Source organism: Rhododendron vialii, chromosome 9a (genome assembly GCF_030253575.1).
Source record: "Rhododendron vialii isolate Sample 1 chromosome 9a, ASM3025357v1".
In the NCBI taxonomy this organism is placed as follows: Eukaryota; Viridiplantae; Streptophyta; class Magnoliopsida; order Ericales; family Ericaceae; genus Rhododendron; species Rhododendron vialii.
Genome location: NC_080565.1, coordinates 11,199,449 through 11,271,537, shown reverse-complemented (window position 1 = coordinate 11,271,537; position 72,089 = coordinate 11,199,449). Strand labels below are relative to the sequence as shown.

The following is a 72,089-nucleotide window of genomic DNA, read 5'->3' as shown; positions in this document are numbered from 1 at the left end:
TTGTAATAAAAGTACTCTTATGGAGATTGTGTTGTAATAATGAGCCAGACTCTATTTTGAAGTTTCAATAAAAATGTCCTTTAACGTTCCCAAAATTCGGAGCGTTACACAAATCCATAGTATGTCCCTCGAAGTGGCGGCCGCGACTCCAAAAGTCCTGGCCACCAGATCATTGAGGTGGCTGCTAGATGTTTAAGGCCACTGTTTACCTTGCCTTTGGTCCAGAACAACGCCCCCTTGATCTTCTTCCTTCCAGCGAGATGTTACTCCCCCGTCCCAAATTCTTTGTTCGGTCCGTAAAACGAAGTGTTAAAAATAATACAATTTTTGCAAGAAAAAATCAAAAGTTTTTCAACAACGTACTAGATATCAATGAGTATTTTTAATTTGTGAAAAAAGTTTGAATTTTTTCTTGAAAAAATTGCATTATTTTTAACACTCCATTTTGCGGACTGGACAAAAAATTTGGAGCGGAGGGAGTACTTCTCTGCGCGAGAACTTTCAATGGCCGTGAGATCTTTCTCTTCGGTAGAGCCTTCCAGAACCCATATAAGCTTTGCAAGTGTGAAGTGTTTGAGTCGATCCCAACTCTTTCAACCCACTTGTTTACACTTTCAGATTCATAATTCGTTCTTACGGATTTAATTTAACTCGTGTGATTATCTTTGTTGTATCTCTTCAACTCTATAAATAGGAATCTTTTGTAATGGCTCGATTTTTGGGAGCGTTAATTTAATAAATTTTTAACTTTTATTAAATATAAAGTCACTACAAACTAAATCCTCCTTAAATTCAAATTACATTTAATAAATATGATAGGAAATGCACTAAGGTAAATCTACTCCTCGCGTCATTCTTTTTCCTTTGCAAGTCTCTGATCAACACCGTACTCCTCCAGCTAGAAAAATTGTCCATGTTCATCACCTAGGTCTGGCATAAGATGCCAGGGTCACAAAAGTAGCACCATGAGCTTTTAAGCTCAAATAGCTTAACTCCTACCCCTATGTCCCATACATTAACAAAAAATAGCGTACAACAGTTTATCATTTCACAAAAATTTCACATCACAGATCTAAAGTCAATTCAAAGTTATGGATTTGCAACGCTTTGTAAAATAGTGTCATCATTTTATAATTTAGTTGGCGATGCACTGGCCCGCTGTTCGTCTTTCAAGACCTACCAACTCCCACGCTAATTTCAAATTTTGCCACCCATGCTTCGTTTGCTCCCTCTTTCAGAATGACGGGCCTAAAGCACTGATTCCGTTTACTCCCTCTTTCAGAATGACGGTCGACCAAGCTTTACACACATGACACTAGTTCCGCTATCCTGGGCTCCTAGGTTTACACACACACATACACCCAAGCCATGATTCTGCCAACCATTCTTTTAGATTCCATCGGGCTCTCATGCTCAAACAATTATTAATGTTTTCACATTTCAATTTCTCATTTCTTCTTGTCAACTATTTCTTGTTTCTCATGTCAGGTAAAATACAGATATTTAACAATTCAAAATACAAAAGTGTTAATCTTTTATCAGAGTTTTATGGTCATTTCAGCGTTTTGTAATTCGTGTCATTATTTTTTCAATATCAATTTTACTTTTCATTATTTTTTTTCTTGAGCACTGGTTCATTTTACTCCCTATTTTGGAATGATGGTCAACCATGCTTTACACAATTCTCATTCTGCCGTTCCGGTCTCCCAGGTTGACACACACACCCACACACACTGGTTCCGCCGTTCCGGACACCCAGGATTACACACATTGACCTTTTCCGTTTCTCTATTTCTTTTCAAAATCATTTCTCATTTCTCGTGTCTCCTAAACATGCATCATTTTCTCGTGTTCACATCATCCTTTCAAAACTTGCTAAAATCATGCGATAAAAATATATCCCTAATTTCAAGCTTTTCTTACTTCAACAACAGCACGCAAATTTAATGATTACGTTTGAGTAAACACGCATTTCATCTTGCCACATAAAACGATAACAGTAAAAAAAAATCTAATTCCATTACATACATTCTAAGTCATGCTTTTTTCTTATACTAAAGTCACTAACAGAACATTTAACAGGTTTAAATCATTTCCTTCATCCAATCAATAATACGTTTTCTAGTTTCATGAGGAATAATTCTTTCATTTTTTTTACATGCATTTAATATCAAAGCTAATTTCGTTATTTTAATTAAGAATTATAATGACGATATACTTTAACTTTAACCTTTAAATTTCAATCATCCAAACATTTAGCCATGTGTGGGCTCCCCGACCGACGCGCTTGAGAGTCGCCACCCGAATTTTTGAGATGGATGATCCGAGAAACCGAGAGTTTCTTTGAGAGAAAAAGGCTTTTGATCTAGCGAAAACGTTGAGACTTTGGGTTCGGGAGCCACGTTACAAACGAGGAAGGTTTTGTTGAAAAGCACCCCGCTCGCCTGGTAAAGACCAGTCTCTACAAAACATTTTTAATGCGGGATTTAATATCGTTCGAAAAACTTAACTTTGATTAAAACGTGTACGGGAAAGGGACATGGGATTTAATATGACACACAAACGTGCTTGGTGTGTTCATTGTACGATATGAAATGGATGTACAATGTATAAATAACAGAAAGCTGTACAGAGTCAAAAACTGCTATTGTCAAAACAAATGTTGTGCGATGGAAAAATACACCGCACGGTGTACTAGAAATGTCGTGCGATATATCTTTCTGCATATTCTAGAATGGTTCGAGTTTGCATCATAAAATGAACCCTTGGCCTCAAAAATGGACTCTTTCGTATTTTGAGTTTTCGGAAAACAGATTTTGAAGCTTTTGATTCATTTTTGCCGTATCAAACCATATTAAAAACCATTTCAGAACATTTAGGGATCTTATCAATGTTCAGAAATAATTTTCACTATGTAAAACTCTCCTGGGATAATACCCGCAGAGAAAAGTATAATACCCGCAGAGAAAAGTAATAAATAGACTAAACAGAATAACATAAAAAGGAATATGTACAAGAAATAAAATAATGCACGATGTAGTGTATCCAGTGCAGAATCTATTTTTCTGTGCTTTATGAATATAAAGCACGTTCGAGGCCAAAACCCAGTATAGAATGACAAGGAAAGGCCTCAGTGAGCTCCCCCCAAAACATGGTTTAGCCCAAGGAATTTATTTATACCTTTTGATTGCAGGTTGGATGTGCTTGAAAGTGGAGGAGTGGAGGTTGATTTGGATTGGGTTTTAAGAGACTTGTGAGTAAATGAGTGTAGAGAGAGAAAGAGAGAAGAGAGATCCCAGAGAATTTCAGAATGACTTTTCTCAGGATTCAAAGTTCCTTTCAACTAGAGGAGGGGTGTACTTATAAGCAAAAATATGCTTGGAGTGCACCCAAAGGCAAAAAAAATGCGCTCTGGCCAATCTGCTGACGTGTATGGGAAAAGGCCACACGATGGAGTGATTTTTGAAATACGGCACGGGAAAAGGCCGCACGGTGGAGTGATTTTTGGATGCCGAACGGTGTTTTGAAATGTCGCACGGTATTGTGTGACAGCACAGCACATCAAACTTTGCGGGGGCATCCCGGACACTTCAGAACTCGGATTTGAGCGTGGTTTGAAGCGTTGGAAAGCTTGTCGAGTCCTCTTTCTAACCCAATTGGTTTCACTCAAAGATGTTTTATACATTCAAATGTGTGACCATTTTACCATCAGTGTGTCATGGAAAAAGTTATTTTTGACAAAGCAAACGCATCTTTCTTTTTTGCAATTGAATCGGGTGCCACCCTATATGTTTGAACGAGGTTTTCTTGAGATTAGTGAAGGAGTAGCAAAGAAATAGCAATCCAAGCCTTGAAAGTATGTTTTTCCTTATTTCATCATCGGGGAACTTAAAAATTATTCGGAGGCCCGAATTGAGGTGTCTACACCATGCTAACTTTAATCAACATTTTCAATTTCCAACAAACTAATTATGCGGATAATTATAAAACTCTATTTTTTTAAAGATCAATACTTTTTAAAATCAAACGAACGCGTAGCACTACTATATTTTGGTAAGTAGATAGAAGGTTTATACCGTTCTTCTCGGCGGTAGTCGGGTAGGGTAAGTTGGCATGGGTGGCTGACGGAGTGACGGTTCGTCGGGTTCGATTCGGAAGGATAGAAATTAAGAATCAAAGTAACAACTAAATTTCAAGAATCTAGGAACTTAAAATTTAAAGGGTGGCAATTTGGTGGTGTTGTGGCTTGAAATTTTTTTTGTTTCCCTCCCTCGCTCTCTCTTGCCGAATTCCTTTCTCCCTCTTTTCTATCCTTCTAAAACTTCTATCAAGTGGAACAAATGGAGAATGGGGATGAGTGAAATGGTGTGAGAACCCTTGGTATTTATAAGGCAAAAGAACCCAACTCACTCCTCCTTTTACCCGGTTCTCTCTCTCTCCCCCTAAATATCCCACAATTAATTCCCCAAGGGATTTGAAGTGTGCTACAAATCCTAGAGTTTTCTAGCTAAAACACTAGAGTTTTGATGATTGTTTTAGGATTATGTGTTCATATCTTGTTGGTACAGCTTTTGTAGAAACAAAAGTTATCCCTCTTTCATCTCTTCTCTCTCACTCCTTTGCTACTCTTGGATTCTAGGGTGTTTGATGGAGATTTTGTTTGTATAATGTAATACTCGTCTCGGATATTTCAGTATTTCAATTACTTTTAATTGAACTATGTGTTTTGGGGTTTAAATAGTAAACAATAAAATTTGCAAGGGTCTTGTGTGTGATTTGTGATTGGAACATAAGTTAGCAAATTGGTCTTGCTTGCACCCGATAATTTTTCTATAGGTTTACAAATATGTAGGGGAGATATTTCTCCCCATTCTTATCCCTTGTACGGAGAGAGAGAGAGAGAGAGAGAGAGAGAGAGAGAGAGAGAGAGAGAGAGAGAGAGAGAGAGAGAGAGAGAGAGAGAGAGAGAGGAGGAGAAAAACTCTGGTCTGCTTTTCATGAAATTATTCAAGGTACCTAGAAATCTTGCAAATTTCTATAATTTTTAGTACATGTTCATTTATGTTTCTAGTATACGGTGTAGATTTTCAGAATTTTGTGAGAAGGGTAGAAAAAGATAAAAATTGTAAACCAAGCTGTAGTCAGATTCCTGTTTTTGAGCAGACAGCTTACAGAGTTACAGAGCTGCATCTTTCATCATTTTTTTTATAGTTAAGCGATCCTCCTGATTATGGGTCCTTATGAGTCTGAAACATTGATAAGTTGGTAATGTTTTGGTGTTAGAATTACTAGAAATTATTAAGCATTTGATTTTTAATGAATTTTCGAACACAGGCTGTTCTGCTGGAAGTTGTGCTTCGCAGCACAAAATTTCTGAGTTTGGGGGTGATTTTGACTAGGTTCCTTTATTGTGAAAAATCTGAGAAAAATCAGGAACGAACATTGATGAGTGATAATGGTGTGCATAAAATATGGGATTTATTATATGCGTATTCTAAGTTTGGCGGGACTTTACAAGTTAGTATGACCCTGATGAGTTTTGTATTTGCTGCACTGACACATTTTGGGAAAATGGTCATATCTCTTCGCTCCAGTATCAGGTTTGTGCACGGGTTATTGATTCTGAAACTAGACTCGTATGCCTTTCGGAATATGTAGTAGTTGTGGCATGTTTTGTACTAGGTTAAATAAATTTTTGGTTTGAAGTTGGTGGACGTGCAAAATCTGCAATTTTGGGCAGTTGTGTGTGTAACATTGAACGAGTATATCTTTGTCATCCGGACTCCGTTTATGGCAAACTTTATATCAAAATTCATGTATCAGAAGTTTACTTTCTAATGGTAGTGGTCTCATGAACTAGTTGTAAACCTACTAAATATTATGATCATTCTAAGACAGATTAGTTGTGGAATATGTTATTTTAGAGAATTGGGTGGTGTTTGAGCTTCACACTTATTGTGGGACACTTCTAGGTATTGACATGGACATAATTGTATTCGTTAGACATCGTTTAGCTTCTTGTTAGTGTTATAACTTTGTGCCAAGTATTCATTGAATTCATAACTAATATGAGTTAACTTGTGGCTAGGTAAAGAGCCGGTCATTCGGGAGGTGCCGAAACCTTAGTTTGGCATACTTCGGTCGACACAAAGGTGAATGTGTTTGATATGGTTATGTTCAATAAGGTATTACATGGTGTTGATTGTATATCATGCTATTTGGAATTTAGCTAATGATATGTGTTTGTTGGGTGTTGATTACACCGCTAAAGGATTGTGGAGTGAGTCACACCATATCGTGGGCGATGCCATCTAATTAACGGTGAATGGAAATGTGGTGTGCTGGACACAATACCTTTGGGTACATGGGATGTGGCAGACGTTCCACTATTTGTTGGTGTTTACACATGTGGTTGTACAATTGAGTACTTATGTTGAGTTTTGTGTGGTTTACATTCAAGTGGGATATTCTTTCGGGTAATGTGGTATTTGATTGAATGTATTCTCTATCTCACACACTCTGATTTTCCTTTTTAGATTGCCAGGTCACAGATGGTCGTAAAGTTGGTCCACTACAGGTCGAAGTTTTGGGAACATTTGGATTAGTATCGAGTGATGGTGTTTGTGGTCAAGTTGGTTGTAATGGGTCAAACTCTGACTTTTGCTAAACTCATTTTGTGACTAATGTTGTCAAGTACTTTATGACTTCAAGTTTGAAGTTATGTTGGGAACTTCATTAATGTCTAATTACTTGTGTTGGGATAAGAGGCAACTTATGTACTATGTAAGTATATAAGTTGTTGACACACCTTATTTATGTTAATGTTAAGTCTTCAGTTGGGGTTTTACTCTATTTCGTGTGTGGTTTGTCGTTTAGCTATTGTTCTTTTGTGTGGAATGCCACATGGTCGTGTCGTTTCGGGCCCACTTCGGGTGTCGTTCTAGGGCAGGACATGACAACTTGGTATCAGAGCCAGGTTACTTTCTAGACTCTGAGTTGGGGGTCAGTTAGGAGTTCGGTAGTGGACCATAGGAGTTTTGTGTTTTTTGTGTAGGGGTAGCATTGACTAATGGATGAGTTATAGCTCTAATGTTGCATTTGTTATTGGTTGTTAAGTTATTTGAACAAATATTTGAGAAATGGCTTCGGAGCATACAGTTCATGCTGAGGACGTTGCATCTAGTGATGATGATGTTCAGCAACCTAAAGTTCCTTTACAGCAACCGGTTGTAGGGGATGCCGATAGACTTCTTGCGGCTATAGTCTTGCTCGCAGAACAACAAGCAGCTCTTATGCAATGGCAAACTACAGATGCAATGACTCGTGGAACAGACACTGGTTTACTTGAAAGGTTCAAAAAGCTATTCACCGTGGAGTTTGAGGGGGCAATTGACCCCAGTGATGCTGAGGAATGGCTTAAATCTGTGGAGTGGGTGTTGAATGCTATGGGAGTGATCGACGCACAGAAGGTGACATTGGCGACTTTTAGCTTGAAAGGTAATGCTCGAGATTGGTGGGAGTCGTTGGAGAGGCAATTGACTGCCCCTCTGCCAGGAGTTATACCGGCAGTACCACAAGTGGTGACGTGGGAGCACTTTGTTAAAGGATTCAATGATCACTACTTTCTGAAAAGTTGGAAGTGTGAAGCTCAAACACCACCAATTCTCCAAAAATATAACATATACGACAACTAATTTGTCTTAGAATGATCATAATATTTAATAGGTTTAGAATTAGTTCATGAGACCACCACAGTTAGAAAGTACACTTTTGGTACATGAATTTTGATATAAAGTTTGCCATAACCGGAGTCCGGATGACAAAGATATACTTGTTCAATATTACACACACAACTGCCCAAAATTGCAGATTTTGCACGTCCGCCAACTTCAAACCAAAAACTGATTCAACCTAGTACAAAACAAGCCACAACCCCTATATATTCTAAAAGGTATATGAGTCTAGTTTCAGAATCACTAACCCATGCACAAACCCGATACCCGGGCTAAGAGATATGACCATTTTTCCAAAATGTGTCAGTGCAGCAAATACAAAACTCATCAGGGTCACACTAACTTGTAAAGTCTGCCAAACTTAGAATACACATCTAATAAATGCCAAATTTGGTACACACCATTATCACTAATCAAAGTTCATTTCTGATTTTTCTCATATTTTTCACAATAAAGGAACCTAGTCAAAATCACCCCCAAACTCAGAAATTTTGTGCAACGAAGCACATTTTCCAGCAGAGCAGTATGTGTTCGAAAATTCATTAAAAATCGAATACTTAATACTTTTTAGTAATTCCAATGCCAAAATATTACCAACTTATCAATGTTTCAGACTCATAAGGACCCATAATCAGAAGGATCGTTTAACTATAAAAAAAAATGATGAAAGACGCAGCTCTATAAGCTATGTGCTCAAAAATAGGAATCCGACCACAGCTTGGTTTACGATTTTTATCTTTTTCTACCCTTCTCACAAAATTCTAAAAATCTACCACCATATACTAGACACATAAATGAACATCCACTAAAAATTACAGAAATTCGCAAGATTTCTAGGTACCTTGAATAATTTCATGAAAAGCATACCAGAGTTTTTCTCCTCTTTTTTCTCTTCTCCTTCTGCCGCCTCTCTCTCTCTCTCTCTCTCTCTCTCTCTCTCTCTCTCTATATATATATATATATATATATATATATAGACACACACACACGTACAAGGGATAAAAATGGTAAGTATCTTCCCAAGATATTTGTAAACCTATAGAAAAATTATCGAGTGCAAGCGAGACCAATTTGCTAACTTATGTTCCAATCACAAATCACACACAGGACCCTCGCAAGTTCTATTATTTACGATTTAAACCCTCAAAACACATAGTTCAACTAAAAGTAATTGAAAAACCAAAATATCCGGGGCGAGTATTACATATAAAATTCTTACTCTTTAAGAAGCTTACACCCTTAAACCCAAAATCTTGATGGGTGAGGGTGGCAAACTTTTGGTCCATAGGGTGTTTGATGGGTGAGAGATACATGTGTATCCATGGTACAAGATTTTGTACCAAAATCAATCTCTCTCTCTCTCTCTCTCTCTCTCTCTCTTTAAGTTAGTTGATGGGAATTTTGATAGGTTGAGTTGAGTTTCTATTCGTTGACAAAGACAACCAACTATCAAAAACTTACTAATAGCACTCAAACAAACAGAAGAGAGAAAATAGAAAATACGATTTGATTAACATAACAGAGTTACCTTATCCTAATATAAATTGGCCGCTATAACCTTCTCAAACAAATAACTATAAAAGCGAAGTTGTCTAATAGTGAGATGGAGTGAACATAGGTCTTATGAAGTGTCTCCGTCGTGTCGCGTGTCTGACACGGATATGGCGATCTCTAGAAGTATCGGTGTTATATGAAACTAAGCGACCTCTCGATGTTGCATAATATGTTAATACTTTGTTCATATGATTTAGGGTCTTGCGAATTTATCTAATGCACCAATTTCACATCCGCGCTTATGCATCTCATGCAATTTTTTAAATGTGGAGCTGATTAATTTTCTTGGTGTTGATGAATTTAATTTAGTTTATCATCCATATCTTGTGGACTTTGTCAACGCTTTGAAAATTGATCTAGTTTGGGCTATACATTTGTTGGAATTTAAATGTCTAAAACGAATTCGGCAAATGTGTTACTCGAAGTATCTTATCTTATGGCATGGTCGGGTTCAATTCTTGATAAAAGGTGTAGAATGGAGCGTTATGTTCATTGTCTTAGCTTTCATTGGCATGATAAATATTCGGTACCCGCGTTTGGCTGCTTGTACATTATTATTATTTTTTTATTTTTTTTTGGTCTGGTATAGCCACCTGTTTCTTGCTTGAGAAATGGGGAGAAAAGTAGTACTCGTGTCTTTCGCGTGAAGAAAGTGGATGATTTTTTTGTCTTTTATTTTATTTCTTGCATTGTTTATTTTTTTTTTAGTTATTTTTCTTGCTGTCTTGGAGGCTCACATTTTGCAGGTTGTTTGATCTAAGTTGGGAGGTCTCCCTCTTTCTATAATTTTCTCTGCTTAGCCTCTCCTTTCCTAGGTGATATCTCTCCTCTCTTTTACGTTTCTGTCTTATCTTTATTTTTCATGCCTTCAATGCGGACATTGAATAGTTCAGGTTGGGGGGAGGAATCACTTTGTTCTTTATTTTGTTAAAAAAAATTTGAAAATTAAAAAAATGTGGAATTCTTTTTGCATGGGATTTAAAAGCTGTTGAGATTGGCTCTTAGTTGATTGAGTTTGTGATGTGATAGTCATTGTTTTGATATTGTGGTGGCATAGTAGTTCTTTTTACTAGCCTGTCGCGAAAAATCTGTCATGGCATTTATTTTTAGCACATTTGCACTTCACGTCTGTTTGGGCTTTGGTTGCTTGTGAGCTGTGACTTGATTATTCTTGATGGCTTGTTTAGTGGAGACTTATGCCTCATGTGAGTTTAGAGCCTTATCTTTTCTTGGAGTGGTGTCAAATAAACTTTTGTTTGTCATGAAAAAAGTAAATTCGTTGTTGATCTCATTATTTTTGTCGTCAAGTGTTGGAAATGTTTTGAATTGCCTACTTATCTCTTGGATTTGGAAAGTTGCATGGTTGTGTTGCCCATTGGAGAGGATTATAGGCCATCTTTGCTATTTAGAGCCGGTTCGTTTCTTCATTCACACATTTATCACTTATGAACCAATTTGAGCCTCATGCATACAGCCTTTTTCTTGTTGAGCTCCACCATCTATATTGTATCTTGAGAATGGTTAGTTAATGATGTGAAGGTGAACTTTTGAGAAGGAGATGAGTAGAGTTGTGAATTGAGTTTTGATTGACTGGTGATCTTTTCCATTCAAAAAAAAAAAAAAAAAGAGCAAAAAGGGAAGACACCATATTATTGTGGAAAATAGTAGTTGTTCTAAAAGTGAGTTTGTGTTAAAGGTAGGAAAGAGAGATGTGGCAGAGTTGAAAAACAAAAAGAGAAGAAAACGAGGGCACGCATCGTTATATTGCCCTACGTGAGTTGTGGTTAGCCTATTCTCGGACACTTGAATTTTTACCTAGCCTTGAAACATTTTCCCTTACCTGACATTATAACCCAAATGAAAGTCCTATTTGATCCTAGGGGCAATGGGCTGTGAATTGGTGGATAGAGAGAGTTTCCAATACTTGGCATTCTATTCATGAGATCGTGTGTCCACTTTATAGAGCGTTCTTTTCGTGTCATTATGTGTGGAAGTATTTTGCTTAATTTCATTTACATAACGTTCGCCCGCACATATTGAGAGTAATATGCACCTTGTTTCGAGTGATTTCATTTGTTGAGTGCATGACACAGTGAGATTTGAAGTCGAGACTCGGTCCAGAGAGAACTTTTGGTTATTTTTCACTTGTGACCGAAGCCCTTGTTCACACACGCTGAGTATAGGTGCCATGACTCATTTTTCGGACTTGATAGTATCTAGAACTGCTTATGCCCAATATCTCTTTGCGATGACTTCATATTCTTTGCTTTAGATATCATTGAGCTGTTTTACAGGTTTTCGGGTTTTGAGTGAAAAGAATTCACAGTGTTTGTGGGTGTTCATTGCTGTAAACCCTCACGAGACTCTACTCGTCCTCTGGGGATCGCCTAGGGGTTTAAAAGGCTTGTTGCACGTGCTAAGTGCAATCGTGAGTCCTATGAAAGTGGCGTAGTTAGAATTATTTATTATTTATTTTCTTTGCTCGAGGACTAGCAAAGTGTAAGTTGGGGGATGTGATAAGTGCCAAAATATACATATTTTGGCCCTCCAAACTACATTTGTTAGTCATTTATTTTGGTTAATTGATTTTTATTTTGTTCTTTTGTTGTTTATAGGTTGTTCGAGCCCGTTGTCCGAGACTTTGGATAAAAAGAAGATTTTAAAGACGTTTGGGATAAAAATGCGAAATGATCCAAAATTAAGTGGCTCATTTATTATTTCTTGAAGTTCAAGGGCCTTTGTGTAATTAAAGCCCTCAACCCTATATAAATAATTCACCTACTGACTACAGTAGGTTACGAAGGAAAAAAGGGAAAAGGCTACAGCAGCTTTCGGAAGAAAAAAGAAAAGCACGGGCGAAACGAAGAATAGGGCTCCGGCAATTTTGTTTAGTATTCTTTCTTCCTTTTAAGCTTTTGATGTCTTGTTCAATTACTCGTATTTCGGTAACTAGTTTTAATTTCTGTTTTTAATAAAAGTTTTTCGTTGATTCTTGTTTAACTTAAATTTTCTGTTTATTTTTCATCTCGCACAATAACAGCATGTTTCAAGTTAGAGTTTCTTTTATTTTATGCATAATGATCAGTGAGTAGTCGTTTTGGTAGGATCGTGGGGTGATTAGCACGTTATGACTAGTTCGGGCACTGCTCTTTTCCACGGCAGCAGCCTCCTTTTTTCCTTCTTTTTCACGCCAGACTCGTTTTTCTTTTTTTTCCACGGCTGCTCTCCCATCAGTAGGGTAACAAAGTTGGCTTTATAGGGATTGAAGGCAATAATTACATAATGGCCCTTGGACTTCACATAATGAAACATTAGCCATTCAACTTCGAAGGACTTTGCATCTTGATCCAAAACTTCTATAAAATCTTCTTTTTACCCAAATTATTGGAAACCGAGCTCGAGCAATCTATAAACATTAAAACACAGAATAAAAATCAGTTAACAAAAATAAAGGACTAATAAATATAGATTGGAGGGCCAAAATATGTATATTTTGGCACTTATCAGCAATCTCAATATATTTGAACAAAGTTTTGATTTGGCTTTATGTTTTCAAGCGTGAGCAATTTGGAGCACGAATTAGACTGACCGTTATATTTTTCAGAAAATCTTATCTGCGGACCATTGCGTAATGAAGGCTTTACGGAGGCCAATCGTGCACGTTCAAAGTGTTTTTGGACGGTCTGGATTGAAAATCAATTATGGGGGTAATAATTAATTGTGACCGGTCATAATTAAAAATGAATCTCAGCCATTAATTGCGTGAATGGATGGTTGAGATTGTGTCGCTCCATGAACAACTAGCCTCCGTGAATAAGTTTATCTCTATATTTTTTTAGCTAAGGTTCTTGGGATTTATACACACACAAATAAAGCTCAAGAGAGATGCAAATCAACTAAAGGTAAAGTGTAGCCCAAGGTAAAGTGTAGCCCAAAGCCTGTCGAGACCCCAAAGTAAACTTTGCACGTGAGTATATGAACAAAACCAGTGGCGGATCCAAGAATTGTCTATAGATGGGTCACCCCTTTAGGACCGGCCTTATTTATTTGAAAGTCGTAGGTGAACTCACATCAATTTTTATTATTTAATTCAAAAATGAGTTTATATATACATCAAATATTTTTCTTGTTAGTGTTAGTTAATTTTGAGCTTGTAGAAAAACTAAAAACTGTTAAAGAAAATAAGTATTTTTTTTAAATTTTACATGGAACTTATAGTTATAGGACTTGATTTGTGTGGCAAATGACATAATTGTAATGACTTTGTGGTACCAATACTACATGAGTTAGTTTATGTGTGGGTTCGAGTCTCAACCCATTCAAAAATTTAAGGAGGGGTGTTTCTTTTAACCATTAAACACAAAAAAAATAGAAAATGTCAGCCCAAGGATTTGATATCATGTCTCACACAGGGAAGCGAGGTGTATTACCACTGGAACAATCAAGCAAATTCAAAAATTTATGAGATATTTTATATATATTACTTACTTAGACTTGGGGGCCCTTTTTTGGGGCCCAATTTTCAGATGGGTCACGTGACCCATCTGGGTCTACACTAGATCCACCCCTGAACAAAACACAGTTCCATGATATCAAAACACACACGCATGCATGCTCGCTCGAAAAAGAAAAAAATATAGTAATTTAACGGAGAAAATTCGAGCGTTCCAAGAGAGACGTATGTGCCAGATCTCGTTGTGCATTAGGGTTTAGGGAGGAGGAGAGACGGGGGTGGGGGAAGAGATAAGGTCTGGATTTGGAATAGGGAGGAGGAGGAGGAGAGACGGGGGGAGACCTATCATGCTTCAATTTTTTTTTCACTCTTCCTAATCTCCCTTTTATTTCCATCCAAATCAAGTACTATTTTATCCTCTCTTTCTAATACCCCATCAATATGGGTTCACCCTCCATAAATAATACTTCTCATTTACTACTTATCCCACTCAATAAATAATTTTCCAAAATTCAACCCGCATCTAATCGAGCCCTTAAAATATAAGAACAAAAAGCATGTGAAAAAACTAAAGAAAAGGGCAACGTGTAAAAAAAATCACGGCAAGCAAGCCAAAAGGTGTAGGGGCGGCAAAGTGCCATTTGTTATAAAATTGAGACAGATATAAAAGGAACTCGCATAAACGTAAATAAATATTGGACACAATATGTATATCAAATAGTTTTTCAAGAACTATTGAGATCAATATTTCAGATTGATCATATTCTCATTACCTTTCTGTCGGTTTCTTTCCTTTCCTTTCCTTTCTATTTCTCTTTCGTCTATTCTAAAAATTTTTGGGCTGTCTTTGATTGAAGATAATCCACTTCTTTCTCGAATGAGTTGGATCATCGACCTCAACCAAACACATTCTCGACTCGCCTCATGAATTGCAAAATCTCAGAGTGATTAGAAGAAGTGGCTGTTAATGTTTGCTTCACAGAACACCATGATATGGCAGTTTCACCATAAGTGAATACATATTCTATTTGTGAACGAGCTTTATGTGGGTCAGATAGATAACCAGCATCGGCATAGCCGATTAATTTTGTCTTTGGACTGTTTGAGTAGAATAGACCTAGGTCTGTCGTGCCTCGAAGATACCGTAATATATGTTTAATTCCATTCCAATGTCTTCGAGTTAGAGCCGAGCTATATCTTGCTAACAAATTGACAGAAAATGTAATGTTGGATCGGGTGCAATTAGCAAAGTACATAAGAGCACCAATTAATTGCACTTAGATATGGAAATTCAAGACCAAGAGGTTCTTCACCATCTTCTTGAGGACGATATGGATCTTTGTTTACGTCAAAGGAACGAACAACCATAGGAGCACTCAAGGGATGTGCTTTATCCATGTAAAAGTGTTTGAGAACTTTTTCTGTATAAGTTGACTGTTGAACCAGGATTCCAATTGACAAATGCTCAATCTGCAGACCTAAGCAAAATTTGGTTTTGCCAAGATCTTTCATCTCAAATTCCTTCTTCAGATAATCTGCAGTTTTTATTAGTTCTGCTGGAGTTCCTACAAGATTCAAATCATCGACATATACAGCAATAATAGCAAATCCAGAATTCGATTTCTTTATAAACACACATGGACAAATAGGATTATTTTCATATCCTTCTTTAAGCAGATATTAACTGAGTCGATTGTACCACATATGACCAGATTGCTTACGACCATATAAAGATTTTTGCAGTTTAAGAGAATAAACATTTCTTGGCTTTGAGCTATATGCCTCAGGCATTTTGTATTCTTCGGGAATTTTCATGTATATGTCACTATCTAGTGATCCATATAAATATGCCGTAACTACGTCCATTAGATGCATATCCAGACATTCATTAACTGCCAAGCTAATAAAAAATCTAAATGTAATAGTATCCATAATTGGCGAGTATGTCTCCTCATAATCAATTCTAGGTCTCTGTGAGAAATCTTGTGCAAGGAGTCGTGCTTTATATCTCACAATCTCATTTCACTTGCGCACAAATATCCATTTGTAGCAGCCAACAGGCTGTGTCCCTTTAGGGGTTTGAACTATTGGTCCGAATACTTCCCTTTTTGCAAGGGAGTTCAATTCTGCTTGAATTGCTAGCTTCTTTCCATTTCAACCAATCATTTCAACATCGACATTCTTCGACGGTTTGTGGTTCAATTTCTTCATTACTTCTAGTAATGTTTCCATCTTTACTTCTGGTAATGTCAAGGGCGACGTTAAATGAAAACACGTCATTCACAATAATTTTTGTCCTATCCCATATTTCTTCGCGATTAATTGAGATCTCAATATTATCACGTACGTGTTCATCTTCAGGAGATTTCTCTTTAAGAGATTGTTCTTCAGGAAATTCCTCATCAGGGGAGTTAATAGGAGAAATTTTGGATGAACTAATTATATGCCCTTCAGTATTTTTTCCCTTTGTGGGTATAGCCTCTTCGGGAGCACTAATTTCTTTACCTTTAATATTTCTCTTCCAAGGAACTTTATCTTTTGCACCAACAGGTCTCCCACGCTTTTGTCGTGGCATAGATTCCTTTGCTAAACTCCCAGTGGATTGTCCAGCTGAGACATCGATCCTTGCTGGAGTATTAGCAACTGGAATATGAGACTTTGTAACTTTATTTGTAATGGTAAATGCATCTGACAATTGATTTGCAATACTTTGTAAGTGAATGATCTTTTGAACTTCTAGTTCACATTGGTTAGTACGAGGATCAAGATAAGATAAAGTTGATGCATTCCAAGTAATTTCTTGTTGAGTTTCTAGCTGTGACTTTTCTCCCCCTAATGGTGGGAATATTGTTTCATCAAAATGGCAATCCTGAAAGCGTGCCTTAAAGATATCACCTTTTATAGGTTCAAGATATCTAATAATAGATGGGGAATCAAATCTAACATAATACCAAGTCTACGTTGAGGACCTATTTTAGTGCGTTGAGGAGGTGCAACAGAAACATACACAGCACAACCAAAAACTCTAAGATGAAGAACATTTGGTTGTTGGCCAAGCACAAGTTGAGATGGTGAAAACTTATGATATGTTGTTGGTCTAATACGAATTAGATATGCAGCATGTAATATAGCATGTTCCCAAGCAGAAATAGGGAGTTTTGTTTTCATAAGAAGAGGTCAAGCAATTAACTGAAGTCTTTTAATAAAGGACTGCTAAGCCATTTTGAGTATGAGTGTGTGCAACAGGATGTTCAACATCTACTCCAATGGACATACAATACTCATTAAATGACTTAGATGTAAACTCACGAGCATTGTCAAGGCAAATTGCCTTGGTTGGGTAATCTGGGAACTGTGATCGTAACCTGATAATTTGACTAAGAATCTTAGCAAATGCATTATTTCTTGATTAGTAAACACACATGTGACCACCTAGTTGAAGCATCTACTAAAACCATGAAGTAATGAAATGGTCCAGATGGTGGGTGTATTGGGCCACAAATATCCCCTTGAACCCTTTGCAAAAAGGATGGTGATTCAAGAACCACTTTAGTAGGAGATGGCCGAATGATCAGTTTTCCTTGTGAACAAGCATTACATGGATAATCACTAGGTAAAAGAATTTTCTAGTTTTTTAGTGGATGTCCACTTGAATTTTCTATAATTCGACGCATCATTATTGATCCCGGATGCCCAAGACGATCATGCCATAACATAAACACTTTTGGGTTAGAACACTTTGGTGTATCACAGCATGTGATTCAATCGATCTTATCGTCGTGTAATATAACCCAGATGACAAAGCAGAAAGTTTTTCTAATATCAGCTTTTGACCAGACTTCATTGAAGTAATATAAAGATATTCTTTACTACCCTCAGTTGTGGTTTCCACATGATAACCATTACGGCATATATCTTTAAAACTTAGCAGATTTCTTTTGGATCTGGTAAAATATAAAGCATCATCAATACATAATTTCGTTCCATTAGGAAATAGAATAATAGCTCTTCCAGAGCCTTCAATAAGATTTGCAGAACCTGAAATTGTATTGACGTTAGCTTTTGTCATTACTAAGTGTGTAAAATATTTTGTATTCTGAAGAATAGTGTGAGTTGTTGCGCTATCTGCCAAACAAGTATATGCATTATTCATCTTCGAATTGGACAAAGTATCTATAGTATCCATGCAGCTACAAATAAATATGACAACGATTTAGTATTATCAAATCCACAACTTGATATTATAGAAATCAAAATAACTTCATAATTATTTTTATAGGAAATTCACTTACATAGAAGGAAACAAATACACTTACTGTAACGACCCTAATTTTTTTATAAAAAAAATATATTGTTAATTAAATTAAACTAATAAGTTTACTCAATTATTTATTCTATAATTAGTTTCATTATTAAAATTTCATACAAATCAGTAACTACTTTTTATTCAACATATATACATACACATACATATAAATAATTCTTTTCCCTACCCAAACCTAACACAATGTACCCATCCCAAAATTTTAGGAACCATGTTCCCTCACTTCCTCATCTCTCCCGGCTCTCTCTCTCTCTCTCTCTCTCTCTCTCTCTCTCTCTCTCTCTCTCTCTCTCTCTCTCTCTCTCTCTCTCTCTCTCTCTCTCTCTCTCTCTCCTTGTTTTCAGCCAAATCACAACTCCATCCCCCTTAATTATCTCCACATTTCCCCCATGTTTCTTATAAAATGAACACCCACTTCTTTTCCATTTAATTCGGAAAAGAGAGAGAGTGTTGTGCAGTAAAGGAGGAGGAGAGAAGAAGAGAAGAAAGAGGGAGGAGGAAAAATAAAAAAATGAAGAAGAGCAAAGGAAGAAGGCACCACCACAAAATTTGATTTCGTTCATTCCACCTACCTGTTTTTATTGCCATTTTCCTCCTAGTTAAACTCGTTTTTAGGCTATGTTTTCTTCATGAAAATTGTAGAGGGTGTCAAGACCTTCGATTTCGACCCAAGAATCACCCAAAATGGTCTAGAATTGATAGAGTTATTGCTATTCAAAGTTCGGTAAAATTCTCGGATCCTGATTTCCAGGCAGATTCAGCAACCCTTCTAAACTTTCATTTTCCTCTTACTTAGAGTGGTTTTTGGGCTTAGACTTCTTCACAAAAGTTGTAGAACATTTCAAGATATTCGTGTTAGACACAAGAATCGTCCAAAACGGCAGAGGTTTGGTCAAGTTATTCCGGTCCAAAGTTGCTGCTAGAATACCAATCTTTCGCCGCCAAACGAAAGTTCACCGGACTCCACCGAATCGCTTTGTCCGGATTAAAGGTAGTATAATCGCTCCCCTACTTTCTCCTAAGTATATTTAGTTTCTATGTGTCGATTTTGGCAAGTTATAATGGAGAAATTAGTAGCCACGCATTAAAATTTTGGAAACGCTCATATGCTCTGTTTTGAAAAATAGAAACGAAATGCTACTGTACATGCACGGGTTGCTAAGTTATATATATATATATATATATATATATACACAAATTATCAAGTGAGGGATCCCTCATTTTTTTAAAATGAGGGACTTTCATTTCCCGATCAAATTTTGAAAATCCGAACCGTTCAATGTGTGCAGAACGTGATTTTAAGGGTCCCCATGAGAAATCAGCAAAAAAAATTACCGGGAAGGGCTTCATCCGAGCAGTTTTTTTTGAACCGTTCAATGAAAACTGCTCGGATGAAGCCCTTCCCGGTCATTTTTTTTGCTGATTTCTCGCGGAGACCCTTAAAATCACGTTCTGATCACTTTGAGCGGCTCGGATCATCGAAATTCAATCGGGAAGGGGAGTCCCGCATTTTAAAAAAATGCGGAACCTTAGTCTTATGATTCTTTTGTATCATCCCTTGAATTTGTAATCTATGGATTATTTGATCTTTCATTTTACTAATTGATCACTGACTTATGAAACAAGTTATTAAAAATTATTACTGTGATGAATGTTTCAGGTGATATGATTCCAAAATCTTGATAAATGAACCTACATCAAGGATTAAGACTAAACTCGGAATCATTAGAAACTAGAATTTCTATAACATAAAAATTTCAACTTTTGTATTAGATGAGTAACAAGTAGATAAAAAAATTAATAAAAACTATTTCTAATTTTCTTGCTTAACAAACGTTAAGGGCATCGGCCCATTCATAAAACACTGTGTGTTTTACTTACTCGCACAATATTATTTCACATGTATTTTTTTTTTTCTCATTGAAATGTACCATTTTATGAATTGAGTTATTATTGATTGTATCGTGTTCTACGTGCTAGAATGGACTTAGGTTCACGGGATGGTTACGAGTAGTGATTCATGTAGACGATATTAAGTAAATGGAGAATGCTAAATTGTTGGAAGTGTGAGTGTGTGGATTGTGAATTGAGCCATGGTGATGGCAAGGGTAACCAATGGGGCCCTGTGTTGAGCCCTGTGTTGAGAGATGTGGTGACGCTAATGTATAATGCATCATGGGAAAATTTGCTTCTTTTGTTCAAGAGAGAATAGGTCCCATGAGACGGTTATAGTTAGTGGTAGGTGATGTCCGACCCTAATGTACGATGCGTCATGGGATGACTCGATTCTCCTGTTATGGTCTTAAGTGAGAACATGCTAGATACATAATTTAGGTGCGCTCACCTAGGACCCTGGTACAGGATAAACAAGAGAAAGGGCGGACCCATGAGACGGTTGTAGTTAGCGGATGTGGGAGGAAAGGATCTCGTGGAGAGGATCCTTAGATTTCATGTAAGATGATGGATGGTAAAGAAAAAGATGATTTGTTTTTTTTGTTGGACCTACTATCATTTGTTATATCGTTGATCTGCTAACTATAAAGTAAGGGGTTAGTATGGTTGGGATTATCTACTGAGTTTCAAAACTCATTGTGGTGCCGTTGGGCTGGCATTTTATGCCAGGTAATCAAGAGACCGAAGAGCAGAATCCTCTTCAAGATGATCAGTATCAAGGTGAGGACCTCCCAGCTGAGGAAGGGGAGTTTGTCGAGCCTTGGATGCCTTACCCTTAGAAGCTCTGTTAATTTAAAGTATTGCTATTTGAATTTCCAAAAGTGTTATCACGTTTATCAAACTCTGTTTTATTTCGTTGGGTTGTAAGACAGTTAAGTATTTTTTTTTGAATTTAGTATTTGAGATTTTCGCGCTAAACTCTGTTTAATAAAATTTTGTTTCTTAAATCAATTTTATGGAATATTAAATCAATTAGAAATGATTTAATTAACGTGTCCGAAAATCGGGAAGTTACAACTTGGTATCAGAGCTTTAGGTTCAAACCCTCGGCCTTGTGTAGATTAGGTAGATCACTTTTCGAGAGCATAGACTTGGATATTTAAACATTTGTCTTAATTATTACTTTTTAACTACACGGCATCGTACCTAAGTATAGCATATAAGTATTCTATTTGTTGTAATTTAGACTCTGAGGAAGTATGAAATCAACGTTGACTCTAATCCAAAGAAAGCAATAGAGGAATCGCTCGTTGTATTTGGTTAGCCGATCAACCAAGACGAAAAGTTCAAAATATGAAGACGAAGAGACAAGCCTCCAGTAAAGGAAAAGATAATGTCGGACGAGACTACTTAGTAAAAAAAAATTTCCCTTCCATGAGTAGATACTGATTTAAAATAGGTCAATTATGGTAGGTTCATTATGGGAACGTATCGTGAGAAAACATAGGCTCTACATGTTGACTAACATTTAGGCTTTAGGTGTTGCATGTCTATCGTATATCTGTGCTAATAGAATTTTTTAGTGTACTTTATTAAATTTCTTAAAAATCATTGTCGTTCTTACTCCTGAAACCAAACCTTACAATTGCGATTACAAAATCCATGCACACGACACCTTCGGAGAACCAAATAGTTAGAAACCCCCTCGCCACAAGAATTAGTGCTGAAACCAATGACCAAGATGCCAACGTTGATCGCAACGCTGCCACCCTTACAACAATGTTAACGTCGATGTCAATGTTAACGTGCATCCTTACGCGATATCAAGAATCCGCGAGATCAACAGATGCTAGTAGCCGTCGTCACCGTGACTATTTTGACACTTAAACCTCGAGCACCGTAGGCTTCTTAAAATTTTGGACCGACGGATAAAAGCATGATGATGTCAGAGATCTGCAATCACCGACCACCTATATTCTACGCAAATTGAGCCGACGTGGCACCATCATAGATTAGAAGATCGAGGAACTGCTCCAAGTCATGAACATCTGAGAAGATAGCGAACGTTCTCTTGCGTTGAGATTTCTATTGTTTTAAGGGGGATAGAAAAGGAGATTGACAACTATACATCCATCTAATACTCTTCCTTAGTCAATTGACTATTTTATCAACATTTGATATTTTCAACCTCTCTTGATTCTTTTCTTATGAGATTCCTTTCGAAGCATTTTTTTTTCTCTCTCATTCAAGTACAAACCCAAGAGCTTAAACTCGTTGAAATTTTCACTCCAAGTGTCATGACACTTCTCCTTTGTTAGTTGTGAATTTCTAATTAAGAATTCTCTTATTGTAAATTCTTTTTAATCGATCAATCTCATCCTTGCTATCTCAACAGTTCACTCAATGGTCCACTCAGCTATGAGAATAACTTTCCTAGTCACTTGCATTTTTGCAAACCTAGCACCATTCTTCAATTATTTAACTGAGATCACTATCGCCAGTTTTTGTTATTCTAGTTGTTTGTTGAGTGTATGTATGTGGACTAGTCACTACTTTTGATTCCTCTAAATTCTTTGAGATAACCTAAAAACCTCTCTCCGTCCATTCAAATGTTGAAATCCTAAACCCCTAATCCAATCATCACTCTGGGAGTTTTCAGATATATGAATAAGCTATACATTTGTAGCACATTTTTCCCACCATTCCTTCTTGAGTTGTGTATTTGCTCTTGAATGATAATATCCAATTCTTGAAACATCTGTAACTTATCTATTGTTGTAACGATTCGATGAGCTATTTGCATATCTATATATTTGGACCCCCAACTAGAATTAGACGCTAACTTTGGAACACGTGTTTGGCCGATGGAGATTAATACAAATATTTAGTTCTTTTTTTTTTTTTAACGCTTGTCCTTGCTATAACCATTTTCCAAAACCTTATCATAGTAAGTCCACTTATCTCATGAGAACCTTTATAATTTCCCATTGCTGCATTTTTGAAAGCCAAGGTATCCGTTTATTCCAAATCATTGAGTTGGTCTTCGGTTAAAACGGTCGTAACTATTCATAATTTTTTTTTTTTCCCCCAACTCAAACTTGAAACTTATTGCATCAACACTCTTAGAGGATGAATCTGTAGGGCCTTCCCTTTGTGTTAGAATGCTGATTTATGCTTCAAACATATATTTCTTTAAAAAAAAAAAAACTGAGTACATAATTATTAAAGCTAGACTAGTTCACTAAGTCCTGAGCTGTTTCAAGAGGCAACCGAGAAAGTGAAGATGATACAACGACGACTTCTAACAGCTCAAAGACGGCAAAAGACCTAAACCGATAAGAAGACCAGTTCGTTGATTATCAACGTGTGAGACCATGTTTTCTGGATGATCAAGTCGCAACGAGATATCGTGTGGTTAAAAAAAAATGAAGTTGTAGCCATGCTACATCGGATCATTGAGATTTTGTTGAGGTTGGAGAAGTTGTTTATAGATAGCACTATCGCTACAAATTGCTAAAGTTCGCGATATGTTCCATGTTTTCATGCACATCCGTATCACATACCCAATTGGAAAGGCAATACATCTGACGAAGGCACAACTTTTGGAAAGCAACCGCGGTAGATTCTAAATCGCGAGAAGTAAGACTCGATCCAAAGGCGACAAATGATATCTCTCGTCAGCAACAACTCATAACGGAAGGAACGCTTAAATTTCGAGGACGAAATTGTTTTAAGGAGGATAGGTCGTAACGACCCTAATTTTTAAAATATATATATCTATATATATATATATATATTGTTAATTAAATTAAACTAATAAGTTTACTCGATTATTTATTCTATAATTAGTTTCATTATTAAAATTTCATACAAATCAGTAACTACTTTTTATTCAACATATATACATACACATACATATAAATAATTATTTTCCCTACCCAAACCTAACACAATGTACCCATCCCAAAATTTTAGGAACCATGTTCCCTCACTTCCTCATCTCTCCCGGCTCTCTCTCTCTCTCTCCTTGGTTTCAGCCAAATCACAACTCCATCCCCCTTAATTATCTCCACATTTCCCCCATGTTTCTTATAAAGTGAACACCCACTTCTTTTCCATTTAATTCGGCAAAGAGAGAGAGTGTTGTGCAGTAAAGGAGGAGGAGAGAAGAAGAGAAGAAAGAGGGAGGAGGAAAAATAAAAAAATGAAGAAGAGCAAAGGAAGAAGGCACCACCACAAAATTTGATTTCGTTCATTCCACCTACCTGTTTTTATTGCCATTTTCCTCCTAGTTAAACTCGTTTTTAGGCTATGTTTTCTTCATGAAAATTGTAGAGGGTGTCATGACCTTCGATTTCGACCCAAGAATCACCCAAAATGGTCTAGAATTGATAGAGTTATCGCTATTCAAAGTTCGGTAAAATTCTCGGATCCTGATTTCCAGGCAGATTCAGCAACCCTTCTAAACTTTCATTTCCTCCTACTTAGAGTCGTTTTCGGGCTTAGACTTCTTCACAAAAGTTGTAGAGCGTTTCAAGATATTCGTGTTAGACACAAGAATCGTCCAAAACGGCAGAGGTTTGGTCAAGTTATTCCGGTCCAAAGTTGCTGCTAGAATACCAATCTTTCGCCGCCAAACGAAAGTTCACCGGACTCCACCGAATCGCTTTGTCCGGATTAAAGGTAGTATAATCGCTTCCCTACTTCCTCCTAAGTATATTTAGTTTCTATGTGTCGATTTTGGCAAGTTATAATGGAGAAATTAGTAGCCACGCATTAAAATTTTGGAAACGCTCATATGCTCTGTTTTGAAAAATAGAAACGAAATGCTACTGTACATGCACGGGTTGCTAAGTTATATATATATATACATATTTTACACTTTAACCTTAGTCTTATGATTCTTTATGTATCATCCCTTGAATTTGTAATCTATGGATTATTTGATCTTTCATTTTACTAATTGATCACTGACTTATGAAACAAGTTATTAAAAATTATTACTGTGATGAATGTTTCAGGTGATATGATTCCAAAATCTTGATGAATGAACCTACATCAAGGATTAAGACTAAACTCGGAATCATTAGAAACTAGAATTTCTATAACATAATTTCAACTTTTGTATTAGATGAGTAACAAGTAGATAAAAAAATTAATAAAAACTATTTCTAATTTTCTTGCTTAACAAACGTTAAGGGCATCGGCCCATTCATAAAACACTGTGTGTTTTACTTACTCGCACAATATTATTTCACATGTATTTTTTTTTTCTCATTGAAATGTACCATGTTATGAATTGAGTTATTATTGATAGTATCGTGTTCTACGTGCTAGAATGGACTTAGGTTCACGGGATGGTTACGAGTAGTGATTCATGTAGACGATATTAAGTAAATGGAGAATGCTAAATTGTTGGAAGTGTGAGTGTGTGGATTGTGAATTGAGCCATGGTGATGGCAAGGGTAACCAATGGGGCCCTGTGTTGAAATAGGTAACCAATGGGGCCCAGTGTTGAGAGATGTGGTGACGCTAATGTATAATGCGTCATGGGAAAATTTGCTTCTTTTGTTCAAGAGAGAATAGGTCCCATGAGACGGTTATAGTTAGTGGTAGGTGATGCCCGACCCTAATGTACGATGCGTCATGGGATGACTCGATTCTCCTGTTATGGTCTTAAGTGAGAACATGCTAGATACATAATTTAGGTGCGCTCACCTAGGACCCTGGTACAAGATAAACAAGAGAAAGGGCGGACCCATGAGACGGTTGTAGTTAGCGGATGTGGGAGGAAAGGATCTCGTGGAGAGGATCCTTAGATTTCATGTAAGATGATGGATGGTAAAGAAAAAGATGATTTGTTTTTTTTGTTGTACCTACTATCATTTGTTATATCGTTGATCTGCTAACTGTAAAGTAAGGGGTTAGTAGGGTTGGGATTATCTACTGAGTTTCAAAACTCATTATGGTGCCGTTGGGCTGGCGTTTTATGCCAGGTAATCAAGAGACCGAAGAGCAGAATCCTCTTCAAGATGATCAGTATCAAGGTGAGGACCTCCCAGCTGAGGAAGGGGAGTTTGTCGAGCCTTGGATGCCTTACCCTTAGAAGCTCTGTTAATTTAAAGTATTGCTATTTGAATTTCCAAAAGTGTTATCACGTTTATCAAACTCTGTTTTATTTCGTTGGGTTGTAAGACAGTTAAGTATTTTTTTTTGAATTTAGTATTTGAGATTTTCGCGCTAAACTCTGTTTAATAAAATTTTGTTTCTTAAATCAATTTTATGGAATATTAAATCAATTAGAAATGATTTAATTAACGTGTCCGAAAATCGGGACGTTACACTTACACATAAAAGTAAACACACTAACATAGTGATAAAAGAACTAATTTAACCAGTGTGGTCATTTCCATCACCAATTAGAAAATCAAATGACTCTTCTGGTTCAATAATAAAATTCTCAATATCCAGAAAAGTATTGTCAAAAGATTCATTCTGATTTGTGAAATTCACTTCAATTCCCTTGCCCTTCTTAACAAATACTTGATATAGATCAGTCAAATGTCTGGGCGTACGACATGTACGTGACCAGTGACCACTCATCTCCCAACGGAAACATTTATCTTCCCTTTCCCTTTAGAGGACTCAGGGTCATTGGACCCTGTTTGGTGAGTAGTTTTGACATATAGGTGGGATGGTTCTGGATTGATCTTCCAGTTTTGGTGAGATGGTTGTGCATTTCTGTTGGATGGTTTTTGAATGTAGCCCCCACGGTTTTGTCGATACAAATTTCGACCACGTCCCCGTGCATATCCACGATTGTATCCTCGATCGCGACCTCAAAAAGAAACTCTATTTGCCTCAGGGACTGGTGTGGCACCAGTCGAGCGAATTTGGTGATTTTTAAGTAAAATTTCATTGTTTTTCTCGACCACGATAAGACAAGTAATTAATTCAAAAAACTTTGTAAAACCACTCTTTCTGTATAGTTGTTGAAGAGTAATATTATTTGGGTGCATAGTGGAATACATTTTTTCTAGCAAATTCTTTTCAGTGATTGTCTCGCCACACAATCTTAATGTTGAAACAATTTTAAATAGAGTAGAATAATAATCTTGAACTGTTTGAAAATTTTGCACTCTTATGTGTGTCCAATCAAAAAGAGCTTTTGGGAGGATTATCGATTTCTGATGTTCAAATCTATCTTTTAAATCATTCCGTAAAATTTTTGGGTCTCTGACCGTTAGATATTCGGATTTGAGATCCTCGTGGATATGGCGACAGATAAAAATCATTGCCTTGGCTGTATCCTCCAGTGATGCACTATTATTTTCTTCAAGGGTGTGACCAAGATTCATACCATCTAGATGAATTTCAATATCCTGAACCCAAGGAAGGTAGTTTCTCCCCGAAAACATCTAGGGTAGTAAATTCCAGATGTTTGAACGTCATATTCTATAAAACAACTGAACATTTAATAAGTAACAATCAAATTAATGACATATGTTTTTAAAAAGAACTAAAGTTTAAAGGATGCATAAGATTTTAGGGGATAAGTGTGTATGACATTAATTATAAGGCAACGAAAGACAACTATGAAAAATCTCCCTTTTCCTTTCTTTGATCAGCCAAAAGACTTCGGACACTTCAAAAGACAAATAGACAACATCTATTAACTTTCTAGGCAAGTGAAGAATTCAAATAATATTTTATGTAAAATAGTATTTGATGACAATAATCGTTTATTTTTCATAGTAGAGTTGGTTTCATTTCATTGGTTGTACTTACATGCTTTCCAAGACTCACCAACGCTTATTGCATATATAAATAGATACGTAACAAATAAATCAACCACTAAGATTAGCCTGGTGGTCAAACTCAACACTTCCTTTAAGGAGGTCGTGGGTTCGAGAGTGCGTGGCGGATTCAGTATTGAAGACTGTCTCCTTTTTTTCTAAGTTTTTACTGAGAATATTTACGGTGATTTTTTATCTAAACAATATAAATTGATAAAATGAAATCAATAGTAAAAGAAGTAAAAGATAACTAATTCTTCTGGAAAATACTTCAAGTATGTTTTAATGAATATACTTCAGGTATTCATTTTTTTCTTGTTATAGATTACTTCAAGTATCTAGCAATACTTCAGGTATTTTCTCTTTACAGATAATTAAAATACTTATGGTATTAGGAGTAATAGAGTACTGCAGGTATCTCTAAATTATAAATACTTCAGGTACTTGATAAATACAATACTTCAAGTATTAGGGGTACACTACTTCCGGAAGGACACCCTTTTTGGTTAGAGCTTCGTGCTGATAACGTGTTATAAAATTGAGACAGATATAAAAGAAACTCGCATAAACGTAAATAAATATTGGACATAATATGTACATAACTGTCGATTTTTTTTCTTTCCTTTCCTTTCTGTTTCTTTTTCTCTTTCATCTATTCTAAAAAATATGTACATTACTTGTAAACCAATTGCCATTTATATAGGCAAACTATAAGGGAACAAAGCAACACTGTAACTATTTAGACTATTACAACGATAATCACTGTTCACTCATAACTTCTTTCTTGACTTTGTCATTCACATGCATTATCCATAACACCATTTACATATTCTTCCATTATGGAAGTTCCATAATAGGAGTACTGTATCACTTTTTCGACAGGGGACCAAATTTGCACTCTAGTGGCTATCCATTCTCTTCCATCTCTCTCTTCTAATTTTTCTAATCAATGGAATCCAACACTCCCTATATATCTCACTTTGAAGAAATATCAATGGCTAATAGAAAATTACTCTTTCTATTTTCAGGAACACTAAATTTGGACATAACTCTAGATACAACTGTATTCGGAACCACTCGATGTATGTGTGCTTATGTGCATTGAATGGTTATGAATTCAATTATGTCCGACATTGTATTTTATGAGTTGAGTTTTGTTCATCCTTCACTTAAGTGAGTGAATATTACCATCATTCATATTTAGTAAGCATGACATCACTTTGTGGTGGGGTCCACACCATTTCAACTAATAAGAGAGAAAGTAATATTTACTCTCTTTTAAGGATGGTGAACAAAATTGCACTCGTATTTTCTAGCTTTGTACCTAACATTGCTTTTTTATTATTGGCAGGAGACCGAAATTACTCAATACCACAGTTGGTACAGTACCAAACAAATGGATATTATTCCAATTTGCTGTACCCCATCAACAATGATTTATCCAAGATAATTGCAAAAAACCGGGTCTATTCACCGTCTTAATCAATCCGACTACACCGGAAAATTAAAGTTATTGGAAGCTGTTCGGATACCGCCACGTGGACACCGTTCATTTTAGGATTTTTAGATTTTGAATTTTAATCATTATTTTGTTTTCAATTATTATTCTTATTTTTCTCTCTATCTCTTTCTAATTATTACTCATATTTTCAATCATTATTTTATTTCTTTGTACACTCATTACTTACATATCTGAATCTAAAATCCCAAAACGAACGGGATCGTGGTGTTCCAAACTCTTTTTTCACTACAAATTTGTGTGGTTTCCATCACAAAATGTGCGAAACCTACATAAATGTGTGGTAAAAAAATATTTGGGACACCAACACATGGAATAATTACCCGACTCACTCGCATAGGCCAGAAAAGCAAAAGCACGGGCATCCATACTGCTTACAATGGTTATCAACAAAAACAAAAAGGAAGGAAAATGATTTTTACACTTTTTTTTTAATCATTCACATTTTTTTTATTTTTATATATACATGAAGTTATAATATTATCTTTAAATGTGTAAAAAAATGTATTAAATAAAGAATAAGATAACAAATTCAAATAGATAATAATAAAAAAATATATGAATTATTAAAAAAGAAATGTGAAAATCAATTAAAAAGATATTGCCTCCAATTGGATTCTGTTGAAAAAGGCTTCCCATTGTCCATTGTGGGGTCACTCTCATAGTCTCATTCCCCATGGAGTAGCCTGGTTGGTGAGAGTGGGACAGTGGCCCTCGCCCGCATTAATTCTCTCTCCAACCATCAAAACAATCTCACTTCCATTACTCTCTCCGCTCCTCTATCTGGCTTTTTACAGCCCACAAAACCACAGAGACTCCCAAGAATCACCAACGAGCAAAATGCCCAAAACCCATCTGAAACCCATGAACACCCTTCTCATACTACTGATTTTCCTCCACACCCACTTCAAAATCTGCAATGGGGTTTCAGCTTCGGGCGTTTCAGCTTCGGGCTTCAATTCACTGAAAACCGCCAGTGAATTGGATGAAATGATGAGGAGGGTTTGTGGCGGAGGAGAGTGCATTGAAGAGATTGATTCAGAGAGCAATCGGAGGGTTTTGGTGATGCAGAGGAGGTTTATAAGCTACGAGACACTGAAGAGGGACTTGGTTCCGTGCACGAAGCCTGGGGCTTCGTACTACAATTGCAGGGCAGCTGGTGCGGCAAACCCTTACAACAGAGGATGTGAGGTCATTACAGGCTGTGCCAGAGATATTAGTGACATCAAATCTTGATGAAAAGGTGGGACCGAAAGTGATATATGTTGATGGGAGTGGTAAAAATTTTCTCCTATTTTCCTGTGTTGGGAATCCCTTTTGGGGTTTTAAGTTTATGTTTGTATATTCAAGACTAGTTGTCCATTTGGTTATGTATGAATGGATTTTTCTCTTGATTTTTCTTGTGATAATTAAGGGTTTTTTTGAAGAAAATTGATACACTTGATAGGATACCTGATTGGGTTTGGACTTTTGAGGAAGATACGTATTCATGTTGGGGTAGATTTGGAGTTTCTGAACGTAGTAGTATTAGTTTTATTTTGTTTTTATGGATAACTTGAGTGCATACCAATGCTCTGGACTATCAATGAAAGAAGCATGGTAATGCGCACATAAATTAAATTGAGTCTCTAGGCCTGCCCTTTCTGATGCCATTTGGCTTTGATTTGGGGGCATGGTTCCATAGCAAAACAAGTATAGGGGGGCCACTGTTTCAGTGGTATTCTGAGAGCAGCCACTTTGTGCATATTGCCAAAGGTTAGGTTTGTCTCCAATCCTCCCCGCCCATACCCCAATTATTAGGGACTAAATGGGTTCTATTGTTGTTGTGTGTGTTGTTTTTATGGATAACTGAACTGTGTAATCAAAACTAAGGATAGCTCGGGGTATATATACACAACAGAGTCAGCATATAATTGCCAAGAAAATAGTTCCGGGCAAGTAGAGTGGAATGCACTTGGTGCCTTCCTTATACTCCCATGCATATGGGCAGGGTTCGTTTCCCGTAAGCACTCATTCCCCTCCACAAGTCCCCAAGGATAGAGTAGATTAGGTTTAACTAATGGCGCCAAAAAAGAAGAAGTTCCAGATTAGATTCCAAAACCCTAATTAGGCTAATTTCTCCCTCTCAAGGAAAAGCCTGTTGTGACCAGAGCATCCGGGCACTTGTTTGCATCACGATAGGCTTGTCTAAGTTTGGAGGTTCCTAGCTATGTAATATTTCAAGAGTTCAAGCGAGTAGAGAGAATATCTCCATGCTGGTTGGCCCTCCATTTTTCAGTGTTTGCGAACCAAATAAACCAAGCATTGAAAGGAGAACGCAATAGCCCAGGAAACTACAGAGTTGTTCAACGCTTTGGTGCGACAGAGTTGTGCAATGCTTCGGCAAACTAATTCTTCGAAGATGTAGTTAGCACTGGAACTGTAACATAGAGCATGACTTCTTGTTTCAGCTGTGTCAATACAAGGTGAGAAAAAGTTGGCTAATAGAGGGAATCAAGAGGTTATGTTTGGTATTGAGACGGTGAAGGGAAGATAACTAAAGAAAAGGCTAGACACGAGGGGGTTGTTCTGGTTTTCCAAAGCCAAGTTAATTTCTCAGGAGCAGTGGCAACTGAGGAACTTTTCGGGAGTTTGGTTGGTAGAAAGACAATTGAAGAAGTCATCCATAGTTTTGTCCCAAACAATTAGCCATTTGAGAGAGAGCTCTAATCCTAGCTTCAACTGAAGGACGGAGGACACGGGACAAACAGGAGAAATCGGACACTCACCCTGATTGTTGTCCTTAGATCTCTCAAGGGTCCACTAACGAGTGTCTAATAACACCCAACCCACTCCTCTTGTCCAGCCAGAACCTGGTTCCCTTCCCGTTTCTCACATTAACTCTAGTGCCAAAATTAAAGAGCTTATACCCATGGAGAACCCTCTCCACGTTGGGAAGGATTTGAAGCCTAGCAGGAAGCGGCCTTGTACTTCTTAGAAAGAACTCTTGCCCAGTTGGACTCAGGTTCGTTGTTAACTCTCCATTTGGGTTTTAATGGCCTCAACCTTTGCACTATCAGTATCTCCAATACTTTGCCCTTTTTGGTATTGCCAAATTCCCCATCCTCCTCGGTAGACCTAACACAAAATATCTCGGTTTGAGCTTGTCAAGCATCGAAGAGATGGATTTAAGAGGATAGTTTCATTGCATGACGTAGGTGGGAAGAGATGAAATAACTATGTAACATCCTTGATGACTAGAACCCTATTGGCTTTGGTTAAGAACTTGCTTTTGCGACCTGTGAGCAAGAAATTGTATCATGTGCCCCCTTTCCAGTTTCTATCTAGAATATCCACATCAAATCGAGTGCCGCCTTTTCTTAACGTTCAACATATATGAAAATTGAGTATAGGATGTGCTAAACCTTCAGAGATCCATAGCCAAATCAATTTCTGTGCCGGCACTTCATAATCTTCCTTAGATTCTCTGAAATACAGAAAGCATGGCAATCGCTTGTAACTTGGTGGCAGTTTGTCCATGTATCGCTTTCCTGTTACTGAGATGTTCGAATCCCTTTCCTTTGAGAGAAGTCCACCAACTAACACAATTGCCAGTGGTAACCCAGGGCATTTCTATAGAAAATATCATTTTTGTACTTGAAATTGTTGAGTAACAAATTCGGCAATCAAAATAAAGAAGTTGGCTGAAAGGGAATGCATCGATACACATGTGTTCATAGCCGATTCACTACCTAATTTAAAGCAGCTGATTTATCAGCTATGAAGTTTTTTTTTTTTTAATCGGTGATGATGTTAAAAAAATTCACGACTGTGACAGCCTATACATGTTTGTCAATACTCCCATACTTCAAGAGTGTGTGGGAGCTTAGTCTTTGTCCTTTGCATTTTACATTTTGCCTTTATTATATGCTTCGATTGTTACCTTTATGTGTTGAAATGTCACAATTCAAAACCATGGCCCAGGATATTCATCTTCTTGGTGGGAATCCATCATGATTTCTTTTGTGGCTTATCAAAGACGCAAGCCTGCAAGTTACCAACCTCTTGGAAAGCATATTCAGTTTACAAAGGACGAGGGTGATCTGTTGCCTAGTCTATAGTGAGTGATAAACAGATGTTCGGACCAACTTGCGCGCACCTTAACTAATTCCGAGACCTGATGACCTAATTCCGGGGCCTGATGACCTTTAGCCTCATTCATCTTTTTAAATTTTCCGACCAACTGACCATTGCCCCCATTGTCTCCTCAGAGAATATAAATAAACTGGTATTGTTCAGTTTTGTTTTTCACTTTTTTGACTGTCTATGTTCTATTGATCTACTACAAAATTAGACCAGGCGCCGAAAGTGCTTTGGGAGTTGGCACCTGAAGTCGAGGGTCAAAAAAGTATTTTCATAGAAAGTTACTACTATATGTAATAGGAAAGAATTAGCAACCAAAAAGATATATTCACTTTGTCTGGTTTTTCTAAATACTATATTCTGATGCAAATCTAATCACTTTATCTGGTTTTAAGTTTTGAGAAATTGTAATAAGTGGAAAGAGGTAGATAGAGAAACTTATTAAGAACCGTGCAGAGAGAGTAAACAAATTTCTTAAAACTTGTAAGTGAAATGAATATGCACATTATCAAACGCATTGATAGATTCTAAGTGCTATTCGGGATCTATAATTTTAAAACGGGTTGGCTCACAAAAAACCTCGGGGCTGGGGGTTGTGTTATCTAGGCGAAACAAATGGCTGGGTTGTTCCTTGCCCCTAACTTCTGGCCCAACGCAACAATCTTAGCTTCCTTCGAAGAAAGCAAAATCTAGGATTGGGATTGCGGTGGTGAGGGGTGACAAAATCTAATATGGATTATCTCTTCGAAAATGTAGGTGAAGACAAAAAGTAGTGAGATATCTTCTTTTGTGATCTATCTACCAAATTTTCAGTCATAAATCCTGAATGTGGAGAGTTCGTGGTCAGACAATGGAGGGATGAATACGGTGCAACAACAAAGGGATGATGACAGAGAAAGTAACGCCGATGCGATGATGAGGGCTATGAGACGCCGGTGGAGATTTCTTGGTGAGAATGGTCAGGAGAAGAGAGGGGAAAAGTGAAGGTAAAGAGGAAAAGTTTGCTTATTATCCAAACACTATACGATGATGCTTCTCCTAAGGACAAGTAATTTGTTATATTATTCCATTATGCAGCACCCATATCCACTACCAAACAAACCAAGCTAATCCCCCTTTTAAGAAAACGAAACAAATCCCTTTTTAGCTAATCCCCTCTCCCACCTCATACCATATCCATCTCTTATCACCCTTCTTCTTTATCCTCCAAAACTTTATCCGTCCGACAAACGGACCCTTATTTATTTGAATTGCCGTAAATACAGCACCTGTTTACCACCTACAACTTCAGTGCTACATAACCTTGACCATTGTAGTATTGTAATTTATGCTTTACGAAATAATAAGCAAAGATAATTGAATAATCATCCTAAGTGGGCATACTACGTAAGTTTTTATCTTGTCCACTTTTTGTGGTTATATTTACATTCTTTGACATGTGATTTACCTTTTTTTTTAAAACCTTTTTCTTATGAGATACATAAATACAAATATATTGTGTTTGACTACAATATTTTTCAATTTTACCTTTCAATTATTGAATGTTCTATTTGTCTAATTGCCCTTTTAAATTTTTGTTAAAACTATCGATTTAGAAGTTGAAGGGTTAAATGAAAACTTTATTAATTTCTCCCCCGTCCCTATTTAATGGTTTCTTTTAAAAATTCCAACTAAATAAGAGGACACCACCATTACATTTTTTTAAAACTTGTTTCTCACTTTATTCTTCAATCATTGTTTTTTTCTTACTTTACTAGTACTAGAAATTTAAAAATGGAAGGGTAGAAGAAAAAATTCATCAACTATTGCCCATTTAGTTTTGAAATGAGACAATTTTTTAGGATGACAAAAAGTTGGGATCATTAAATGGAGACAGAGGGAGTATCACCGTTTTGGTTTCGAAGTGGGACAATAATTTTGGAACAAAAAGTGCTAACTGAGACTAAAAAATGGGTACAGAGGGAGTATTAGTTTTGAGCCAAGCTTTTGTGAATTATGTGTTTGTCGCGACGAGACGAATCAATAATTCACAAAAACCTGACGCAAAACTAACAAATGCTAAAAAAATATATATATATATATATATATATATATATATATATATATATATATATATATATGGACAAAACAAAAAGTTAAATTCTCTTCAATTTTTTTTTTTTGGGAAACTAGACTTAAATTAAGGCATTGTTTGGAAACTACGAAAAAGAAAGGAAAGGAAATGAACATTAAAAATTTCCCCTCCTTTTGTTTGGTTTATGAAGAAAGTGAGAGAAAAATAAGAACACATTTTCCTTTTTTCTTTTTTGGAATTGATTTTCACAATTACTTTTTTTGATATTCATATCTTCTTCTTTTTTTAGTGTTGAAAGTGTATTTTTTTTTACTAAAAGACAAAAAATAGAATATGAATATATAAAAAAGAGTGTGAAAATTAAAAAAAATATTCACAAGTTCCGAATGGACCCTAATTTATTTGGAACTTGAGGAAAGGAAAGGAAAAGAAAGGACAACTAAAAAATTTCCCTCATACTATTTGGTTGGAAAAGGAAGAGAGAAAAAAATAACAATTTCAAGTTTTATGAATAGTAAATTTTTCCTCATATTTTCTTCCCATTTTATTTATTTTCCTTTCTCTTATGTTTTTTTTTCCCTTGATTTCCAAACAGAGCCTAAATTTGAAAAGTTCGCCCTGCTGCTGCCCAACCTCGGGAAGTCCTCTCCTTCTTAAACTTGGACACTCCAGTACTAATAAGAATGGAAAGTGGAGGAAACTATTCCATTTCCGACTGGGATCGACCCTTCACCGACCTAGAACTCGAAGCCATCGAAGCAGCATTCCAATCTGCTGCTACTCCTGGTACCACCTCATCTTCGTCTTCCTCTCCGATCAAGCGCCGCCGCCACTTGCCGACTCCGAACGACGACAGCCTGCTTGTTCGCCGGCGGTTGCCTGGATCTATCAACGGTGCACATTCGTCCTCTCTGTTACCATGTCGGAATAAACAGTTTTTTAATCCTTATCATCATCCTTCATATCCAGGTAAACATCCTTCTTTTTATTCCTTAATAATATTTTCACGTTTCTCTCGACTTTCTGTGTGGTTGCCCTGAAATATTGTTGGTGAAGGTAATGAGATTCAGGTTTGGTATCTTCCAAAGCATTCTAGTTTGAAAACTCGGAATTTGGAAAATTTAGGTTGTGTTTGAGCTTTACAGCCCCTTTGGATTGACAGGTTTGGTGAGAAAAGAAAAGAATAGAAAGAAGAATCTCACCACTTGTTTGTAGAATTAGGTGAGAAATGATGAGGAATTTGTGTAAATGCAATGTCTATTTTAATTCTCATCATTTCTCAACAAAAATGATGAGAGTTGGTGAGAAACTTCTTTTCTCATGAATGCACTCAATCCAAAGGGGCTGTTAGAGGAATGACAAAGGAGTTCGCAAGCCTTATTTTGGTTCACAACTTCACATGGAATGGAAGCGTCTGCTTCGGTGTTTAGTATGGCATGCCTACCTACTACTGATTTCAAGGTGAAAGTGGCATTGCTAATTTTCGTCCCATTTGAAAGTTTTGGTATGATTCATAACCTATAAATTGGAGTTATGAGACGAGAATAAATGTTGTTCTATAACAGTGGTGACTCTAGGGTTTTCTTTCGTAGATGGGTCAATTTCAAATAATAAAGCATATAAATATGATAAAGGGTTTTCGACTCCAGGATTTGTTTCAGTCTATAAGAAGATAAAATTTGCCAAAAGTTTGTAAAATCTAGGTTTGTAGAAATTGACATGTAAGTAAGAAATAATACTATTTGCATATATATATATATATATATATATATATATATATATATATATAGAGAGAGAGAGAGAGAGAGAGAGAGAGAGAGAGAGAGAGAGAGTTATTTTCAGGTCCGGACCGTCCGGGCCTCGCATTTTCCAATCGAATTTCGATGATCCGAGCCGTTCAAAGTGATCAGAATGTGATTTTAAGGGTACCAGCGAGAAATCAGCAAAAAAAATGATCGGAAAGGGCTTGATCCGAACAGTTTTTTATTGAACGGTTCAGTAAAAAACTGCTCGGATCAAGCCCTTCCCGATCATTTTTTTTGCTGATTTCTCGCGGGTACCCTTAAAATCACGTCCTGAACACATTGAGCAGCTCGGATCATTGCAAATCGATCGGGAAAGAGAAAATCCGGGCAAGTGGGCTTGAAAATTAGTGTATATATATATATGTATTTATATATGTATGTATGTGTGTGTGTATGCATATATATGTATGTACAGTGTATGTATATATATATATATATATATATATATATATATATATATGAGAGAGAGAGAGAGAGAGAGGGAGAGCGAATTTTTTTCCAAGGAAGTGATGGAATAGAGTCTTGTATTTGCAAATTTAAAGTGGGGATGTGATTTGTTGGGGGGGGGGGGGGGGGGGTCAATGCTTTTTAGATGAGAGAGAGAGAGAGAGAGAGAGAGAGAGAGAGAGAGAGAGAGAGAGAGAGAGAGAGATAGAGAGGGGATTTTTTTCCAAGGAAGTGATGGAATAGTCTTATATTTGCAAATTTAAATTGGGGATGTGATTAGTGGGTGGAGTGAATGCTTTTTAGATGGGTTAAATATTTGACAAGTTAAAAAAACTGAGATTCTAGTCATAACATTTTGAAAAATTGGATTTGATGGAGTTAGCATGTGGTTGGTGCCCCATTGAAGAAAAATAACTTCAAAGATGATGCCCTCTTACCATGGAATGGAATGGAATGGAAGGTTTTTACATTACGTAGTATTGATACACAACTAATGAAGGCCTGTTGAGATTCTAGTCATAACATTTTGAAAAATTGGATTTGATGGAGTTAGCATGTGGTTGGTGCCCCATTGAGGAAAAATAACTTCAAAGATGATGCCCTCTTTCCATGGAACGGAATGGAAGGTTTTTACATTACATAGTATTGATACACAACTAATGAAGTCCTGTTTGTTTTTATGGAAGTGAACGAGAAACAATGACACACAAAATTATAGCCTCCCTCGCTAGATTCCCGGTGGAAAAATTAGCTATTGAGTTGGGGGGATCACCAATGACACCTTGTGGTAATCCTATACGCTCCAATGTTAGCTAGCATCTTGGATAAGTGCACAAAATTAGAGCAAGGACCTGCATGTGCACAAAATGAGAGTAGACATTCGCGCTAGACTCTAGAGACGCAACCGCTAAAAGAGGACAATAATCCTCCATACTTAAGTTTACATCGGGGGAAACTAGTATCAATTGGCATAGTACTCGTACGGTCGTGCCCTAATGCTGCTTTGATAATTAGTGAAGTCTTGCCATGAAGATTTACCTAGATAAATCCTTGTGAGTATGAGGAGTGGGAAGAGTACCTGAGGTTGCCCTCCGGGAATGTGGTGGTTACTACAATGACTCAGGACCACCGGACGTGGAGGAAAGAGCTCAGGGCAGTCTTATAGAGAGAGGGATGGCAGTTGAGAGTAGTTGTGTTAGGTGCGCCTTCAATGTGTATTGAATGTTTGTCTTTAATAGGGGTTTACCCATATTTATATAGGAGCTTGGGAGCCTTGAAGGGAAAGGAAGTGTGCCTCAGCTCATTAATGCGCAACAGAGTACGGGTTCCCCCTTTGGGCGTTATTATCAGAACTGGAGTTCTTTATCAAGGGACTCCCAGGAACAGTTGGATGATACAGGCCCCTATGTATTAGCTTGTCAGACGGGATATTGCAGAGATCTTCAAACGTAGGCTGACATTGGCGAACCCCTCTCTCTTTATGACCGGTCAAGTTGGAGGTCACCTCGTGGAGATGAGCCTTGACAATCCCTTTAATCTAGCCTCCAAGCCACATTCCTCCTTAGGTCCCGAGCATTGTACCTAGGCCCTGCTCCTGGCCTAGGGTGCTGTGCAGAGTCGCCATAAGTTAGGAAGAGTGTGGAGCTTTTGGTCCCATTCGATGAGTGGTGGTCATCTTAGCTGCGTAAGGGAGCTGAGGAGGTATGGATGGTCCTCTGATGGCCTCTGGTGGCAGAGGACCTCCAAATACCCACATTAATGTCCCCTCCAAGTACCTATTGTGGTTTTAAACTGGAGATGTGATAGGTAGGAACTAGGAAGTATCCAGACGGTTATGGAAATGAATCATATTTTAATAGCTGTTGTGGTTTAAACTGGATAGGCAATGTAGGCAGATTCCAAGAGGTTAATGAAACGAGTCCCAGACATTTGGGTTCAGGAAATATGTGGATGAATTACCCTTCAAAACACATGCCTTGCGTACTGATTGATATTGTCTCCATTATCTGGCAGTAAATGGAAATTCAATTCATATTTCTATGTGCAAATATCATACTTTTTCCCTGAAGGCCTTGTTCCTTTCCTCCCTGTTTTGTTATCTTGTTCCATACAGCAATACAAATCTACTTTTTGGTCATGCTTTGGGGTTGGTAAAATAACAATACAAAGTTTCTCATATAAATTTACTTCGAGATATGGCTGGCTTAGGGAAGAAAAGAAGTTTTAGTATCTCAACCTTTTTGTCTCTCTGTGTCAGCTAAGTTGGAGATGAGGTATCCAGCAATGGCGTTCAAAGGTCAAGTTCTCTATAGTAGAACTGTTGCTGAGGTTGAGAAAGCTGCAAAGGAGCTTTTAAAGATTGTTGAAACAAGAAAGAGAGAAGTGGATCAGGTTATTCTTGGATTGGACATCGAATGGAGACCCATATTTAGAAGCGGTTGGTGCAGTTCCCTGATTATATTTTTTCATGCTCTTGGCTATTTTCTATCAAATCTCTGCAAGATTGGTTGATTTTTATCATTTTATGATTAAAGTTGTGTTTGGGTCATGGATTTTTGAAGGGATGTCTTAATGAAAAAGAAAATGCTAGGAACTGAAGAATCACTGTAGCTTTTTTGCTTCATCTTTTGCTTTACCTCCATAAATCACTTCACAAATCCTTGCTTCAATTACCGTGTAAAAGTTTTACTTTGTTAAGCTGTTGCTTTGCTTCTTTAATTTTCTCTTCAGAAGGAAATGAAACCACCAATATTTTGGTTGCCATTCACATATATGGTATAGCTCACTCAACTTAGCGTGAATCCAGTAGTTTTGGTTTAGTCTACGTGGGGTTATGTTGATTGAATTATTTGCTTGTGTAAACCTCTATTCTATGGTTTCAGATGGCGTTTATGTGCAGAATTCTTTTCTATATTTCATATTTTCATTTATGTGGGATAGTATAGCCTTACTATGGATTACTAAATTGCATGTTTCCCCCGTGCATATCAACTCTTTTTTTTTTTGGTCGTTTGCGGAATTGATCTTGTGGTTTTCTCATTTATCTTATCGAATTATAGACTGTTATCCGCAAGAGTTCTTGTTGGGCCTTGGAAAATGCTGTCTAAGGATAGACGCAGAGAAAAGTGCCATTCAAATCCAAATCGGAACTTTGCTCAATTTTCATCCACATATATACTGTGTCTGAGGCACATTAGGCCCCGTTCCAGAAACCTTCTTAAAAAATAAGCAGCTTATTTCATATTTTCAAACTCAAAAATAAAGTAAATGAAAAATAATTTTTCAAATTTTTTTACATCGAATAAAAGATCTCATCAAGATCTTCCAGAAAAGATCCATATTGCATATTTTTAAATTTCAATAGGCCCATAATATTTGAGTTTGAAATTGCCTTCTTAAAAAATAAGAGCTTTTTTTAGGTTCCGGAACGGAGCCTTAGTGTCTTTTTATACGGGAGACGAAAAGTCTCTTTAAGATTACTGGAAGTCAATGCCATTGTATGGGAGAAGAAAAGTCTGTTCTAGTGTTATTCTATTTCTTGCATCCTTTTACACCGTGGTATATTTCATTTTATTGTGTAGTCGCTTTTCCTGCAACATGAATTTTTTGCAAGTATTTTGAGATGTAGAAATCAAGGGCTTTTGTATTTTTTTTCACTCCCCAATCTAAATAATTCTTGGACTAAATATTAGGACGTTAGTATCATAACTGATAGGGCTCTTACACCTTTCATTTATGTCAATTTGAAAGATTTATTTTTTTGTTGTCTATGTAGGTTTAAGATTTTTATGATCATTGTAGACACCCCAGTTTGGCTTTGTAAATATTAAAGCCACGCCTTGGGTAACTCCCGATGATTTGAGATGGTGTCTGTATGCATTGATGAAGTGTGGAAAGCCATATGAATCATGTGGAACACTTAAAGAATGAAGGTCAGTGACATCAGTCTTAGAAACATGTCCCAGGAGCTCGTGCTGCTTACACCTAGTGAGGTTAGAAGCATAGAACCAGAGTCTGCCCAGTAGATGTAGAGGTTGCGACTCTAGAAGTCACAACAGCGAGATATATGTCATGGACGTGAGAAGTTTCATGCCACCGCCACTTGGCCTCTCGTCCAGAGCCATGCCTGCTAGAACTTTTCCCTCTCCACAAGATGTTCCCAAGGCCGTGAGATCTTTGTGGCAGCCATGAGATCCTTTTATTCGGCAGAACCTTCCAGAACCCAGATTGGCTTCGCAAGTGATTGAGTTCGATCCAAACCCCTTCAATCCAATCTTTTGCGCTTGTCCATACGTTTACAACTCTTTGGGATAGAGCTCGAAGGAGATTTAATTCGTTGTTTACTAAATATTTTAATTTCTAGGATCTCTCTAGCATTATCACATACACTCTATAATTAGGAGCTTCTCCCATACAAACTTCACCAGATTTTCCATACCTTCCACTATCAAGCAATCTCATTCTTCGCGATATCATAGCATAGCACCCGTACACACCGGTAGCCTTAGAAATTCATGAGCGAAAACACACAGAGAGCACCCAACCCAAAGAGTTCTTCATTGTTCTTGGGGTTTTTTGGGCCTTCAATCCATAAAGGTCGGGAAACCAAGCTCATATAGTCCGCGAACGAGCCATGTTTCAGTTTCTGTTGATTTTCCAACCCATGTTCTTCTCTGTTATTTTTCTACTAGTGTACTTGTGGCGGCCGCGAGATTGTGGTACTATTAGAGCATCCACAATGTAATAATGAAAATCGAAGGATTGCTATAAAGTTAGCAATGTTTTCTAAAAAAAGTGCTTACATTGTAATAATCAAACTTAGCAACCTTTTAACCAATAATCAAATTTGGGCATTTGGATAATCAAAACTAGCAACCTTTTGCCAATAACTAATTTAGCGGTCACCACATTTTCTCAATCAAGTACATCCATCATTACACAAAAACCTTCTCTTTTACTCTCTCTCTCTCTCTCTCTCTCTCTCTCTCTCTCTCTCTCTCTCTCCTTCCATTTCTTTTTGAGCAATGTTTCTATGAAACTTTTTTTCAAAAACATTTTTTTTTTTTGGGAATTGATTTTTACACCCCTTTTGGTATCCACACTCCATTTTTTGTCTTTTAGAAAAAAATACATACACTCTCAACTCTAAAAAACAAAAAAAAGGATTGTGAAAATAAAAAAGGGGAGTGAAACCACTCCCTTTTTTCTTTTGCAAAAACTTTTTTTGGAGGGATGAAATAGGCGTGAAATGAAGGGAAAAGTTTGGAGGGAAGGAACTATTGGCAGTGGGTCCATTGGTTTTGATTATGGGCAAAAATAAACAATGTGGGATTTGACATTGCTAACTTTAACAACTTCTAAATGGATAATCAAAATCTGATGTGGCAAGTTTTGATTAATCACTTTTGATTATTGCATTGTGGATGCTCTTAGAAGTCGTGGCTGCGAGTAGATTCCAAGGCCACGAGATGTATTTGTAGGCCGTCAGAACTTATGGGGGCTGCCGGCTGCCAGATCTCTTCATGCCAGAAGGGCTCTATTTGATTTTGTTATATTTGTTCGATGAATGTTCCCTTCCCCGACCCCCTTAATTAGGGGTGTGCACGGGTCGGGTCGGGTCGGGTCAGGTTTGGCATGAACCCGTCACCCGACCCGAGTAGTCGAGTTGGCAATTTTCTGAACCGAAACCGAACCGTGGAAGTGGAAGAACCGTCCGGGAAACTGATGCTTTTCATCGGTTCGGGTCCGTCGGGTTGGACCATTGAAGGCAGAACAAAATGCAAAATCAAAGCAAAAAAATGCAGATCTAAGGAATACAGTCAAGAAAATGCAGAAAATATACAGATTGCGAGATGGGAGCAGTCATGGACGCTTGGAGTAGTTTGGACTCTGGACGATGACTTCCGGCCTCGATCTCTTCCGTCTCAGTGGTTGTGGAAGCTGGGTGAGATGTGAGAGAGAGGGAGTCTGAGTTTGAGAGAGTGAGGTTTTTTGGCTGTCGATTATCGCCATTATCGGATAGAAATTGCAGAGGAAAAGAAAGAGAAGGAGTCGTTTGCACTTTGCATTGTTGTCTGTTGACTTGATTCAAGCCCAAGATTGCAGAGGAGAGAGGAAGAGAGAGAGAAAAAAGTAGTTTCCCAGATCCCCTTTTCACGCTGCAAAAATTTGAAAAGGCATGGGATATGAGAGAGAATTGATAAGGTGTATCATCTTTTGGGATTATGCCACGTGTAAATCCTTTTAATCGGACGGTTCGGGTCCGACGGGTAGAGATTCTCTACATCCGAAGGCCGAACCGAAGATTGAAAATTTTACATCTAGCAAACCGAGGGCCGACCGAATCCTTGATCAGAACCGTCCGCATGGCTTCGGGTCGGGTCGGGTCAGCGGGTTTTTTGCACAGGCCTACCCTTAATTGTTTTATTTCCTGTTCAAATATTTCACTTGTAATGGTTAAATAATCTAGTATTTGCGAGACCAATGAAGCTTTTCAAACGCCCTATGTCAAACAACCAGAGGCCAACATTTGGGTTGGGCGAAGAGCGGTGCATAACCTTCCGTCCTTCCCCTTTTTTGTACCCTTGGCTTTTGGATTCAGAATCTCATTATTTGGTTTCTTATTTCCTAAAATCAAGTGGCAACCCCAACGATAAAGTGTGCTCCAATGGGCACGTCCAAATAGATGTGCTCGCAATGGGCATCAAAGATATGGCTTGGCGCAATGGGTGTCAATGGGCATGGTCGATCATACTTTCGTCCCAAGAATTGCCATGTGACCAAGTTATAGTTTGGTCACCAACCATCAGTGTGGTCAACCAGTGTTTTAAATGGCGAAAGGCGCACCGAGGCGCAACGATCCCTTGGGGCTTTCGCGCAAAGCGCAAGGCGCAGCGCGCGCTTTATTGACGCGAAGCACAAAAAAAAAAAAAAATTTCTACGCAAGGCAAATTTTATTAGAACAAGTTTTCAACACAAATAAACACTTGTAAAACTTTCAAATGTCATAAAACATAACATGTCAATGGTTAAACGAAAGTACCAAACACTAAACATAACATATCATCCATGAAAAGCTAACATAATAATGTTTAGCCTTAGAGACATAACAAAAGGATTAAAGACAATAAAATCTAGAGGCATGCATAGGCATTACTAGAATTTTCAAATGTCATCTACAAATAACAAGTACAAATAAATACAACAAACTGAACAAATACTTTAAACAGAGTTGGAAACAAAACAAAAAAAAAACAGGTGAAAAAAAAGAAAAAAAAGAAAAGGGGGGTTGTGACTGGAAAAAAAAGAAAAAAGAAAAGGGGGGGTACTAGACAATCGGTGAAAATAGAAAGAAAATGAGGAAGAAGAAGGTGAGAGGAGGAGGAGGAAGCAAACGTGAGATGGTGAGAGGAGGAGGAGGAGGAAGAAGAAGTTGTTACTTGGAGTCGACAATCAGAGACGGAGAGAGAGACCAGAGAAGAAGCTGGTTCCGATCGTCCGAGACTCTGAATCGTCGAAGAGGCTGTTGCTCGATCTGGTTTGTCGATCGAATAGGGCTCCCATTGATTTAAAGGAAGAAATTATTCAGTGCATCGCGAACGTAAGACTGATTTTTACCTCACAGCAAAAAGCGTGAGCCTGAGCGCCTTGCACTATAGCGCGCGCCTCAGCGCCTTTCTTGCGCCTTTGTGTTCTGCGCTATAGCCCATAGTTCCGAAGCGCAATCCTTGCGCTGCGCCTCGCGCTATAGCGCGCGCTTCGCGCGCTTTTTAAATCACTGTGGTCAACCATTGTAGGGTCATGGTTGACTATACTGACATCCCGAATACATGTAACACAATTAGTGGCAGTTCACATGGTGTATCTTGCAATAATTCACTTCTCAAAGCTGAAAGAGAGACTATCTATATTTGAAAATTAATCCCACATACAAGCTTGAATTCGACAGCCAACTAAGAGATCCCAAGACCCAAGTCTTGAATCGACATTGAAATGTTCTATATTTGTATGTGGACGTATTGTGTTACTACACACTTCTTTATCAAGCTTGAGTGCTGATTCGTTGAGGGTCAGCATTGGAAGCCCAAATTATTGGTTTGTGGTTGTAGGTAGTGGATTAGCCTATAATACCCATTGCGTATTGAACCTTGACGAAGAGCACGAGGTCAAGCCTAGAAACCCTTTTTCGAGTTTGTAAATTGAGGGAAAGGTTCAGTGTTGAAGGGATACTTGTCCCCATCAACAAAAATGTACCTTTGAGGTGTCCAAAAGGGAGAAGCTAGTCATAGTTAAGCGTTGTTTGTCGTCAAATTTGTCAATACTTGTAAGGCCATGCTTGTGTGACGTAAGGTATCGTTACCAGAGCTTGCAACCTACCCCTTAGCAAAGCTTAGTCATTGTTTGGCCACAATGTGATGTTCATGCAAAATGATGCATTACCAAATAGAGATCACCCAATCTGAAATTTACTACATGGTCCAACTACTGTATTTTTAAGTTTCCCTACCTTGTTACTTGTATAGTTACAAACATCACAAGAATCTAAATTATCAGTGCCTTCAAAATATTCCGGTCATAATGAATCATGAGTCCAACTTTTGTTGTTTACCTTCTAGGTAAAGTTCTATACTTCTACCAGACACCCGTGTGATAAGGACATTTACTGAAATTATTGCTGAAAGCAAGTTAACATCTAAAACATGACTACATTCATCTTATTCACAATGAAGTGTAGGGGAAGATCATGAATGGAAATAGAACAAAAAAGGTGAATGGAAATGAAAAATGTTGTTTTAGTCGGTTAAAAATAAATTTGAGATCAAGTGTATTGAAAGTACTCTCGTTCCCCACTCGTTTTCCAAAATCTTGTCCAACTAAAACATTAAAAACTCCTCTTCCGACACTATTCACGCACCATGTAGGACACCTCCAATTTATTGAGGATATACCTTCCCTTATTTCACTTTCCTTTTTCAAATTTATAATTTTCTTAATTAAATATCGGGGAATGCAGCCTAAGTCACTTCAAGTCCTCGAAGGGCATACAAACTCTTTGTTTCCTTATTTTCATTCTTCAAAAAGAATGGCTCCTGGTAATGTACAATTTGGCGACGTTACAGAGTTCTTTGGTATGATTTTTTAGTGGGAACGTTATTGTGAACTGGATTTTTATGTTTACTGGAAGGAACACGAACTTTGCAGGTGTTCCGCCTAGGAAGGTAGCAGTTATGCAGATATGCGGAGATCCTTGTCATTGTTATGTGATGCATATATTTCATTCTGGAATTCCTCAAAGTTTGCGATCTCTTCTTGAAGATCCTACTTCTGTAAAGGTGAGTTAAATCTATAATAATCTCCAGACTTTGCTGCATATATGGTCCAAACTATTATCTATATTTAATATACCTCCTAACACTCGTATAGGTGGGAGTGGGCATTGCCAGTGATGCTGGTAAAGTTTATAAAGATTATAATATATCTATGAAGGCTTTGGAAGATTTGTCTCGCCTGGCCAATCAAAAGTTTGGTGGAGTGCCGAAGATGTGGAGTATGGCTTCACTAACCGAAAAGCTAATCTGCAAACAGGTCTACATACTGCCCTGCCATCCCATATGCCTGATTGTCGCCTTTAATTCTGTTTGTGAAAATCTTGACGCATTGAACTGGGAAGTCAGTCTTGCCCTTCACTCACTCTTTACCAGCCAATGTTGCACTATTCTCCAAAACCATTTCCTAAAATCTGGTTTGTGTGTCATACTCTTTGCATTTTTAAAATGCATTAGCTTGGTCATTTTAGCTGCATCTAGCTAAGATATAGGGTATCCATGAACTTGGGCGGTACTAAGTCAAATTGTATTATTTATGATGGAAAATTTTCATGAAGTGACCTCATGTAGGTTGTATCCCTGCAGGAGCTCCTCTAAGGGTTTAGGTCACTGTCACATCGAAGTTCCCATTATTCAAATCAAGCATGTTGGTAAAAATGAGCCCTTCTGCTCCTTGACCTGGTTGTTGTTTATAGTGTGCAATGGGCATGTAGTTTCCTCTTTTGGTTTCTTATTTTAGGTTTTTGTAGCACGGTTATACTCGTGAGTGAAATGGCTTCAGGGAGGGAGGGTGGATGGCCTTCCTTTAAAACATTGTTAGTACGACATTGTATGTGCTATTGTAACCATCACCACAAACTCTACTTGAATCACAAAACCATGATGTCACTTGATTATGTTTTCATTTTCTTAATTTTTGATAATTCTTCTTTGTTTCTTTGGATGTGCCGGCTTGGTTGTATGTTATGTAAACTTGGCCTTGCCAATTTGGTCACTTTAGCTGCTTTCTTCATTTTGTCCTTGTTTGGGGCTACATGTGGATGATCTTAATGAAAGTTGTTAAACTCAGATGGTTGTTTAGTTTAATGTTCTTAAAGGCTAATTTGAGGCTTGCCTCAAGGCTAGGGCTATTGAAAAATGCCTTGAGGCTTTTAAATTGTAATATACGCTCCAAAAGCCTATGCGTTGTCTATAGGGCTTCCGCATATGGTGCTTGGCACATCTCTACGCATTTCATATAAGGTGTGTGCTTTTAGAAAAACATGGCCTATAGATCTTCACACGTTCATCCTCTCTCTGCAACTGACTATCTTTGCGCAAAATGAACTACACGAAAGAGAAGTTACCAACTGATCAATAATGGACACATGATATATGAGTATGTTTTTTTCTTTGAATGGAAATTTGTGTACCAAATAGAGGCGACATTACAAACATAAAGTTAGCATGTTTGAGCTTGTGAGGTTTGATTACGTATTTATTATTTTGGTATCTCTTTTCTATACTTTCTAGAGTTTTACAAATTTTTGATTAAATAATCATAAAATTCTCTCTGTTTATGCCTCAACGCCTTGAGGCCTTAATTGCAGCATTTTCCTTTTCCCTTTACAAACACGAGTTTAATAGGCTTGTAACACAATCCTTGGCACCAGAAAGCACTGAATTGAAATGTTATTATTTAAGCATAATTAGTGCTGGTCCGACTTCAAGGATTTTTTATTTTTCTTTGCCTAGTCTAACCTCAATGGCTTACTTGTGACAGGAAGTTCATTTGGTGAATCATCTAGTCAATTTTAGTTCTTTTTTCTCCCCCTTTCTGCTTACTTGAAAGTTATTTGAATTGAAAAGGCTATACATGTCTTGATGCAACTTTGTTATGTTCAAGCATGGTTCTACTGGAGCCTTTCCATCGCCTCGTTTTCTTGTTGGGGTATCTTTTAGAATGCTTATATTGTTGGCCTTGACTGATGATGTTACTGCTCCATCTAGTTGAAAATGAAATATGTCCTTATGTGAACCAAGCAGAAGCACCTGCTCCCAGGAATCAACATTCTTCAAATGACATCAACAATGGGTTTCCCTTAGAAATCAGCTATATATGATTGATTTGGAGTTATGCTTTGCAGTCATGACAATTTCTTGTTTGAGATATTAGAGAAAGTTCTCTGATGCTGCAGCTTCCAAAGCCGGGGAAAATTAGACTTGGAAACTGGGAAGCTGATAGTTTATCAATCGAACAACTACAATATGCCGCAACCGATGCTTTTACTTCTTGGTACCTTTATCAGGTAAATGGAAAACTGATCTCATTTTCTTCTCGTACTTTAGCGTCCTACGATGGGTGAAAACTAAGCTCCTCACTTCTTGTTGGTGCAGTCGCTGAAGACACTCCCTGATGCCACTGATGACAGAACTGAAGAAATTGCCGATCGGAAAAAAAAAAAAAAAGAACTGAAGAAATTGGGAAATGTGCCAAACAATGATTAGTGCCGTTGTCATCTCTTTATTGTTTATATAGAATTGGGCCTCTAGGGCTGTGTCTTTAATGCCTTCTGGCTTTGATTTGGAAACATAGTTTCATGGTGTAACGTCCCTTGAGTTCATCGATTTTTGGAGGCATAGGACTGCTATTTTAGTGACAAACTTGAGTTCTTCGATTTTTGGAGGCATAGGACTGCTATTTCAGTGACACTTTCTCAGAGCAACTCTTTTGTACATATGTTGCCAAAAGTTGTCTGTGCCCCGTTCTCCCCTGCTCTCACCCCATAGATGTGGGATTACATTGATATTGTTATTGTTGTGTATTTCTTTTTCTTGTTTGTTACTTCTTCCGTTCCAATTTAAATGTCCCATACAGTTTTTCGTTCATTTTCAAACCCCCCAAAAAATATACTTCTTACATATTATTTTTTAAATTCTTACACCAAATTAAAAAAATACGTGGGAGTATATTTTTTGGGTTTGAAAATGCACGAAAAATCGTAAGAGACATTTAAATTGGGACGGAGTGAGTACAACTTTTTGCAACACCATGATCATAGAAAGGTTAGGGTCATGTTTGTACTTTTAAATTATTTCTGATTGTTCCATTTTACTTAAAGGTCACTTTTAATCAAAATGGAACAATAAGAAATAAGGCGAGGGACCTCAAGTGTCATGTGTAATGATGATGTCTTCTTAAAAAATTAAAAGTACGAAGTAAGACATTTAAAAATGGATAGAGGGAGTACTATTTTACCCCTAATTTTCTCCCTCTTTTATTCAAAATTTAAACTTGATTTGTCATGACATGACTATTACTTGTGAATGTGGCTCCAATATCATATTTTATAAAATGGGTAAAATGGTAAAATTGACAAAAAAAAATCAATGTAATTATAATGTTTCCTTAAATTTTGAAAAAGTCAATATAGACACAACAAATTGGGACGGAGGAAGTAGTATTTTTTATGGCAACGGGGATAGGAATGATATTATTCTTTATAGCTCGAAATGTTTTGACGCGTTTTATATTTTGTGGTTAAATAGAGGCGCGAGAGAAGATGGAGAATGGCCTCTCGGATAAGTTGATACTCTGAATTCTTGGAAACTTACAAGACCAAAACGTATTTCAATAATTTTTACTTTTCGTAACTTTTTTTCTATCTTTTCGTCCTAATTTTTAGGATTAATCGTTGTCTTGGCAAGACGAATCGAAAAAGTATAGGAATATATGGACCGATAAAAAAATTCAAATAAGTCAACACTTTAGACAAATAAGATTTGATACTTGTTTCGTCTTTAGTGAACTTTTTTTTTTGTTTTCTGTCATAATTTTTTTTATTTTAGATTTCTCTTATCGAGACGGATAATTAATCTAAAACATATGACGCAAATCTAACAAAAAGTTCAGAAAAAATAAATATAACACACAAAAACAAAGAAGAAAAGTAAGTTTACAAAAATGATATTTTTTATTTTTTTTGATCCGCCAAAAATGGAGATAAGTCACCTATATATTACTATCGACAATGTTACTCTCACAACAACTCATACAACCTCTCACATACATGAGGAGCTCATACATAATAGTGTATGTGAAGCCTACATGTATGTGAACAATTATATTTAGTATTGTATTTAGATTGTTATGTGAGTAACATTTTTGCATAATAATTGCCTCACCCACCGCCTGTTTAGCCACTTTAAGATGACTATTCTTTACATTGACTTTTTTTGTCTTTTTGCGAAATCTAATAAGGACACTCATGTGATCACGTCCACACCCGGGGGGTTGTTTCACAATAGCCATAGAAAGTGATCAAATTTGGAGACCTGAACATACTCTTTTACGGTCCTTTTGGATGGAAGGTTTTTAGGAGAAAAAAAATGAAACGGAGGGAAAGAGCTTTCTCTCCCTTATTTGGATGATTAAAGAGGTAAGAAAAAGTGAGACGGTGAGAATCAAGAACCCCTTAAAAAGCCATTTTTATTTCTCACCAAAAGTGGTGAGATTTGGTAAGAAAGAAAGATAAAGGTCCATCAAAATGAGATAGTGAGAAAATATACTCTTGTCTTTTCGGTTCTCATTATCAAGAGAAACCACACCCCTTTCTTTTCATTTCTCACCCAAGTAGCCAAATGGGCTATTATAAAGGTTGGACTTTTTTGTGGAGAAAAATTGGGTAATAGTTCTTTTTACAGAGGTGTTTGATAGTGGAGTGTGGCTGCATATGTTATGAAAATCTGAGAAGCACCACCAATTTGAATGTACATTTTAAAAATAGTTAGCAGATGAGGATCTGCAAATGGCATGTTGAATTTTGGATAAAACGTGAAAATAACTCAACATTTAGTAAGAAACATGGTATGATATGTTTTGTGCCAAGTTAGTGAACCACCCAAAACCATAATAAGGAAAGGCCAGATGTTAATCCTCAAACGGGTCGTGCTACGATACACCCCTTTTGGAATATATGATATGCACCCCGAAACATTTACCATAAACATGCGTGAAATTCATTACAAATAGGTGTGCGTTTCACAACAAAGAACTGTAAGATTTTGACCTACAAATTAAAGAAGCATTAAATTTCACTATAAACATGTGTAATATTTTTATCTCAAAAAGGCGTAACATTTACTTCAGTAAGCAAGCATAACACCTATATATAAATATGCATATTATTTGCCTCTAACCATAAAACAACATACCATTAATCAAAACAATGCGTAATATTTTATCTCAGGATTAGTTTGAGATGCACACAAATTAGCCCGTGACACCTTGCATTTCTAATATATATATCACCTAAGGAGGCTGCGCAACATTCACCAAACATAAGCATAACTAGAGACGGAGCTAGAATTTTTGCTGCGGGGGACGAATATACAACAATAAAAAATTAAAATAAAGAGAGACAACAAAAAATTTGTATTTGATTAAATGACAATATTAACCCATTACTTACTCTTTTATTTAATTTTAGCCCATAGCTGTAAGTAATTGTTGTTGGTATCCTTATTTTCTTTAAAAGAAGTGTAATTACACCTCATCAAGACTAATTTTAGTAAAAAGTTGTTTCATGGCTCGAAAAAAATTACAGTTGTTACAATTAACTTTTTAAACAAAAAAATAATGGAGGGGGGAAGCCATTTCAGGAGGTGTGTATTGTAACATTTCCTCAAACTAATTACTCCTACTTTTTTGTTTTACTTGTTTTCTAGCTGGGATATTATTGTACTTTCGGTTAACTCAATTTTAAATTTTTTTTAAAAACATAAAAAAAAACTTAACAGAAGATAGAAATGATTTGTATCTTTAGGTTTATTTACTTAACAGAAGATAGCAACGATTTATATATTTGGGTTTACTTTTCTGTTTCCATCCCATTTTTATTTATTTTTTATTTTTTCATTTCAAAGACTTAAACAAAAATTAACAGAAAGACTAAGGTTCCCAACCGGATCCCGATGGCGCGCCGGGCCCACTCCGGCCACCGGACGGCTGATCCGAGCCGTCCAAAAATTCTAAGAAAAAAAACCGAGTGGGCCTTCGAGAGAATTAACGGCATCCGATGTGTGTAGGTAGCTGATCCAAATACTCCATTTTTTTGTATATATCCGATGGTCGAAGTGGACCTGGCCCGCCATTGAAATCAGGTCGGATCCCTTTGGACGGGTACTGTAGCACCGCTCAAAAATTAATGATTGGATTTTGTTTGGTATCCCCAACTTTCTGTTTGTAATTGGTTGCAACTTTGAACCGTGTTGTCGCCCCAAAACATGTGCCTTTGTAGCCTGAAAGAACCCTTATACTACCTTTTTGCGTTGAGAGAATTTTATTCGCGGTGCCATGCAATTTCGGTCGTGCAGAAGTGTTTTGGATTATTCGAATTAAAAATCAATTTGTTACCGTTAATAGATTGTTTTTAATTCGAATCATCTAAAACACTTTTGAAAGGTCAAGATAGAGCGCCGTAAACCTTATTCACTGCTTGTCCGTGAATAAGATTTTCACTTTTGCGTTTTGCTTCAATCTGAATGCGATGGCAAGGAAAAGATGCTGGTCACGAGTCTCCTTGCATGTGGGTGGACCCAACCGACCCCTTGCTTGCATGTTCATTCCTCTCTCTCTCTCTCCCCCTCTCTCCCTCTCCCTCTCTCTCTCTCTCCTGTGGTTATTGAGAAGAGGGGGCCATGTGAGGAGGGGGCCATGTGAGGGTATGGGATCCGTTTGGAAATGGACAAAGAAGCTTTGCTCAGACAAGCAAAAGCCATTGACAAGTACGGTATGGGTCGTCGTCAGACATAAAATCAGCTGAAATTTCATGTTATTATTACGTTCTGAACACATTGAGCGGCTCGGATCATCGCAAATTGATCGGAAAAGGGACGTTCTTACCGTAATACGGTAAGAACGCCCTTATAAGAAGTTTTGTATATATATACACACACTTCCAATAAAACTGTTTGATCGGGCAATAACAGAAACATGGAATTCTTGCATCAAAGAAATTGATTCTCTTCAGTTGTAAGAAAAGAAAGAAAAGAAAGAAAAAACACAATAAAAATTCTGTGGGAGACGGAATGTCGGTTCTTAGCCCACAATCTTTCTAGCGCTCCTATTTTCAGATTAAAAAATTATTCCTCCTTTTTATTTAGTTATTTTCTGCAGGCAATCTTGGATTTGGATCTCGGGTCGTCGGATCCTTGTTCCTTTCGTCTTTGAAACTTTTGCGAAGATATAATTTTGTTTCACGGAGCAAAAAAAAAATTTAATATGCCGGTTAAACATTTGCGCAAAATATGAGAACTCGTCTAGAATTACTGTAAAATTTAACTCCCTCCATTCTCGAAATGTTGTTTGCTACGCAATACAACAGCTTTAAAAAAGAAAATCGAATTTTTGTTAAAAAAAATATAGTATATATTTTTAAGGTCTCATTTTGCCTTGTACTTAATGTTTTTAAAATAGAGGTTATGTCTTTTTGTTCGGACTATTTATACTAATATAGGAGTATGAGATTTTGCACATATATTATTGGTTGATACATCAGCTAGTAGAGTTAATAATTTCTGAAGACTCTACTATAAATTCCTGGAGCCGTCACTGGCCGCCGGAGAAAAATTTCTTGTGAATCTCTAGTCCCGGCATGGATGACCTATCTTTGACCGGATCTAAGAGGAGAATGGTGAGGTGAATGTAAGCCGATCAAAATACCCTTGACCGTTAAAAAAAAAATTTCAAAAAATAATAGAAGAGGAACAGTAATACAATGAACTCATGGCTAAACCATGGGTTAGTTTTGCTTGGTCACTTGAAGTAAATTGCCCCGCTGTTTACATTTCTAGTTGCCACCCGTATAACCCGGAGTACACGGAGGGTCTGTGACTCTGTAGAATACTCTCCCGAATTCTGCAGCTAAAATTCCATGAAATTTCAAATGCAGGACTCATAGCAGTATAGTTTGAAAATAGGGAAAATGACAGTCCAGGACATGTTTTGATAATTAATATCACATATTGAGAACATTTGTTAATACTAAAAATATCCTTAACGGGTAATCAAAATCCGTCCCTGACCAGTCTTCAATTCGATGAACCAAGCGAGGCCAACTAAACCTAGCAGCCCAGCAACTAAAGGCTCAACGGACCGGCCCAAAACTATGGCCTCAGAATGTTGATATCATACTTTAGCTGAAGTATTGGTGTAACTAATGCCGAAAATGTTTTTTTTTTTTTTTTGCCAAAACTATAGTGCATAAAATTCTTGTAGCTACAATTTTGGCACAAACAAAAACATTTCTGGCATTATTACTTAAGTATTTTATTTTATTTTAACTTACAAACTCAATTCAATGGGGCATTGGTGTTTTTTTTTTTGTTTTTTGGACAAGGTCGTTGTTTCGCAGTATAATGCCATTATAGATAGCTAATTGTATCCGATGGGTTAGAATCTGACCTAGCACTGACGGCCTCGTCCGCGTGTGGGTCCCGCGGCTCCCCCCTCAAACTAACTCATTATTATCAGAAAGTATAATAATTCTGTAAATCCTACACAATTTTCACTATTTAGAGGGAGAGTAATGTTCACTCTCCTTTGAAGAGAGTGAACAAAATCATTCTCGTCTTGGACCGATAGCTTGCTCCACTCGGTTAAGATTTACTGGGATAGACAAAAAGAGGTGTTATCTTTTTGTTACGAGAAAACACCGAAACCTTAGGAATATGCGATATGTTCCTGTGATTACGGAGGAGATAACCTTCAATCAAGGGATCCTCATACCTTGACTCTCTACATCAACAAGCTCTATAAATATACTTTACGTTACCAAACACACTCTGTTTGGCCCAGTACACAAACAGAGTGTGAGTCGTGAGTCTATCTTCCCAACACTGGCGATCCATCTACGGAGTAGTAATTCAGAAAACAAGGTTAAACCCTATGAGGGTAAAGGATTTCCATAGCTTAAACATGCATACATGTAGCTGTTAATTTTGAAGAGAGATATTTATTCACGGAGCCACTGTAAAATAGCTTTTTAAGGAGGCGTTCAATCTCGACCGTTTAAAAGTGTTTTGGACGGTACAGATTAAAAATAATTTATTATCGCTAATAGATAATCTGTTAACATTAATAAATTATTTTCAATCCGGATCATTCAATGCACTTTTGAACGGTCGAGATTAAGCTCCGTAAACTTTTTTCACAGAAACCTCCGTAAATAAGTTTTTTTTCAATTTTGAGTTGCATTTTAGGATATGTTTTTGTGATGAAAGTGACATGACACTATGAGGCCTACTACATGAAAATTCTCTCTCTCTCTCTCTCTCTCTCTCTCTCTCTGGGCAATCTGGTTATGTGACTGGGGGCATAGGCTATAGCTTGCCAGCCAATCGCAGAAGGGGTCTGCCATCAGGATATGGAGTCCCACCGACGAATCATTTATTGTACCGTGTCTTACGAAACAGGAAACAAAAGTCAAAGATGTGTGGCATCTCTCCTTTCTGGAATGGGAAAGCAACAGGGCCAATCTCTAAAGGTGTGGCCCTGCGGGCATTTCTTGGGTGCTAGTTAAAGTCGTTTTACCCTACCCTACCCTACCCTTCCCACGAAAGTTTCATCTTTAATAGTACAATGCAAACAAGGCAAATGTGCTCGCCTGTCTTCAATATGGAATTTAGATATTGCGAAATTCTCTCTCTCTCTCAATATGGAATTTAGAATACATGTCTCCTGATATTGCGATATTGCGAAATTCTCTCTCTCTCTCAATATGGAATTTAGAATACATGTCTCCTGATATTGCGAAATTCTCTCTCTCTCTCTCTCTCTCTCTCTCTCTCTCTCTCTCTCTCTCTCTCTCCTCCATGGTTTGGGGCTCAAAATTGGTTGTTAATTTGCATGTGTGTTTTTTTGGGTAAGGAAGTTGCATGTGTGTTTTTTTTTTATTGGCAAAATTAAATTTTATTAAAGGGGTTAGAAGAAAGGAATTCCAACTAAAAGTTGGAAATACAGCCAAGAGAGACAAAGCCCTCAACACCTAAGGGTCAAAAAGCCTAAATACAACATTAAAGCACACTCCTGATGGCCTAAAATGCAAAATATTACAGATAAGCACACACCCAAAGAAACCCAAAACCTAACCCTAAAGATCTATACGTACAATTTCAAAACTATACCGGAAACTGGCCGCACCACCACACTCCACCAGTCGACCACCAGCAGCACCAGTACCAACAACCTCCAACCCACCACGGCCACCACAAGCCAACCCCATGTCGATGATCAGAACCCTTGATGCAACCCAAAAAACTGGACGCAATTTGCATTTGTGTTATCTTTAGTTTCGTATTTTACGATTTTGCTGTTGGAAGCAGAACCTCTTTATTAAGAAAAATAGAAAGTTTTTTATTTTGCCAAGAGGATAACATTATCATTGATAATTATCGAAAAAAACATATGAAGAGCACATCCATTTTTAACACATGCGTGGACGGTCACAAAGACGGAAATACTTCCCAAATAGAAGCACCAATCATCCTCCAAAACCCTAACAGGCCAAGCAATGAAGCAGACCAAACCCAACATGCCTGACAACACTGAATTCACACACACAGAAACCAACACACCAAACCACCAACAGAAAACATCCACAAACGGGTGAGAAAGCCCCACGCAGGAGAGAAAGACCGACAATATAGACGCAAAACAAATTAAAACCTAACCTAGCAGCAACCTTTACCACTACGATCACTGTCTTTGTGCAAAAGCCACCAAGCCGCCGAGCAAGCCACCACCACCAGAACCGCAGCCACTTAAATGCCACCACCACAACGACCCCTGGAAATTGCCAAAAAAGACACGATGTGCAGCGGAAAAATCTACCACTGTTGCTTACGGCGCCACACAAGGACAGAATGAGTGTGTAGTGGTGAGGCCCCCGATGGCGATGCCCCCCGCTGTCGAACATCGCCAGCGTTAGCGGTACGGGTGGTGAAAGGAGAGAGCCAGGATCTTTGGGGTGGAGGAGAGAAGAGGAAACAGTACAGTAAAGAAAGTCGCTAAGGAGAAAAGAGGGAGAGGAAAACCCTCCCCTCCCGTCGCCCATAAGGGTGAAGAATTCGGGGGAAGGGGAAGGAAGAAGACAGGCAGTTGCGACTCCGAGAAAAAATTGCTAGTTAACCTGCTCTTTTTTCTCGTTAATTAACCGCATAAAGCTAGAAAGACTCTAGAATACATGATATTCTCTCCATTTCATATTGTTTGTCTGCTATTTTATTTTGGACTGTCCCCAAACGTTCCTGTTAAGAACAAGCAATATGAAACGGAATCATATAACAATTGTCCGATCCTAGTGATGAAAGGCAATCCACGCCGGGATTAGGAAATAAACAAGAAATTTACTTTTTTTCGATCTGATCCCAAGAATTGAATCTTGATCAATTGTATATGGAGCAAATCCATCAACCAACCAAACTAACCTTATCAATTCTTTTTTCTTCCTTCCCCTCCTCCCTAGGGTTTCACACCCGTGTACTGCGGTGGGAGGGGAAAGCTTCTATACTATACTATTCTCTTTGTTTTCTTTTTCTTTTGTCTCTTCAGGGCAACGACTTGTCGTTTGATCATTGAGAGTTTTGTCCCTCGTTTTCTCAAGAGTTTAGTTTCGTCTTTGAACGAATATTTGTCTACAGATCGGGTTCTTCCAAAGTCGATGTTGCTTCACAGTGATATTTTTGCTAACATTACTCTTACCCTACATGTTGTTTTTGGTGGGGCAACTCGAGGAGACTTGTCAAATCTGTAGTTTTTTTTTGAATTTATCGGTGCATCATACTTAGTTGGAGTACATCTGATCGTCTGGATATTTATTTTCTTTTATCTTTGGCTAGCACTTTGTCTATGTTCAGACTGCTGATTATAGGTATGAATATACAGCATATAGCAAATATTGCTATTTGTGTCAGACTGATCAATGTTTGAGACAGGGTGAAAAACATCGACTGACTTGTGTTTTTCTCATTTACAATAGTTAGATGATCAATTTGCTTTGTCTAAGATATTTGTAATGAAAAGTGTCGCTAGACTATTATTAATACAAAGGCAAATGTTATGGTGTCCCCTACCCAAAAGGGGACACCGGTTATGCCTCCCAAAGATTTTATATTATGCTTTTGAGTGGTTATGTTATGCTATTTTTGAAAAGTGTTATGCCTTCGAGTGGTTTGTTATGGCTATTTTTGAAAAAGTGTTATGACCTAATATAATAATAATAAAAAATGTGCTATTTTAAAAAATGATCCACAAAATGGCATAACATATATATTATGTCATTTTGTGATTTGTTATACCATTATAACCATGTCCCCTTTTAGGTAGAGGACACCGAGGCCGAGGCCTGCTTGCCTGCGCGGGCGCCCCCCGGGCGACACCGCCCCCCACTTCACTCTTGCTAGAAAGATAGAAATGCCCCTAACCCCCACCCTTTAAACTAAATTTTTTTATTTACATTTAAATTTGACTTTATATTTAAGGCTCCGTTCGCTTGAACTTAACTTAAATCTGGGAATTTTGTCCTTAATTGAATTTTTTTTGCATTTGTTAGTTTTGCACTAAACTTTTATGGGTTATTGATTCGTCTCGATAAAAGGAATCGAAAAAGTAAATTTTTTTTTACTTTTACGCAAATATTTTGAGAAATAACCATTTTTTAGCGCAAAAATATCATATTTACTTTTGAGAATTGTCAACCATAGGTGAATTATGAATACCAAATTCGAACCAGTCATTTTATATGCAGACTCGAATATTCAGTGCACCAGGCGAGAGCAAATATTAACAATTGTTTTCAGTCATGTTGCAAAGCGACGATCAAACGGTCTACTGAGAACAAATAAGAAAGTGTTGTTCCGGAGGGAAGAACAAGCTTCGGAACAACAAGCAGTCTACCCCCGACAAAAATTGCTAGATAAAAATGCAGTCAACTGTACAGAGAGACGGGGTCATAGTAAACATAGTAGAGCTTCTAGTGCATAATAGGAGAAGCTGAAGCATATACAGTTATGTCAAAGAAAAACACAGGTGTCGCTAATTTTTGCATCACTTATTGGAAGTTCGAGATAAAACACTTTCAAGTATATGCAAACTAACCCTCATTGTCATTTTTTTTGTTTGTTAAAAAGTGGTTATTTTTCAAAATACTTAGGTAAAAGTAAAAAAAAAATTTACTTTTCCAATTCCTCTCATCTAGACGAATCAATAACCCACAAATATTTAACGCAAAATTAATAAATACAAAAAAAAATTCAAATAATGATAATTTTCAAATTTAAGTTAAGCGATTCCTCTATAATCTGCCCATTGGGTTGATGATGGTGAATACCAATGCCTCCGCATGTCACATTCTTATTCCTTTGGCTGAACTTTAAGTTTTGTACATGTAGATGTCCTTTATATTTTTCCTAAATACCTACTTTGCCCTTAGCACTTCATCTCTACTTTTTGCTGTTTCAAGTTCACGGTTACTTTTTTTTTTTTTTAATATTCACGGCTACTACAAGTGAGCCCATTACCTTTAAAAATTTGTTGATACTTTTTGCCTCTTTTTTAAAAAAAAATAACTTAGGTGTCCACGTTACCTTATGCGCACCTCAATTAATTTTAGGAACCCAGTCCCACAGTTTCATATGGACTGACCCCAATTAAAGAAGGGGAAAATGACGGCCAATGACGTGTTTTGATAATTAATACCCGCCAAGAACATTTTCAGCATTAATAAATTTCCCTAGTTTCGTTATTGACGGGTATTAATTATTAAACCATGTCTTGAGCCATCGTTTTCCCTTAAAGAAGTTGATAGCACTTGTGAGGGTTTCGAACCTGAAACCTTACGAGGAAATAAATCATAAATCTTAGGCTTTAATCACCAAACCAACACCTCGGGATTTATTTTTGGCCCTATTTTATCTTTTTTTTATCGGCTTTTTTTTTATTTGCTTCTTTTTTCCCTTAGGAGTGCCTGCTTTTAGAATTTTTTTAGAATTAATCACAAAATGCATAAAAATATGAAGAACCATAGAATCTTACACTAAACTATTTAACGCTTCAAATTCATAAAAAAATCCTCGTGTTTCGACATCAGCAGCAAGGCACATAATTAATTTTTCGACATGTCATGGAGCTGATTTTAACAGGACCTCATAAAAAATTATATTCATATTTTATGGATATTTTTTTATACAATATTTTTGTGGGGTTCGGAGTGAGCCCCCACATGGATGGAATGATGGAAAAAAAGAAAAGAAAAGAAAGGCGACCGTAGCAGCTGTCTTTTTGACCTTCATTTGGAGTTATTGTTGAAGTACCTACACATAATTGCATAAGTAAATAGAGTACATAAGTGTTTTGGACCCGTTTCGGGTCCCAAAAAATAGTTTGAGCTGTTGATTTTTGTTTAAAATGATTTGTTTTGGATCCTTGTAAAAATAAACTCAATTTGATGATCTCAACCGCTCATTTTTAATAAAAAACAATTTTTGAAGTGTTATTGTAAAAAATTAATTCAATTGATATCGGTAGGTTCTTTTTTATATTCGTAGGGAAAAAATTGATTCACCCTAAGAATTCTGAAAAAACACATACTGATATCTAATGCATTCGAGTTTTCACATAAACGCTTAAAAAATCATTTTAAGAAATGAGTCATTCTAATCATCTTTGCGGGACCCAAGGAACTGAGGTGAGCCACACAAAAAACATATGTACAAGATCGGCGTAAAACATCTGTGTAAACAAACTTTTTGTTACTCCCAACATCTCATTAGTTCCCTACAAAATTACGTAAAATTTTCAAACTTAAAAATAATGTACTTATTAAAATAATTTTAAATTTTTTTTGCAAAGTGCAGAATATCTCATTGAGATCTATTAAATAAAATTTATATTGGATAAAAATTATTTATTAAGTATATTATTTTTAAGTTCAAAAATTTTACCTAGTTTCAACTAATTTTATGGAACGTAGCAAATATGCTTTAGCCCATTGCCTTTTTAATTGGGAAGATGAGCTGTCATTTATTTGGAGGAACACCTGTTCAACACATGAATTGGGATTTTGGAAGTCAAAATTAAGGGGGAAGTGGGGGAATGCATAAGGCCAGCATGGTCATTGTGCCAACATGGTCATTGTGCTTTAACCGGGTAAATCAGCCGACAAGCTTGCCAGGTATTAAATAAGAAAATGTGTATGACTCTCTTTTCATGGCGCGTGGAAAGCACTATAGTCAACCTTGTGGGCTGACGGTAGAATTCTCTTTAAAATTAAATAAGTAATTAAATGAATTAAATAAATAAGATTTAATTAAATAAAAAATTTTACTTCAAAAGGTGGAAGTTGGGGGCATTTCTGTCTTTCTGGCAAGAGATGAGGGGGGCGGTGTCGGGGGTGGGAAAAACAATTTACTGGAACACCATAACATTATCCTTGATATAATCTTCTCCATGTATACAAAAAAAAAATAATAATGATTACCAAATCTTCAAATATTGTGTGGGGTGCAAAAAACTTCACCGACACTCTCATAAGACTAGTGGACCCACACCGCAAAAAACAAGAGAATGGACGTTCTTGACCCAATAAGGACGCCAACCTCCACGTACATATAACCGTGGTACGTCTACTTAAGGACCCAATATCCCTTCTTCTTTTTATTTTTAAAATCATAGTAGAATTTTAATCTGCCAATACTTAAGGGGTATTTTGGCTAAATATGTCATTTGGCTAATTTCTTTGGTCTGTATTTAATTTTTTTTCCGCATTTATTAGTTTTACATCAAATTTTTGTAAATTATTGGTTCGTCTCGACGAGAAGAATTAAAAAATTGTGATCCAAGCTCATTTTTTTTAATACAACCGAAAAAGCTAGCTGAATTCTGAAGCAAAGTTGATTATTTCGTAAACGCTTTTACCGATATCCAAATAGGTTAATATTTTGTAGATATCATAAACAACATATTTTGAAAAACATAAGTGGCTTGGATCATTTTTATGGAATCCAAAATAAATCCCAAAGACGTGGACGTACCTAGGGTATGTACATGGTGTATGCTCTCATATTCTTTTCCTTGAACGTACCTCTCAATCATATGAATTAAAATCTTTCCATTCTTTCATTATTTTGCAATTAACCGAATTCCCTGAGCATCCATCCAGACCAATAAAAAGGGTAATCAACTTCAATATATTTCAGTACCATTATAAATGTAAATTCACAACAAAATAAAGCTCAAGATCAGTCGGTCGATCAAGGCCACATCCAAAACAAAATCATGATATACAGGAGATTAAATTTGCATTCATCATGGGTCTCTCTCTCCTCCATGTGGGGGTAGTCCCTCAAAAGAGTGCCCTAAACAAAATCATGATAGAGAGGAGATTAAATTTGCATGCATCATGGGTCTCTCTCTCCTCCATGTGGGGGTAGTCCGTCAAAATAGTGCCCTAAACAAAATCATGATAGAGAGGAGATTAAATTTGCAAGCATCATGGGTCTCTCTCTCCTCCATGTGGGGGTAGTCCCTCAATATAGTGCCCTAAGAACCTTCCTGCACCTTTTCCAACCCGGCAACTGGCCTCAATAATAAAGCTAATGGCCGAAAGGGACACAAAATGTGGGCCACATTTTTTGTGACCTATATCACTCTCAATGTAATGTGATCTTGACATATTAAAATTATTAATGATGATTTGTAATACACATGATGCATGTCAAAAAATGGAAAAGAAAAAGAAAAGAAAAGTATGAAATGTGTTCTTTTTTTTTAGATATATGAACAGTTAATCTTTGGAACACATATGACCTTTTAAAATAAATAAAAAAGTCTTAGAACGCATGCATTTTTTTTTTTTTGATTATCAAGTATGTTAATGGACGATAAATCTATAAAAATGTGTATTCCTAAAGGTATTATAGATAATTAAATCTTAAAAATTGTGTACCTTTTATATACTCCATTCGTCCTTTTTTAAGAGTCTCACTTCATAAATCCAACTTTTTATGGAGATATCTTCAATACACTCTAAAAGTTATAATTTTCTCTATTTACCCTATATAGAGGTATCATTATTACACTTTTCTCATTCACTTTTCAAAATAAAATATATTTTTATGGACAAAATGAAAAATGTACCAACTTTTACTTCTAACTATACAAAATTGACATTTATTAAGGGACAGTCCAAAATAAAATTTTGGACTCTAAAAAATGGACGGAAGGAGTATAAGGTTTATTGATATATTTTTGGTGCCACCTCCCAACTTGAAATTCTAGCTCCTCTATTAGTCCCATAGCTAGGTTTATAATTTAGTCCTATATCTTATGCAGTTATTAAAGTGTGCCTTTAAAAATCATGTTTGCTTTATGAACCGTGTAATAAACACAATAACTATTACAGAAATACGCAAATTTGTTCAGCGTTCTTGTTAACTTCCGTCCGCTAGGCGGAGAATAATACTATGTCAATTTATAATTTCAAACAAGTTCGAATAGCAATACGTATCTTACAGATATTGATACACTTTCACAAATATCAACATACATATCTCGGACATTAATTAGCCTTAATTATGGCCTTTGGGCGGAGGTTAACGTTAATACTCTGCCGGACAGACCTACATGCACTAACAAACACAAGTACTCATGGAGTATATCAGAAGTCAATATGTAAGAACACTATATAATTAATTTGTAGGACTCCTTTGACCTTAATTAGCTGACAGCCAAAAACAAGATAACCCTTCCCTCGTGATATTCTTTCAATTTTTCTCAATATATAAACCTATACTTTCCATGAAACTAGGTATATTGTGAAATGTTAAGCTATACCATGCACGGGCTGATCCATACGAGGGTTATTCTGATTTTAATCAGGTTCTTTATTATTGGATGATGGGATTGAGTCTCGAAAGATTAATGGTCAACGTGCACGTAGGCTAGGCACCCGAAATAATAAAAACAAAAAGTATTCATTGGAACGAATAACTTTTTTCTTACAGGAAAACTAATATGCGATAAGCCTAATTCTTTGCGTAGATGATTTACATATTGAGAATTCTCAAAATATATACTATCAGAGCAAAGCTGATCATTATTCAAATTACTAAAATATACATGGAGAAATAGATTCAGTCTTGATATAACCCCGATCTTATCATAGTGACTTCTAATTTTGTAGGTGTACACTTGTACTGACAAATCAAAGTAAAACTCTCGTCAATTCCCTTGAAGAGGGAAACACCACCCCCCTCAATCTCGCTACTCTTGGAATCAAGACCTAAGGAGTCCCTCGGGACGTTCAAGAACTTGCTTGGAGCAAAGTTAACTATCCGGATTTATTGTCTACGTAGGCAAGGGTGGGCCAAGCCTTGGGCCATTAAAGCTAATTGCCTACTGCCCCTAAATAAATAAGGCCACACTCTATGATTAATAATTCCGTAGTTAATATATATATATATATATATATATATATATATCAAATATATTTATAAGAGTTCGACTTATCAAATTTTTATAATTAGCTGAAAAAGGAAGAGAGTTAAGAGAACAACTGCATTTTACCTTGTTAGAGCAATTATTGTACTTTTGATTAGAATTGGCTATTAATATTTGAATTGTCCACATATACCAAAATGTCTCTTAAATTATCCTTTAAAATCCTTAGGTTAATCAAAAAGCACTACAGCCGGCTAGAGTAAGACTAGGAGGCACTAAATATACTGAGTGCATTTATTCAGATATCCAAGTGGATTAGTCATATTATCAATTTAAAACAAGATATTAAAACAACTTGATATTAGAAATTGGATAAGTGATTTTGCGTAAAAAACAACAAGAACACATTTTCAGTAATTTATTTAATGTTAGTGGGAATTACGTGTCAGTGGGAAAAGAGACAAATAATTGCAGATTATTGTGCAAGTTTTCTTGAATCAAACCATAAACCGATTTTACGGAATGTTTGGATTCTTGCTACCCGAAGGTTTTTTTTTTTCCCACCACTGGCTAGCCAAGTTTGAAAACCCAGAAGAGTGTTCCCATTAGTACCACGTGTGTGTCACATGGTTTTAGGTCTGAAGTACTAGCCGACCCAATCTCTCTCCCTCTTTCTCAATTCTAGCCACCACAACTTCAAAACTGCTGCCGACACAAATTTTTAAAAACAGACAGCACGTACAAATGGATTTTGAACCCGTTTTAGTCCAAAAAAATGATCAAAGCCGTTCATTTTGTTCAAAACATCTTGTTTAAGATCTCCGTAAAAAATCAGCTTATTTAGATATCAGTAAGAGAGTACGAAACACCCAATTTTGCTTCAAAAAAAGGCTATTTTCTGAAGCAAAGTTGGGTGTTTTGTAAACCCCTTTACCGATATCCATGCAAATGAGCTGATTTTTTACGGTGACCTTAAACAAGATGTTTTGAATAAAATGAGCAGTTCTGATCATCTTTGTTGGACACAAAACGGGTTCAAAAACCATCTGTACACGCTGTCTGTTTTCAAATATCAATGCTTATAGCACTGTTGCACAACTGCTCTTCTTCTTCCCCTTCCCCTTCCCCGTGGGTTCCATATATACCCTTGTGCGACGGTGGGAGGGGAAGGTCATGGTACTATTTTGACTCCATTTATTTTTTCTTCCGTCTTTCTACATCAACGACTTGTCGTCTGATCTGTGAGAGTTTTGTTTCTCGTCTTACGAGAGTTGTTAATTTGTCTTTGGACGAATTTTGTTTGCAGATAGAGTTCTCTCAATCGAGGTTGCTTCACAATAATATTTGTGCTTCAACGTTCTATCCCTACACGATGTCTTTAGCGGGACAACTCGTGATGGTTTGGCAGGTCTGTAGTTCTCAAGAGTTCATTGGTGCGTTCATACTTGGTTTGAGTGCATCTGATCGTCTGGGTATTAAGTGTCTTTTATCATTAACTTTGCATTTTTTCTCATATAAAACTCCTAAGTAGATGTTAGATAGTTTAAAAGTATCGCTGTTGTGTCAAGCCATGCTTGAATTAGGATGAAAGATATCGATTGTCTTGTGATTTACTCGTTTTGTATTTGTTATACGATTAGTTTGGCTTTGTCTAAGTTATTTGTAATGATCTTCGTTTTGTAAAGACGTTTATAAATACAATTTGGGAATTGATTTTGCCACTTTTCCTTTTTAAATGTCACTCATCTTCTCTTATAAAATAAATCATCTAATAAAGACACAAAATGAAGTGACATTAACAAAAAAAAAAAGGTATGGCAAAATCACTTTCCTACAATCTTATCACTTTTGACAAAAAAAAATAAAAAATTAGCTGGCGTTTTTTTAACTTGTTGGACAAATACGTTATTCAAGAGAAAAACAAGGGACATATTCATCATTTGCCTATTTATTAGCTATCCTTTCCATCCATCTGTAAGCGAGTGAAACTATTTATGAGAAAGAAAAGAAAAGTGGTCTCCAACCGATATCAACACACATAAAGAAAAGTCCCTCTCTCGCTCTCTCTCTCTCTCTCAACACACATAAAGAAACTCTCTCTCTCTCTCTCCTTCATATATGCGTCCACTTACACAATTCCACTTCAGGGCTCAAAGAAACAACCCTTGACCCTCCCCAATCACTTGCCACTTTGAGTTTGAGCCCCCTCTCTAAAATTGCACCCCACACACACACACACACACACACACTCTCTCTCTCTCTCTCTAAATGGCGTCCCCGCCAGACACGAGTAAGAATCCAAAGCTGGAACGCTACAACAGCTACATCCGGAGAGTCAACAGCACAAAGCTCTTAGCCGCTTCCTCCAAATTACTCTTCCGTGTCACCCTACTAGTAGCACTCGTCCTCATACTATTCTTCACCCTGAACTACCCTCCTATCTCCGATCAAATTACCAACAAGGACAACCACCACCGCCACATCCACACCACCCAGACCCTCCTCTCCTCCGCCTTCTACGGCAGCGGCGCCTCCTGGGAAAAACAAGTCCGCCACTCCTCCACCCCCCGCCGCCCCAACGGCTTCTCCATCCTCGTCACCGGCGCCGCCGGCTTCGTCGGGACCCACTGCTCCCTCGCCCTCAAGAAGCGCGGCGACGGCGTTCTCGGCCTCGACAATTTCAATTCTTACTACGACCCTTCCTTGAAGAGAGCGCGCCAGCAGTTGCTGAAGCAGCACGAGATCTTCATCGTCGAGGGGGATCTAAACGACTCCGAATTACTCGCCAAGCTGTTCGACATTGTGCCCTTCACCCACGTGCTCCACCTGGCGGCTCAAGCCGGCGTCCGCTACGCCATGGAGAATCCCCAGTCCTACGTCAGCTCGAACATAGCCGGCTTCGTAAGCCTGCTAGAAGTGGCCAAAGCCGCGGTGCCTCAGCCGTCGATCGTGTGGGCCTCGTCGAGCTCCGTCTACGGGCTCAATACCCAAAACCCATTTTCGGAATCCCATCGTACGGACCAACCGGCTAGCCTGTACGCAGCTACAAAGAAAGCGGGCGAGGAAATCGCCCACACTTATAACCACATTTACGGGCTTTCCTTCACGGGTCTCCGCTTCTTCACGGTTTACGGCCCCTGGGGAAGGCCCGATATGGCCTATTTCTTCTTCACCAAGGATATTCTCCAAGGGAAACCGATTAACATTTATCAGGTTAGTTTATGCGAATTGCAGCTCTACAAAAATTTTGTCCCCTTCGTAGCTCTCTATCAAGAGTGTTCTTTTTCTATTGTGTTGATTTCATATTTTATCTCGAGAAAATTTTATTTACGAAGGAGTCAGTAAACAAAGTTTACAGCGCTTAATCTCGATTGTCTAAAAATATTTTTGACAATCCGAAGTGAATACCATTAAGAGATTGTTTTTCAATTTGAATCGTTCAAAAGTGCCGTTTCACTTTTTGAAAAAAAATTTTTTTGAAAAAAGAAAATAATTTCAAGGTAAAAAATAATGTGTTTAAGAAAATAATTTTTCTACTAATACGGTCTTGTTTGATAGATCTCAATAAACGGTGCAAAAAAATTTTATTTTCGTTATATTTGTATTTGAAATTATCTTTTTAAAATAAAAAGAAAATTTTGTCAGAAAACAGAACGGGCCTCACTTTTTTTATCTTTCTGATCATGAAAATTTTCATTTGCTAATTTAAAAAAACGTTTACCAGACGCAGGACGGGAAAGCGGTGGCGCGTGACTTCACGTACATCGACGATGTGGTGAAAGGGTGCGTGGGAGCCCTCGACACGGCTGCGAAGAGCACCGGCAGTGGTGGCAAGAAGCGGGCTCCGGCGCAGCTGAGGGTCTACAACTTGGGAAACACGGCGCCCGTGCCGGTGGAGAAACTGGTGGGGATATTGGAGGGTTTGTTGGGAGTGAAGGCCAAGAAGCACGTGATCAAGATGCCGCGAAACGGCGACGTACCGTTCACCCACGCCAACGTGAGCCTTGCGTACAGGGACTTCGGGTACAAGCCCACCACGGATTTGGCCACCGGGTTGAGGAAGTTCGTCAAGTGGTATGTCAGTTATTACGGTATCGGGTCGAGGGTAAAAAAGGAAATCGAAAGCAAAACTGACAACAATGAGTGAACATTATCATCATCCACATCATTCCAAGACATCATCACATGGGTATTTGTTTTTTTTGGTTTTATAATTTTTTTTACCACTTTTTTTATAAAAAAAAAAAAAAACTTTTCTTTTGGGGGTTAAGTTATTGTTGTGGGTCCGCAGGTTGTATTTTGGATCATCAAAAATTGATGTTGTTGATGTTATATTATTATTATACATGTAGATTTTGATATACACCATAAAGAAGAGGAGGGAGGGCAAGTGTAGATCTTTGAGATGGGGGGTTGGTGTAATAATGTAATCTTTTGGGTGTAACATATAAGGTCTGAGGTTCAGCCCAATAAAAAGGGTGCAGATCAACCGTTGGATTTGTAATCAAGGTTTGTGATTTAAGCAATGGACAGCAATGATGTCATAAAGATTCGTCTCCTCATTGTCTCTTTTATTTTATTTTTTGGTAGCGCAGAATGTCTTCGATTCAGCTTGCGCACACCACGGAACTAAATCTCTACTAAATCTCTACTGCTCCCTCTAGCCTTTGCTAATCCAAAATTATTTGCGGCATAGGCGGCCCCAAGGATTTTTCCATAATGCATAAAAGTCTAACGTGGAATTTCGGGGTGATAAGTCCCTCCGTCCTTGTCGATCACCAACTAAGCTAACCCTCGGAATTTTTATTTTCTCTTTACTTCTCTTTTGTTACTTTAGTTTGCTAACTAATTATGGATTTGAGCCTCCCTTTATTCCTTGTTTGGTTATAATTACTTTGGCCTTTTATTTTTTGTTGCCAGAGAATAAGAGTGAGATGAGATCTTGACATGCTTTTTCAAAGATTCCTTCATAAAAAAAAAAATTTGATGAGGGGGGTAGGGTTGTCTGCAAATAATTTTACTTAGATGGAGTATCAATTAAACAACATGTATGATTTGTCAAAGTGGGTCAACATTCTCTGTTTTTTTGGTTTTCAATTTGCTTATAAAATGAGGAAACAAGTACTACATACTTGCCGACGTTCAAAAAAAAAAAAAGGGTACATACTTGCCGAATCTTCGGTTTTTGGCGTACTTTGGTTACCATAAGAAAATAAAACAAATGTAGCTCATTTCCATTGGCTTTTCCTTAAACAAATGCGCGACGCGATCCAAATTGAGATATTATTATATATTTTTAGCCGTTTAATTCTTGTGAAATATTATTCATAACTGCTCCCTGTTCTGTTAAGGATTCTTAAAAAATTACTCCCTTCGTTCAGATTTAATAGTCTCTCGTTCGATTCTAACCGGATAAAAAATAAGTCATATCTTTAAATTGATAATGAATTTTATATCCAATATGAATCTTGTTTGATAGATCAGAATTAGTTCTATAAGACAATATTTTAAATATTACATAAAACATTATAAATTACAAGATATAATCGATTGAAAAATGATACGAACTTTCAAAAAGGATTATTAAATCCGGACGGAGGGACTAGTACTTATTGACAATTTTCAAACTTAAAAATAAAGATCTATTTAAATAACTTTTTGTGCAATATGAATTTTGTTTGATAAATTTCGATGAGATTTTTTGAAAGGTGCAAAAAAAAAATTTAATTTTTTTCATAGATATGTTATTTTTAAGTTAAAAAAAATCAACAAATAAAAGTTGGATGAAATCCTAAGGTGAAGCTTAGAAGAAGGGGACCCTTTTGCATTGAATTCTATAGTCCAATCTATGATCCCAATTTGGTTAGGCTTGGTCTCTCTTTTGTTTGGATTAAAGTTCCAAATGGACTATACATTTCAAGGGACCACATACCATACTTGTGATCTTAGAGGCTTGGTAGGGTACATGCATGCAATTTATATATCCATGAACCATTCGCTCCCTTTTCATATAGACTTTTATGGATGGATTTCATGTACCCTATCATTTTCCTAGCTTGGTCTTATAATCCTTCATAATGGCTTTCACTCTGCGTAGCTTGGTCGTGTCGGACGGATCGCTAGCAAGGCAGGTTAACATAGCCCGAGCAAACAGACCAGACCAAGTTACAATGCGAGAGCATGATTCAGGCCACAGTATTTAGTTACTACGTAGACAGAGGAATCGGATTCGGACGGAATGATCCGAACCGGATGACCCAAACGATATGCCTTATTGGGTGAGGGTCATTACAATCTTCTTGAACTTCCAAATGCCAGCTCACCTATGCGCACCTAATTGCCTGGCATTATACAACATATATGACGTCACCCGATCAACGGTTACTGTACGAGTTCGGCACGGGTATATGTAGTTGACAACTGATACACGTGAGTACGTATTAACTGTTTTATCTGGTGAGTCAGTCGAAGCAGTTACCGAGCGTGTCGATTACGCGCTAAACTTTTTAATTTTGGTACCGCTTCGAGTGTGTCGATTACGCGCCAAACTTTTTAATTTTGGAAATTC

At 37.2% G+C, this 72,089-nt stretch overlaps 4 protein-coding genes and 1 non-coding gene across 5 annotated transcripts; all 5 read left to right on the top strand.

Moving 5' to 3' along the window:
* The first annotated feature begins 5,924 nt into the window (after nt 1-5,924).
* LOC131299607 (uncharacterized) lies at nt 5,925-7,694 on the top strand. The gene is made up of 2 exons (XM_058325194.1): nt 5,925-6,152; nt 7,117-7,694. Exon 2 carries the CDS (start codon nt 7,140-7,142, stop codon nt 7,692-7,694), a length of 555 nt encoding a protein of 184 aa, XP_058181177.1. The 5' UTR covers nt 5,925-6,152; nt 7,117-7,139.
* Nucleotides 7,695-29,929: 22,235 nt separating this feature from the next.
* LOC131299471 (protein RALF-like 24) lies at nt 29,930-30,703 on the top strand. The gene has a single exon (XM_058325022.1). It carries the CDS (start codon nt 30,113-30,115, stop codon nt 30,506-30,508), a length of 396 nt encoding a protein of 131 aa, XP_058181005.1. The 5' UTR covers nt 29,930-30,112; the 3' UTR covers nt 30,509-30,703.
* A 152-nt stretch (nt 30,704-30,855) lies between these two features.
* LOC131302145 (small nucleolar RNA snoR100) lies at nt 30,856-30,963 on the top strand. The gene has a single exon (XR_009191620.1). It is a non-coding gene; the product is annotated as a small nucleolar RNA snoR100 (small nucleolar RNA).
* Nucleotides 30,964-36,062: 5,099 nt separating this feature from the next.
* LOC131299467 (3'-5' exonuclease) lies at nt 36,063-49,850 on the top strand. The gene is made up of 6 exons (XM_058325019.1): nt 36,063-36,437; nt 39,978-40,157; nt 46,922-47,052; nt 47,144-47,305; nt 49,224-49,334; nt 49,423-49,850. The coding sequence occupies exons 1-6, from the start codon at nt 36,152-36,154 to the stop codon at nt 49,531-49,533; spliced, it is 981 nt and encodes a 326-aa protein (XP_058181002.1). The 5' UTR covers nt 36,063-36,151; the 3' UTR covers nt 49,534-49,850.
* A 17,652-nt stretch (nt 49,851-67,502) lies between these two features.
* On the top strand, nt 67,503-70,069 carry LOC131299466 (UDP-glucuronate 4-epimerase 6). Its single transcript, XM_058325018.1, has 2 exons — nt 67,503-68,734; nt 69,246-70,069. The coding sequence occupies exons 1-2, from the start codon at nt 67,790-67,792 to the stop codon at nt 69,666-69,668; spliced, it is 1,368 nt and encodes a 455-aa protein (XP_058181001.1). The 5' UTR covers nt 67,503-67,789; the 3' UTR covers nt 69,669-70,069.
* Nucleotides 70,070-72,089: the final 2,020 nt, after the last annotated feature.

Bases quoted from the DNA above. Each gene is read 5' to 3' on its own strand.
- LOC131299471 (XM_058325022.1), top strand. From the start codon at position 30,113: ATGCCCAAAACCCATCTGAAACCCATGAACACCCTTCTCATACTACTG.
- LOC131299466 (XM_058325018.1), top strand. From the start codon at position 67,790: ATGGCGTCCCCGCCAGACACGAGTAAGAATCCAAAGCTGGAACGCTAC. The intron at 68,735-69,245 runs GTTAGTTTATGC...AACGTTTACCAG, and splicing joins AACCGATTAACATTTATCAG to ACGCAGGACGGGAAAGCGGT.
- LOC131299467 (XM_058325019.1), top strand. From the start codon at position 36,152: ATGGAAAGTGGAGGAAACTATTCCATTTCCGACTGGGATCGACCCTTC. The intron at 40,158-46,921 runs GTTGGTGCAGTT...CGAACTTTGCAG, and splicing joins GAGACCCATATTTAGAAGCG to GTGTTCCGCCTAGGAAGGTA. The intron at 47,306-49,223 runs GTCTACATACTG...CTGATGCTGCAG, and splicing joins AAAAGCTAATCTGCAAACAG to CTTCCAAAGCCGGGGAAAAT.
- LOC131299607 (XM_058325194.1), top strand. From the start codon at position 7,140: ATGGCTTCGGAGCATACAGTTCATGCTGAGGACGTTGCATCTAGTGAT.